Source organism: Dermacentor silvarum, chromosome 10 (genome assembly GCF_013339745.2).
Source record: "Dermacentor silvarum isolate Dsil-2018 chromosome 10, BIME_Dsil_1.4, whole genome shotgun sequence".
Lineage (NCBI taxonomy): Eukaryota > Metazoa > Arthropoda > Arachnida > Ixodida > Ixodidae > Dermacentor > Dermacentor silvarum.
In genome coordinates this window covers 152,800,972-152,873,060 of record NC_051163.1, presented here as the reverse complement: position 1 = coordinate 152,873,060, position 72,089 = coordinate 152,800,972, and the positions used below count along the sequence as shown (strand labels likewise).

General features: G+C 46.8%; 1 protein-coding gene across 1 annotated transcript; it reads left to right on the top strand.

Moving 5' to 3' along the window:
- The first annotated feature begins 13,942 nt into the window (after positions 1-13,942).
- LOC119431084 (uncharacterized) lies at positions 13,943-47,506 on the top strand. The gene is made up of 5 exons (XM_037698542.2): positions 13,943-14,170; positions 30,932-31,076; positions 34,618-34,763; positions 36,358-36,466; positions 47,195-47,506. The coding sequence occupies exons 1-5, from the start codon at positions 14,101-14,103 to the stop codon at positions 47,409-47,411; spliced, it is 687 nt and encodes a 228-aa protein (XP_037554470.1). The 5' UTR covers positions 13,943-14,100; the 3' UTR covers positions 47,412-47,506.
- The last annotated feature ends 24,583 nt before the right edge of the window (positions 47,507-72,089 follow it).

Genomic DNA, 72,089 nt, shown 5'->3' with positions numbered 1-72,089 from the left:
TTACTTTCGGTGTTCGTCAGCCCAAGTGACGCTTCTGTTGTCTAAAAACCGTTATTCAGAACATTTCTCCAATCAACACTCTACCTCCACTGCAGATTGCTGATAATGATGACTATGATCATGATGATCACGATGATGATGTATACTGGCTTCCCCTTCGAAACAAGGCGGAGACAGTCACGCAGCCTGCTTCATATTTATCCAACTTCTACTACATTTATCATCACCTAGCCTTCTGCCTATGCAATGTCCATCTTAAGTTTTGCATGTAAAACCTGATTCACTATGCTGTACCGTTTCCTACGCTTGCAATGACTCCTGTTCTATCAATCTCTTCGGAGGTCTTTTCTTCTCAACACTCAAACGCAGCAAAAAACAAATGATTAAGATGAAGAGGGTTTATCGGGATCGCTTTTAAAAAGGGGAGGCGAATAGTCGCTTAGCCAGCTTGAGTTTTCAAGCAAGTGCTACATATGCATTTTATTCTAGCATTTTGTTTACATCTCCTTAATGTTCTTTCTCTTCCTCAAAACTTCTAAACCTGCCTTGTACCGCTACCTATGCCTGCAACCCATACGGTGTATCGATGTCTTGCCAGATGTTTTCCCACAAATACTCTAATCGTCTCTTGCTTATCTCGACTGCTGACTGGTTGATGCTTCCATCCCCGTTAAATCCAAGCGTTTCTGGAGCGTACACGTTACCGGCAAGTCTCACGGGGTGAATACCTTCGCATTCAATTAGGATGTGGAGAGCTCTCAGGATTTTCGCTGCAGGAAACACATACCTTGTCCTTATTCGAACATTTGTACCGGTATGTTTTTGTCCCTAGGCAACCATTCTTCACCATGAAATAGCGAGGCTCCACGCTTTTTGTTGTCGCACGCATTTTCCCCTCTAATTTCTTTCTTCTCATTCTTGTGAATCCCCATAGTTATTTTGTTTCCATTCTTGATATCCAATTCACCGTCTCCGTTTCTGTCACGTTCATTTGGCAACTCCTGGCTTGTCTATTTACACTTTCAGTTACCCTGCATTTGGTTGAAAACTTTCTTGACCACTTCCTCCATTCTGTGTTCACGATTTTGAGGTACAGATACTTGAGCACTTTGGCCGCCAAGAACGTAAACAGCAGCCCCAGCCCTGGACAAAAGTAGTCTCTCGCGCTTTATAAGCATCCGTGACATTTCATGATAAGCGTAACATGTTCATCAGTTGAGGGGTGACGCTACATGTGCTCAAATCTCCGGAGTAAAGGAATAGCTTTCAGTCGAGGATTATTCGAGAATACGCGGGCGACCATCAAGAAATGCTACGTGGTTGCCACCATGTGTGATATTCAGCTGACCTTCAGCAGAATAAATATATCTACAACAATAGAAAGTCATTCTAATTGACTTGACATTAGAGATATTATTTAGGTAATGAAATTGTTCTGGGATTTTATGTGCCAAACCATGATCGGATAATGAGGCACGCCATTCGGGGGGCTTCCGGAATATTTTTGACTTCCCGGAGTTCTTAGCACGCCCCTAATGAGTGGTACACCGACTGTTTCGTACATCGCTCCCATTAAAAAGTGGCCACCGTGGTAGTAATTTGAATCTGCCACCTTGTGCGTAGCCTTGCAACAGCAAATCTCTAATCAGCCATGGTAGGTAACAACGAAATTTCTTTAAGCTTTCTGAGAAACGGTTGTCGTAGCATAACTGAAGCACTGATTCAAAAGTGCGTGTGCGAATCTTTGGCGGGTTGCTCACTCCTAATTTCACTACGCGTGAGGCAACATGAGTCTGTTTAATAGCCCCCCCCCCCCCCCCCCTTGGAATAATCCATTCAACTTCGTGAAACGGTGGTTAGCACAAAAATCGCATACACCTAGAGAAACCACACACTACCAAGGCGCTACAAACGAGAATTTAAAGCGCCCAAGAGGGCAGCCGTTTTTAAGGCATATCGTCAGCTAGTGTTCTCTCCCAATGGCTTGGTCGTCAATATGCCCGTCATCAAATTGGCACCCCAGCGGGGGCTGCGCCACCAGCTAAGTTCTGTTCTCGAGATTAAGTAGGCTTGCTCTAAACGCTTGTGCGAGAGTAACATATTCCGGGATGTACATCGACTGACTTGTGTTTCAGCCGCTGTCGGAGCCTGCGAAAGCACTTTACGTTAGCCATGGTAGATATAAAATAGCCCTGTAGTATCAAGCACACATTGCTTACCGTATAGGAAGACTCTGAAAGCTTACTCGAAATTTATATAGAAGAATCAGATTTATGGTTGATGTAGGCAGTCGCTGCTTTCACTATTTGATGACAAAGTGGTGGAGCTTGGAGACAGCGGCGGTAAAATTGTAGTGAAAGCGGACGGCCTTAAATGTAAAATAAACATTAAAGGAATCCTAACATAAAATATTCCACGAGAAAAAATATGAAAACTTAAGTCCCCATTAAGTGACCATCCGCAAAGCACTAATATCCAAGGTGAGCTTGCAATCATACGAGGGCAATATTTTACTTCATGCCACCCAGAAAGCAGGCTTACTTTAAGAAAACAATACAGTATGTAAAATGACATTCATGCAATTGATGAGGTTATTGAGAAATATCCAAGATGTGACCTATGCCTTTATCAGGCATTTATTCGCTACATGGAAATGTTACATTCATGAAATCGCAGCAGTCATGGAGGCATTTCACATAAAAGACAAAGAAAACAAGAACAACATGCGCACCGTGCAAGATATACCATGCTCATAGCTTAATTAATCGCACGCTAAAAGAAATAAATAGAACGAGGGTTTCACTGGTTATAGCATATGTTCTTGTTCCGGAGATTTAGTTATTTCGGTGAATGTATACGTCAGGGGCGCCATCATCACCCATTGTTATGTATAGTTCTTGCGAAACTTGCTGCACACTGTGAGCCACGGAGTATGACAAATAAAGGTTCTGAAAAAGAATTTTCTGAACGCTTTGTGAACATCCAATAGAGAAAAAGAACACCAGGCTCAGAAAAAGAAAAATTTCCTAAGGTCGCAATATGCACTTGAATATATCATCGGTGCTTTTATTCTGAAGATGACGTCACCGCAAGAAAATGTGCTCCCCGTGGTATTGTGAAGGTAGCGAAAAACCGTTGGTTCCGTGCTCCATCATATCTTATCTTCTTCATTGCCAAGATGTGGCACCCGTAAAAGCGAATATTCCCTCCCGTAAAATGTGTTCAGTGAAGAGAATTTCATTCCATTACTGGCATGGTTCTCGATTGAGACTACGGTATTACCAGCACACTCTCGCATGAGCGCTTATCGAGGTACTCTAGATTGTGTTTCACTCATTATGCAGGGCTTAATCGGACGCACTATCTCTCCTGCGTGCTTCGTCGCGCAAAAAAGAACTCGTATCCGCAGTGGTTGCCCTGTATGTACGCAAGCTGCGCCGAAATACCACCACGAGCGACGCCCTGACGGTATCTGATGGAACTACACTACAAGCGAGTGGAAGTGTAAATTGACCAAGGACGCGCGGATTTGATAGTTTGGCAGATACTTGCCAACCCATCAACTTCAAAATTCATAAAAACCTACGGACACACCTAGAAAAGGGGAAATGAGAAGGCGGGGTATGTTAGTTGTACGGAGTTTTTTTCCCTAAATCCTTTCTCTCAAGATACGGCTTTTGAGGAACACATACGCCCTTCAATACCGATCATTTACCTTTAGGCACAGCAGGTAAGCAGTGTGAAACTTGTAATGACCCAGACTGACAAGAAACACCTTGCTTTCAGACCAAGGTCACCGTTTCAGCGAATTTTATGCTGCCGATTTTGCGTGCTTCAGGAACCTGTCTCTGTAATTTTGCTCGACTCAAGGACGTGTACGTTCTCTCGCCATCAGAAGACTTCCAGCAAAACGTTCACAGACTTGTGACTCGGTACACTTACGCAGCATTCGTAAGCTCATGTAAAACGGCCACAATCATAAACTTTGCCATAAATTCGGGAGGATTGGCAAGTATGCGCAACGGTGCCTCATTGGCAGTGACGTCTTGCTGGAGAGCGAGTTAGTTATTTTCATTTCCTGGCGGTCACACTCCGATGAGCAAGGAACACAGAAATGCTACGTCACGAGGAATTCAATAGGCGTTAATGACTATCAGACGGTTATTATTATTATTATTATTATTATTATTATTATTATTATTATTATTATTATTATTATTATTACCCGTCAATGTGGCCAATAGGTTGCTTGTTCAAGCCGTTCCGTGGGGTGCTACACGATGACATGATTCATGCTACTGAAATAACCCCCAAGGATCAAAGTGACGTGTAATTTGGACATTCTTTACCAAAACGCTCATGGACTTCACAGGAAAGCACGCGACGTTTTTTGCAATGTAATCTAATCTTCGTTTCCTATTTTTGTCATTTCTCAAACTTGGCCGTGTGTTGGCATTTCGTCTTTAGACTTCTTTCAACCGCACAACAACGTCGTCCGCAGGGACCGGGACTTCAGTGGATCTCAACAAAAATGTGGTGGCGTACTGATCGCAGTTTACAATTCGCTGATATGTGTACGGCGCATCGATATAGAAAGTGTACGGGAGTCGATATGGCTAGAAGTCAGCCTAGCCTGATGGGAAAAATTGCTGATTGGATCGTTCTATGTACAGCCGAATATCTCTCCTGTTTTTTTTTTTTTTTTTTTTGTTTTTTTTTGATGAGGTCATCTCTTCCATTGAAAGTGTAATATCCTCCCATAGTAAGCACGAAGTCATTCTTCTTGGTGATTTTAATGCACCTGTAGTGAAGAAGAAGAACAGGGAGCAAGCAGAAGTGGGCCGCTCTCATAGATGTAGGGCGCGAGCACAGATCACGAGCTCTTGGCGCCGAGACCGTTGCTTTCTCGCGACTGAACTGGTTTTTCGCCTGCCGCTTGCCGTCAGTAAATCTCCTTATCAAAGTGGTGGAGGTGCTGGGTACCCCCTTCAAACCTGGAACTCCGAAGCCGGACGTTGCCCACCACTGCTCCGACAATGCCTGATGACGCCACCCAGCAAGACGCGGCCCAAGCTCCATCGGTCATCGTGTCAAGCGCGCTGCGTCAGCGCGATCCCGCTTTCTTTAGCGGCACCAATGACTATGACGTAGAAGATTGGCTAACGTCGTTTGGAAGGGTGAGCGCGCACAACAAGTGGGACGACGCTACAAAACTACGCAGCGTCCTGTTCTACCTAACACACGTCGCAAACCTCTGGATTCGTAACCATGAGTCAGACTTCGCCAATTGGACGGCTTTCAAGACGAGCTTCGCGGAAGTGTTCGGTCGCCCCGCAGTGCGCAAGCTTCGCGCTGAACAGCGTCTACACGGACGTGCGCAGCAGCAGGGCGAGAACTTCACGAGCTATATTGAAGACGTCATTGACTTGTGCAAGCGCGTGAATCCTTCTATGCTTGAGCAAGACATGATAAAGCACATCATGAAAGGCATAGACGACGACGCCTTTCATATGTTGCTGGCCAAGGACCCACGCACCGTGTCTGAACTCGTGACCTTGTGCCAGAGCTTCGACGAACTACGTAAGCAGCGCGTCCTAGCTCGGCGGCAGACGTCAACAGATGATTCCCTCGCTGCGTTGACCAACGGCGGCGACCACACGGCGCTCCTGTCACAGATTAAGGAGCTTGTGCGTGAGGAAGTTGCTCGACAGCTTTCATTTTTTCCGACCACGCAAGTGCCTACGCCTAGGCTGACTCCAACCATCCGAAAGGTGATACAGGAGCAGGTCACCGAGGCTTTGCCATCTGCCTTTCAGCCGACTGGTGTCACCGCGCCGCTATCATTTGTGGTGCCGTCTGCTGCTCCTCCGGCTCCTGTTGCCGCGCCTCTGACGTATGCGGATGCCGTCATGAAGCCACGTCCTCAACCAGTACTAACCCCTCAACTACCAATTCGACCACCAGCGACGGTGCTTTTCGGGGCGCAGCCACAGTACGCCAATCCTTGGCGAACTGCAGGCAACCGCCCGATCTGCTATGCTTGCGGAATTCCGGGTCATGTTGCGCGATTCTGTCGCCGACACTTCGCGGCGACCACGAGTACGCCGAGATATCCAGACTACTCCTTCCGACCTCCCTATCGCACGCAGCCAGAACGAGAGCCTGAAACATGCGCCCGTGATCACCAGCCCACTTCCGATGCCCAACCTTTTGCTGCTCGTCGGTCCCCCTCACCGCGCCACCGTTCTCTTTCGCCTATGCGTCGTCGGTACAATACTGGTGAGGCGGAAAACTGACTACCGCAGCTTCTGAGGCACGAGCGGCGCCGTCGTCAACCTGTCTAAGTCCTCGCTTGTCCCCCGCCAATGTTATTGAAGTGTTTGTTGACGGTGTACGAACTCTTGCGCTTGTGGACACCGGCGCCGCTATTTCTGTAATGAGCCATACGTTTTGCCGTTCTATCCGTAAAGTGACGACGCCACCTTCAGGATTTTCTCTCCGTACTGCGAGCGCACAATATATTCAACCCGCTGCAGCATGTACGGCCAGGGTGCTCATACAAGACGTGATCTACAGCGTTGAGTTTCTTGTGCTGGCCTCGTGTTTCCATGACCTGATCCTCGGGTGGGATTTTTTGTCCCGTAACCACGCTGTTATAGACTGCGCTCATGCTCAGGTAGAGTTCGCTGTGTTTCCCGAGACGCCTTCCACCCATGTGGCTGGTCCTGGAGATAGAAAGCTTGTCGTCACCGCCGATATTGACCTGCCACCTCAGAGTGCCGTCATTGTTCCCGTTTCCTGTGCCGCCCATTCCGACGCCACCGTTCTCTTCACGCCATCCGACTTGTTTCGTCGCCGCCACAATACGTCACTGCCTTTTGCCATCCTCGCGCTTCATCAGGACAATACCGGACTACTTGTTTGCAACCCCAACTCAGGCCCTCTGACTTTGTACCGAAATGAAACGCTTGGCCACGTTCAGCCTGTAGACGCTGCTGTTATTTTATGGCGCCGAAGGCTCGTGCCAGGTCGTGGACACGTTTGCTTTAATAAAACAGAATAGCAAGCATTCGCTATACTGCAAATAAAGGCCATAAATTGTCTCGGTTACACGAAATGTATCACTATTGTGACAATCAGGAGCAGAGTCGAGGCACCGAGAGACAGCACTACTGCAGCTCCGCTGCGTGATGCCGGCGTTAGGGTGGGATTTGCGTCCGTACTTTTAAAGGGAAGTGTTTTAGGCTCCCGAGTGGCAGGTTCGACATGGGGCGAGGACAGTGTTTTAGGCTCCCGAGTGGCAGGTTCGACATTGGGCGAGGACAGTGTTTTAGGCTCCCGAGTGACAGGTTCGACATTGGGCGAGGACAGTGTTTTAGGCTCCCGAGTGGCAGGTTCGACATGGGACGAGGACAGTGTTTTAGGCTCCCGAGTGGCAGGTTCGACATTGGGCGAGGACAGTGTTTTAGGCTCCCGAGTGGCAGGTTCGACATGGGGCGAAGACAGTGTTTTAGGCTCCCGAGTGGCAGGTTCGACATGGGGCGAGGACAGTGTTTTAGGCTCCCGAGTGGCAGGTTCGACATGGGGCGAGGACAGTGTTTTAGGCTCCCGAGTGGCAGGTTCGACATGGGGCGAGGACAGTGTTTTAGGCTCCCGAGTGGCAGGTTCGACATTGGGCAGGACAGTGTTTTAGGCTCCCGAGTGGCAGGTTCGACATTGGGCGAGGACACTGTTTTAGGCTCCCGAGTGGCAGGTTCGACATGGGGCGAGGACAGTGTTTTAGGCTCCCGAGTGGCAGGTTCGACATGGGGCAAGGACACATTGTCGTGGTAAAAGAGTTCCCTCAACGCCAGCCTGTACGAGTTCATGATGTGATGTTTGGCTTAGTAGTGCTCTCCCTTTGAGCAGGCGGACAGAGCTCCCATGATGCAAACACCCAGGTTGGTGCGAAGACCAATCTTCTTTGTAAACGTCGTTAATTTTGTGACTGTAAATACTGTATATACAAATTCTTACTGAAGTTAGCTTGGCAATGATAAAAAAGGAAGACAATGACCCATAGTACACTGATTAAAGACATGTTGGCATTCGGTGCACAGAATTATTATTGCTTTTCTGTTGTCCAGCGAAATTATATAATTGCGACATTTTTAATGGTTTGCCAGGCAAGCATTCATTGAGTCAAATCGCACAAGTGCAAACTGCGGACATGCCAAAGCGGTGGAATTTCATTGCCGGACGCTATCGTTATTGTCGCGGTCGGCCAAATTGTTATTTACAAATTGACCATGTAAGCATTTCGTACTTTATTTTGTATAGCTTTCTCGCTAGCGGCCAGCACAAATTCAGGGCTGCGTTACAATATTGTATCTACAACAGGGAAAAAAGAAGAAATGCAATGGGAGTCCTTATCAAAAAATTACGTTCACAACATTTATTTGGGCGTTAATGGTATACAATGTGCTAAAAAGAGAATCCATTCTTTCCTAAAGCATTCGATGGCTTTAATGACGCGTCATTTAATTCAAGAATACTCCGCAACTTCAAATCAACCATCTTTTGGTATCACGGGAATGGTAGTGATGCTAGCAGTTTTCATTCTAATACTCAGCTACCCGTTGAAACTACTCTACGATCGCAGGTAAATCAGCGGCTAGCACGTTATGATGCTCAGAACAAAGTAACCATTCTGATTCCCAGCCATGGCGCCGCATTCGAGCAATGTCATATATGAAAACGCTCATAATTTAATTGCAGGATGAATGACCTAACGGGATCCAAAGTTTACCTGAACCCTCTATTGCGGCATTTCGAGTGAGAGGATTGCTTTGGAACGTCAAATGTAATTTATTTTGATTTTAAAACCTTTTACATTGCAACAAGGGCAAAAGCGTTTAGTTTAGGAAGCGTGATGTATTGTTGGGTTGAGGTACGCACGCAATAAGTAAGCGAACAGATAGACTGAGATAAATAAATCTGCCAACAAGAATTTAGTCAATAACGGGTGAAGTAGATCGTGAGTGAACACGCAGATACGTGTAGAAAATGTCTGGACACGGTCATCCGTACAGCTTTCCTTCTAAGGGATAAATGCTGAATTTTAAGTGAACGCATGGTTGGTCGTCCTGTTTTCTTCGTGTCCGTTTCCTGGCGCTTTTTCCCAGTTGAATCAAAACCAATTTGGTCTCCAGTCCTACTTATCCAGTGTCATCCCATCTATGTTTTCTAGGAAATATTCCACTGCGACAGTATTCTACACAGCTTCTGTGATACATATCAATGCCGACAAATGTGCTTCATTTATTATTTAATCCTAATCAAAGATATTTCTTCTCGTGGCATGAGTTCTGCCATGCTAACAATAAATTCCCTAATTTTTGTCATGGTAATACAGGATACAACAAAAATCTACTTTCTTGAACACAAGCGCTTCATAAGCATTGATACCTGAGGGAATGCAGCGACAAACATATTTCTCAAGTCACGTTTCCGACACATCTGTAGGGGTTGTTCTGAGGCTGCCGTTGCTTCAGCTTTGCGCGTCGCACTCCGGTATCGTCGCACTTTGCTATGACACTCGCTTGCCAAGCTACCCCGTGAGCATATTGGCATAGCGATAAATTGAACGACGACGGAATGCCGAAGAAGGAATGACGTTGATGGAACGAAAAAAAGACAATATGACAACGGCATGGCGAACAGGGCCGGTATTTTGTAGCGATGCCTTTCATGTAATAATGCCTTTTCGCGCTTATCGTGCTTTGTCAGTGGTCGGAGCGAAGGTCCGCTCGCGTTATCAACGCGATCAGCCGGCCGTGAGCTGTGGATGATAAGACTAGAGTAGAATAAGTCATAATGCCGCGCTACAAGATTGCGGCCCAGGATATGACGATTCTTAAGTGAGCACGATGGTATGCACGACCGCATTGCGACGATTACAAGAGGACACGAGAACGGCCGTATAACGACGATGGCGCGACGACCGCGGTTCGATGATGACCAGATGACAAAGGTGGAAGCATGACGATGCCACAGCGGCTTGACGACTACGCTACGACAACGAATGCAATTGCGACGATTTTATCACGGCGACGCAATGAAGACAATGGCATGAAAACGGTATGAGGACAATTAAACGACGACGAATCCATGACGACCATGTCATGACGACGACTGTATCACCAAGCCTGTCTGACAACAATGGCATGACGATGGTGGCATGACGTAAGTCGAATGACGAATGCGGAGTGACGCCGATCACGACGGAATCCCGACCACGAGCTCATACCTCGTGGCCCAAGCTGCTACACAACTTGAGCCACTGGTTCCGCGTAAGAGGATAGATAGTTAAATAGATTGGCTCTAAATGGCTGAAGTAGGTAAAGAAAAACTGATCTCCATAATATTTGCACATGTGAGCATTCAACTGTTTGTTACATATGGCTTCCACTAACACTAGTCACTATATTTTAAAAGAACTTAACCACTCTAACTTCCGTCTGCTTCCAATTACCCAAAAGACTATTCTTCATTTCAGCCCACTTACTTGAGGTTATTGCCGCCGTTCTGGACAGTGACTTCCATATTCAGGCTCATACCGCAATGATTCAGCAAAGAAGTCGAGCCGATGCACAAGTTCCGTGTGGCCAGTCCTGTTGGAGAGGATACAAAATGTTTCTAATTCGAGTCGACAGTAGGCTCTGACGGTTGCTCCACAGTACGGTATTTTGAATGAAATGGGACAAAAAATTAAGTACTTGTTTTACCAAAAATTGCTCTGCCAAAAAAAAAACGCTTTAAACTAAAGCACAGGCATCACAAGCGTGTATGTGAAGCTCTGTTGCTACGCCTACGTCGGTTTAGTATAGCGCGAATGGGTTCCTTCACGGCATGTTCGTGAGCCTCCCTAGCAGCTTCATGGGCATCTTCGTTGCCCAGTAATGCCGCAGTGGCCTGGAAGTCACTTAAAAGCGATGTCATATCCTTCCTTTCCTAGTTGGTGATACAGTGGGGGGGACGTGGAAGTTTGCAGCATGCTCGTCTGCACCGTCTGGACTCATCCCTCCGACTACGCATTCCATCTGGATGATCCCGAATCGAGACAACTGGGTAGGTATAACGTAAAAATATTCCACCCCGTTTTTATTCCGAACCGACTATTAGTGCTCCATAATAGGTGAAAGTGTTTCGGGCTCTCCCATATGGGCGCGGCGCCCACCAATATTGCCTGGACTCGAACCATTCTGCCCTATCATGAAAGGCTAATGGCCGATTTGGTATAAACACATATTTGAATAGTTTTACATTATACCGGCCTAACATTAAGAGACAGGAAAAGAGCAGTGTGGATCAGAGAGCAAACATGAATAGCCGATGTTCTAGCTGACATTGGGAGGAAAGAAGGGAGCTGCGCAGGCCATGTAATGCGTAGGATGGATAACCGGTGAACCATTAGAGTTACAGAATAGATACCAAGAGAAGGGAAGCGTAGTCAAGGACGGCAGAAAACTAGGTGGGGTGATGAAGTTAGGAAATTTGCAGGCGCAAGTTGTAATCAGCTAGCGCAAGACAGGGGTAATTGGAGATCGCAGGGAGAGGCCTTCGTCCTGCAGTGGACCTAAATGTAGGCTGCTGCTGCTGCTGCTGCTGATGATGATGATGATCACTATACCAACCCTGTTCTCTGCCGACTATGATTTGGAGCAACATTTACGGATACATGTGCTTGCAGCATCGGAATGGCTGACAGTGGTGCCTGTGACAGTTGGGGCAGCCAGGAAAGAATCGAGCATGTCCTCTGTTATTGTCGTCGCTGCAGCTCCCAGGGGCAGTAGCTCATGATGGTGTTGGCATGCCTTGACGACAGGCCGCTTTATCAGGAAGCCATCTAGGAGTGCCAGTTGATGTTGTTTTCAGAGCAGAAGGCGACGAAGGCGCTACTGAAGTTCCTCCGGTCATGTGACCTGTTTGAACAACTGTGATAGTCCGCGTTCCTTTGTGTGCCCTGGTGTTCATTTTCATCCCCCTCAACTTGTTCTCTGTGCGCTTTTTATTGCGATAGCAATTATATGGACACTCAAAAGCAGATTTCTGCCGTCGGCGTCGCCGTCGCCGTGAGGTTACGTATGACGTCAATGGAGATGAAATCGTCGCCGCGCGCCGCCGAACGCTGTATGTGCGAGTGAAAGGGCGCGAGGGGCGCGCGCTTTCACGGGGAGCGAACGCACGGCGGAGAACAAACGCGCGTTCTGCGCCGTGCTCTCTTAAGGGCTGCAGAAGTAGGCGTCTCTTTCCTCCTTTACAATCACCATATATGTAGAGCAAACGCGCCTTCTTCCGACGCGCGAGAGGCCGTGGGGGAGGGGGGGGGAGGGGGAGGGAAGGGAGGCGACATTTAGCTGCGGCACCAAGTGCCTATTTATATCAGAGGCTCCGGCAACAGTCACCAACGCCGCACGCATTTTGAGCGAACGCGTGCAAAACGCCGACGGCGTCGACAACAGTTCTGCGTGTTGCCGGTGCTGCTGCATGTCCAAGTTTATACAGCTGATAAAGCTAATATCATTACTCTGTATAGCTCTCTACAAATTTGCTATCGCAATTGATGCTTCGCCTTTTAGTTGAAACTGCGACAACTTTTTTTCTTTATCTTTGTGCCTCGGCTTAGCGCTTCTCCAGTGAAAAATAGCAAACTGGACATCTATCATACTGTTAACCCCCCGGCCTTTCGTCTCTAATTTATCTCTCTCACTAAAGCTAAGGATCAGCATAAATTATTTTCCTTTATATTTGGCATATTGAGACGCGTAAATAATTTTATTTAGTTGTTACGTATAGAGTTGAAGGCGCCAAAATAACGGGTCCTGATGGTATTACCTAAATAAAATTTGCACGTTAAAATACCTTACATGTTTCGTCGGTCCAATTGGATTGGGTCGATTGGGATATGTGTGGCGTTGTGGCTGAAATGTGTTGCACAAAAAGTCAAGAAAGACATATGTCTGGGTGTTTGTTCATGAAAATATAAACTTTCAAGGGTATTTTGTGTTAATAAGTGGTACTGCAGGCGACGTTTTTTCCAAACGTGAAATTTGCTTGACATTTGAGGCGGAGTCTGCGTCAGGGGACAAAACGAAACTCGCACAGTAATATGAAGATAATAATCAGTTCTGTTCTTCTCCTGATGCAGTGGCTCTGAATCAGTAAGAAAAACATAACAAGGTACGAAGCACAGTTACGTCGCGCACAGAGAGGTACCGCGCAAGGCCTACGTTGACGATGATGACAGTGTGCAGTTCAGCAACCCTGGGGACGAATGAAAACAAATGATTTGGTACTTTAACCGAGAAAGAGTACGAGTGGAGTTGAATATTAATAGGCAGAAGACAAAGATAATGATCAACAGCCTGGCAATGGAACACGAATTCAGGATCGCCGGTCAGCCTCTAGAGTCTGTACAAGAGTACGTTCATCCAGGTAAGTTACTCACAGAGAACCCTGATCGGGAGAAGGAAAATTACCGAAACATAAAAATGGGTTGCAGTGCATACGGCAGCCATTACCAAATCCTGACTGGGAGCTTACCAGTGTCGTTAAAAAGAGAAGTGTTCAATCATTGGATTCCAACGGTGCTAACATATGAGGCAGAAACTTGGAGGTTAGCAAAGAAGCTCGAGAACAGGTTAAGGATAGAACGAAAGATGTTAAGAGAGAGGAACAGAGCGGTGTGCATCAGAGAGAAAACGGGGATATCCGATATGCTAGTTGACATTAAGTGCATTAAGAGTAGGCGTCACGTGCACTTGTGCACGTGACGCCTACTGATAAAGGTAAGTTTCCACGTAGCGCAGCCCACGTCAGAATGCAAGCTGCGGCCGTCGTTTTAATCTCTGACTCCTCCACGTCCGATGAGAGAGCGGCACTATTGCGAGACGGAGCGTTTTGCGAAAAGGTCACGCATTACACAACATGATAACGGAGGGCGTGTCCCGTGGAATGCTTCCCTACAAACAGAGAAACGGTATAAACCTGTTCAGCAATACCGTAGGCGTAGTATTTCAGGTCTAACCGCTCGGCCGCATCTCTCGTTTGCTACAGACAATGGCGACGCAATTCTGGTCGAAGCTCGCAGGGGCCCTTCTTCTTTTGGCGACACTCGTTGTAGGACAAGGTAAGGCACGCATTTCCTAGAACATACTACTGTTTCTTTAATTTCTTCAAGTGCACTGTACCAATTTCATGAATTGTTTTTGTTGGTTTATTTATATACTTATAATGATTCGAAGTATCCAAAGTTACGTTGGACGTACGCGCGAACAATTCAGTTCGCCCCCTAAAGATACGTCGCAATGGCGGATCCGTTAGGAGACCCCTCTTGCGAAACCGCGTTTCGCGAAGCTTCGCATGGCCTTCACAATACAGTAGTTAAAATACGTACAGTGATGATTATCATACGCGCATACCATCTCGTCGTCAGCTGTAAAAGGTAGGAACCTGCGCAAACGAGGAAGAGTACGTTCTGTAGCGAATTTCGACAGCTTTCCGTGCTAGCCCGGCAGAGGGCTCCCTATTCCCACGAAAAAGGCGTTTAGAAGCAGCTCTATGCGTTACATACGTTATAGGATACGAATAGCGTAGATACGTAAAACGCACAATATTTGGAGCTGTCGACAAGCTGAAATCAACAAACATAACGCGGCAATGACCTTGACAATTTTCGGCAGTGGTTATTATAACAATTGGAAAAGCCACGCGGTAATTAAGCGTCAGCGGTGGCGTCGACATAGGCGGAAAGTTTTCATTTTCCCGGGGGGGGGGGGGGGGGGACTGGGGCCCTACTAGCTTGCCTAAGCGGTCATATATATATATATATATATATATATATATAGTTCAATTTCATAACCTGAGTCCCCTCGTACCACAAAGAGACTCGCGTCTCTCGGATGAGCTATGCGAAAAGCCGATTAAGTTATTCACGTTTGGGAGATATGTGTGTTTTGTGCCTATAAGTCGCACAACAACATATAAATGAAAACAGCCATGTAACGCTTTGTGAAAGTTTTAATATACAACAACACAGTCAAGAAACATTTTCCTGACTAAAGGTCAGTTGAAAAGATGAGACATAAAATATATAAAACATACACAATATATAACAATTTCTGTACACAACTTATGAGAACAATTATTAGTATAAAACAACGTGACTCCATGACGCAATACTTTATTTACTTGTCAAAGCATGCCTTATGCCACTGGTTTCATTTATATCCCGGCGGCGGAATAAATGATTAAAGAGTAATAAATTATCAGGCGCAGAAATACACAGTCATATTAACAAATAAATAAAAAGGACACAACGATATCTCAAGAGTGGGAAAGGGCACGAGAGGAAGTAGTAAGAGCGTGGATTGATTTTTTGAGCAGCTAGTGCAGCATATGACAAATAAATATTAATAAGGAAAAAGCACAGCATAGACTCGGAAGCTTTAGAAATAGCGCAACGAAGCGTCTTTGCGTACCCAAAACGCGTCACCCTACTTGCCCTGTCATGCACCCCGCTTTCGTTCCTGGAAATAACTTTTTGCTTTCTTTTCTTAGGCAAATGGTTAGCTTTAACTTGTGAGTTGGCAACTTTCTCTTTCCTATTAAAGACATGATTTCGTTGTCTGATGGGATGGTTTCACCTTGAGGAAAAATGTGTTCATTCGGGCACTTGTTCTAGAATGAAGTCGTCGGCAATTTTATTTAAATTGATTTTGCGGCAGAGTTCTTTGTGAGTGTGCAAAATGGCCAGATGGTTCAAACGGCCTTGTTCAGTCGTCGACCGCAGGTACGTTTTCAGTCGCCGAAGACAAGAAAAGGACCTCTCGGATGTGCTTGACGAGACCGGTTTGGTCAACGCAATTTTTGTTAGCTTGGCCATTTCCGGCAAAAGGTTTCGCAGGTGTTCGCCCTTCTCCCCCGAAAACATCTGCACGACGTCCTCGAATGTGTGCAATGGTGCCTACTTTTGTTGGCTTACGATGTCAATGAGCATGTCTCTGTGCAAAATCAGCCGTCCTCGTTCAAGGTCGTCACCGTAGAACTTTGTTATGTATGCTTCGTCTTGCTTTCCTGTGGCAAACTGCTCAATGTGTGACATAAGCTGCCACATCTCAGGTGGATATCTGTCGCTTAACGAGGACAGTACAGTGTCAAGTACTTCGTAGTACCTCTGGCGGTACATGTCCTCCGCTGATGTGAACAATGAGCTGAGGAACCTTCTGGATAGCAGTGTGGAGTTCTCTTTCGCCTAGCAGCTGGAACACACGGGTCTTCAACTCCTACTTTTCCTGCACCTGCCAACACCTCCTCCCAAACCAAGGGAAAACTTTGCCTCAGTTCAGCGACGCTTTCAGTGACGGATTTCACCATTTTTCCGCTTGGTCAAACCTGAGCGTTCTTTTTTGTAAGGCGGTATTCAGTGCTTCCATTCGTGAAAACACTTTTGTCAGAAGCGTCAACATGAAAAACGATTCAAACTTGAACAGCATCCTTAAAAATCCGCTGGCTTTCGCACCGGCCTCAGTTCGCTCTTCGGATGCTGTTTCAGAGAAAAACGTTATGAGGCTTCTATAATTTGAAAGAACTGATCGCAGTGATGAAGCCTTTAGCGTCCACCTTGTCGGGCAGAATGTTCGCAAGTTGACATCCTCTTCTACCTGAATCTCTTGAAAAGAAGCAACGCGCTTTGGAGAGCAGGTCACGCAGTTTATCAGTTCAGTGACGGCGTAAATAAAATCACGGCACATGTCTACTTTCTGGCCGACATCACGCAAAACCAAATTCAGGATGTGCGCTAGGCAGTGTACATATAGCGCGCGAGGTTCCTGTTCTTGCATGAGAGCTTGTACTCCTCGGTGCTTTCCTCTCATGTTTGCCGCACCATCATAGCACTGCCCGCGGCACTTTTCAATGGGCAGATTAAATCTACAAAGAATGTCTCTCAATATAGCAAAGAGGCTCGTCGCTGTGGTGTCCGTCGTGTTGAAAAACTCACAGAACAGCTCCTCTACTTCCAGGCTTTCTGTGACCATCCGAAAACAAACTGAAAGTTGTTCTTTGACAGAAATGTCTGCTGTCTCGTCCATAATGACAGCGTAGTGCTCTGCCGCACGAACTTCGTCTGTGAGTGAACGAAGGATGTCATGTGCCATGAGTTCCACCATCTAGTTTAAAATCTGGTGAGAAATCCATTTGTATTTTGTTCTTAAAAGCCACGATCGCAATTAAGGAATATCATTAGCCCGGAGTTTAAGCAGCTGCCTCAAATTACTCTCTGAGTCTTCGTGGCCACGTATTGCTAAGCCTTGGGTCGACAGGTACAGTAGTGACGACAGTGTTGCTAGGAGAGCCTGTCGGGCGTCGTCCATTTCTTTCGCCTTTCCCTTGGCGCAAGCATATGCCACATTCGCGCTGCCTTTTGCAGATACGATGGCATTACAAGCCTCCTTATGAAAATTAGACCTCTCATGGGATTTAAAACTGTCAATTGCCTTTTTCCAGTTCGAGAAACCATTTTTCACAAATGCCAGGTAAGAATCCTTGTCTTGGGAAATGTTAGGGAGCGGCAGTTTCATCTCTGATGGTGTGCAACAAGTCTCGCAAAACGCCTTGTCACTGTGGACATTGTAAGATAACCACTTGTAGGTACTTTTCCAGGTAGGCTGGAAGCGCCGCCCTTGTTTTTATGTAGATGATGCATCAGAAACCTCGCCGATGGATCGAATTTTGGAAGGACTGGCTTCTGCCGTGCACACAGAGCTTGGTGTGCTATTGTCATCAGCGCGCGGTGGAGCTTCAGCGACTGAACTGGAAATGCTGGATGAGGGACGGCTCTCCTCGCAGTCTTCACCGGGGGCTTTGCGTTTCCTGATCAGATATTTTTCCATTGCTTTTGAACAGTCTGCAAGGGAAATGAATAACATTCTGAATAGACGCTTGCATAAACATACAAAGTTTGGTATAATATTCATATTCAGAGTTGGTCAAGCGCGTAGGAACCCTGCTCAATTTTTAAAAAGACAAAAGAATCTTGACCATTTCTGAAAGCATAGAGAATTACTCCGCGGTAAAAAAACCCAATTTTCACACAAAAAAATTGGATTTGCCAAGTCTGAATGATGGCGCCGCCTGTGGCAATGAGCTGTAAAAATTTTCGGCTACCCATACTATCATTTAGTGCGCGCGGCAATAAAGGTATGCGTCTTCTTGAAATTAGAAATACATTTCTTCAGAATAGGGGCCGACCAGTATGCGAATAATTTTATACCCTCTGTCACAGACCCCGTGAACGAGGCGCAGACGCCGGACCAAATTCCAAAGCCGACTTATGAGCTTCCCAAAATAATCCCACGAAAGCAAGGACAATTAAGAGTGGGTACTCTGGTGAGCCAGCGAACGCTGGTTGCTGTCCAAAGACCGAGTGAGAGCCCAGAGTTGTCAAGACACAACAAAATATATTCTTCACACAAGAGAGTTGCACACACATTTGCACACTTAGGCTAGACACAACACAATACAAATCAGATGGGTTTCACAAAACAAAGGAAAATAATTAACGACAAGCACTAAGAGTCCAACACGTAAAGTACAAAATAAAAGGAACACTAAGTGTCCAATCGTATTCATCAGTGTTGGTCTTGAAGTCGGACGATCTCGGCGTGGCTCGGGGCAAATCTCGAAGAAGGAACTGCTTCCGGAAATGCAGACGCTCGATGAACTCGTCGACTAGCTTGCCGGGGAATCCCCTTCTTCCGCAGACGCTCGGTCTTCACGTTACATCACTTCACCGGTGCGGACTGAACTCACGAACTCCCTGAATTCCACCCTCTGATTCTCGCACGGCGGTTATATAGCTTCCACAGGCGTTCTCGAACTTTGCTATCGGTGTCGTGATCTCGTAGCATGGCCAAAGCTTGGGAAGCTTCGAGTCTTTTCTCGTGCCTTCGACTGCCGCTGTCGGAGAATTCTCGAAGGGGGGGGGGGGGGGTGATGACTCATCCTGTTGTTGTACGCTCACGCGGTGGTAATGTCTGTCGACTCGCCGAGTGAGAAGGTGTCTCGGCGCGCGCGTGTGCTCTCTCTCTCTCTCTCTCTCCGGTTAACGTCGTTTCGTTGAGTCTCTTCCAGACGTTTCGGCGCCATTGTTAGCGTTGTTGCTTGAGGCCTATGCGCTCTCCCCCTCTGTTGAAGTTGCCGCGGGGCCGGCGTGTTCTTTCGCTGGCTTGCGTGACACTCGGTCGCGCTTGGATTACGCGCTCTTTTGTGACACCCTCACGTGGCAACGAATATGGGACGATCAACCTACATTTGTCTACAAGCTATACGCGAATACACATGGCATACGTACTATCACGATGAAAAGAAATGCGAACAGCGGAGCGCCTGGCCGAAGCATAACAAGCCTGAAGGTATAGGGCGCGCCGTCCAGTTATCACCATTGACAGGCGTGCACGTCCGGTTTGATCGTGCTGGGCGATGATGCACCCCCTATACTGCGATATTTTATTGCGATAGCAATTATATGGACACTTCCACTGGATTTCTGCCGTCGTCGTCGCCGTCGCCATGAGGTTCCGTATAGATAAAATCTTCGCCGCGCGCCGTATGCCCGAGCGGAAGCGTGCGGGGACGCACGCTGTCACGGAGAGCGAACGCACTCAATCTCCCATGCGCAAGCAAGGAAGCGGGAAGCGAGCGCCGGAGGGAGCGGGGCGGGGGGGGGGGGGGGGGGCGCACTTATGCTCTGCCAACAACCGCGCTCGTCGCTCGCCCCGCACCATCTCTTATCTCCACACGGCTCTGACCTTTATGCGCTGTGCATTCGCCACTCAGTTTCCGTTGAAGCGATAGACCGCATGTACCTTCGCCCGCTGCGGCGTATATGCGCTTGCTGCCAGCGTTTTGACAGTCGTTGTCTGCAGTCATTCAGTGGGATCTATTCATGTTTGTTTTTGCGCGCTCACACCACAGTTAGTAATAGTCGGGCCACATTTTCCAACGCACGCTACACATGCAATGTTGCTCGGATCGGCAGTGCAGCGCTACAGGTGTGTCCCTTCGCACGCGCTGCCCACGGGAAGCGCTTCTCATCAACACCACCGTTTCACACGCGCCTTCTCGTGGTCATCGAGTCTCTCTTCATGTCGGTCTAATTACACCGCAGCACACCTGCTTACTTAATCAGCTCATGTTTACTACAATTCATATTGCTACCAAAGCCGCTCACCTTACTTCGTATGACATTGCTGTGTTGCTATCGCATTCATTGCTTCGCCCTTAGGGCGAAACTGTGACATTTTTTTTGTTTGCGCTGTCCAATTTGCGATGTCATCATTACTGCGCAGTCAACTTTTCTCTTTTTCAAATAAAAGGGATGCAGAACACAAACAAATATATCACAGTATAATCATCGGTCGCGAATAACCAGACACTTGGGATCTCTGCAGCTACATTATTATTGCCATCAAACAAAAAAATAAAGCAGATAAGACGTTTCATGTAAAAAGAAGATGCAGGCGCTACATTTGTGAACTACATCCACACGTCATGGTATTTTAATTCTTTGAGCGCACTGCCGCACGATGGTGGCATAAGATAACACGCTCTATCTCCTGTTACTAGACCCTCAAAGTGCCACCGGGCCATGATTGCCCCGTTAGATCTCTCACAGGTGTGCAGACGGTGCAGTTACTTTGTTTACAGGCGCCGTGACACCGCGGTACATTAAACCGCAGTCGGCGCGTTTCTTCTGCCGAGAGCCGCGAAAACGAATTGTTTCGATGAGCGATGCGCCAAGCGAATATGCAGCTTGCTTTTTCTTACGCCTGAGTGTCTACCCACTTTCGTTGCTGGCGCTCGCATGAGCGTTTTAACTTTCGTCATGGCAATGTGTGCTGGCTTCACTGCGAAGGATCTCGGGTTCATAATTTGACACAGGAATGACTTTACGGGCGCGGGAGCGGCATGAGGACGCTGAACAAAGTGTCACACGTTAAAGAAATACCACAAAGGTGCAAATCACGGCTGTTGTGAAAATAGAAATAAGTTGTGTGGCTGTTAGCATGTTTGTGAATACGTTGTGCAGCATGACCATACATTTTGGAATACATTATTCAAACTACATACAAAGCCATTTTGTCAATTTATTGCCACTTGAGCAAACTGTTGCTATTTTTAAAGGCTATTCTCTCAATTTCTTCAACTGGAATAATAGATCTGCCACTGGGGAACCAATTTTGCGAGAACGAATAATCCTCAAAGGCGGATTCTCTACGCGATCAAGCATTCCGCGCCTGCACGATCCTTACATAAACACAGTAGTTGGCTTACAGAGTAATTGCCTTACACAATAAAAACCACGCATGTTCACTTTTCACTTGTTCCTGAAGGTTCCCTCACTGCCTCCTTGGCTCGTATTAGCGCCTGATAAGTTTTGCCAACTGAATACCTCGTACATGCCTTATTGTAGGAGCACTCTCTCTGTAAGACTGCCGTCCTGGTACAGAACGGCTCAGAAGTATGCGATAGCTCCCACTTTTTCCTTTTATTAAAACTTACCGCCACGCAATTTTCATAAAGATGCACCCCTCCATTAGAACGAGATCGAACAATTTTCCGAATCAGTCAGCGCCGACCACTTTTGGTCACTCTGGGTGGCTTAAGCGCTGGCACTTGCGCTCCTGCTGACGTGGTAGCCGACTTTGACGCCGCCAGATGCGCAAGGCTGCCATAAAGAACCATGTACGATCGCGCACGTATAGTATTATAGTTAACGCAAGTCAAGGTATCATGACGATGCACTTCACATTGCTTTCGTGCTGACGACGCTTACTGTGACAGTGAACCTCTACTAAAGACGTCGAGTATTCGAAGGGGTCTGCGTTAATAATGGAAGACTTCACTCACCTGTTCGGACCGATCAGGTCGCAGACGTCAGTTGTCAAAAGTTGAGCGCGGCGCGTATCTGCTAGTTTGTAGTGACTGCGGCTGTCCGTGCGCCTGGGGAGTACTACATACGCGGGTCGCGCGCTTTATTTTGGCGATAATCTGCGCGCGGTATCTTGAAAGCGATCCGCAGACGGCTAATACCTTTGTACGCGCTGTGTTTTTGCCGCTCAGTTTCCGTTGAAGCGATAGACAGTACGAAGATCACTGCTTGCTGCTGCTGGTGCCGCACTTTCATACGCCAGCGTTTTGACGGTTAGTGTCAGAGGTCATCGAGTGTGCTGTGTTCATGTTTGCTTGGGCGCGCTGACAACATGCTTGATAATTCATTTAGTAAGCAAATGTTTGCAAGTTTATACGGCCGATAAAACTACTATCCTTACTTCATATAGCTGTCTACTAATTTTCTAATACAATCGATGCTTCGCCGTTCGGGCGACACTGCGCCTGTTTCTTTTTTTTCTTCGTTTTATGTTTAGTGCGAGTATAAGCGCTGGTGCGCATGGCGGCTATTGATTCTGATTGCGAATGAATCCGGCTTAGCCTCACTTCGGTTACTCAATAAATTATTTTTATTTATGACCACTGCAGGAATGTGAGGATGTTTCCATCCCTAATAAATGTTGTAAATTATTAGAACAGTTTTTGGTTGTTTTTTTTCGTGAGTCGTTAGCATTGCCTACTGGAAACAGTAGCAATACTCAGACACACAACATTCATGTGCATTTCACACGCCGCTGATAAAAGACTCTGCTGAAGGGGCCACTGAAGACTGCAGGTTTTTCTTTTTCAGGGTCAAAAAAGGCACGCAAAGCAATTTGAAGAGAGGTGAACATTCTTCTTCTTTTGGGGGTTTTACGTGCCAAAACCAGTTATGATTATGAGACACGCCGTAGTGGAGCGCTCCGGATTAATTTTGATCACCTGGAGTTGTTTAACGTGCAGTAAAACGCAAGCACACGGGCGTTTTTGCATTTTGCCTCCATCGAAATACGGCCGCCGTGGCCGGGATTCGATCCCGCGATCTCGTGTTCAGCAGCGCAACGCCTTAGCTGACTGAGCCACCGCGGCGGGTGTGAAGTGAACATCATCATCATCATCATCATCATCATGATCATCATCATCATCAGCCTATATTTTATGTCCACTGCAGGACGAAGGCCTCTCCCTGCGATCTCCAATTATCCCTGTATTCCAAGCGTATTCCAACTTGCAGGCGCCAGTAGGAATACGCTAGCGCAAGGCAGGGGTAATTGGAGGTGAACATAGAGCAACGTATTCATTCTCCAGGCCTAACCTATCCTTACAATTAGAAATAATTGTTACTTGGCTAAATCCTTCTCTTTAAAAAATGTAACAAACTTATTTCTGTGTATATATTTAAATATATTGTATGTGTGTATAGTGTTCACAGTCGAAATTTAAAAAAAAACGTTGAAGTGAGAAAAAATACGTATGAGGTAGCCGCCGCTGGCGCTTCTACTGCGCTTGTCGTCCTATGGTCAGGATTTGCAGAACTAAAGCGAAAGTGTGAATGTAAAGCCGTGCACGTCCGCGCTGATGCAGTAAGCTTTCAGCCACAATAAAATTGTTTAGTGAAACGTTGAGGCAACTCTAAAGAAACCGCAAATGATGTGGGCAACAGACCTCTGGTGATGACCCGTTGGCGAGAAATGGGGGAGGGGGGGGGGGCTCGAGCCACAGAGCCCCCCCGTAGTCGGCGCCTATGGGTGGCGATGAGATAATCTGCCTGCCTGGCACACTGCTTTCCAGTGTTCGATAGCCCTTCGCCAAGTAATTATTACATCGCTTTATTTATTAGCTTTTTTCTTTTCTATCTCTTTTTTTTCAGGAACGTCTCTGATGATGTGAAAGTGGCCACCTAGATTTGAAAGTGGCATATGACTGTCAGAAACGCATCCCCAGGGCCGCTCGATATCCAGATCTAGTGAACCATTTATTCCGCTGTTTTCATATGTGCTGTCTGACGCATGTAAGAACGGCACGATAAGCTTACTTAAACGCCTGATCCGACGATCGCATGGGCGTGGCAGCGCGGCAGGAGCGATGGCGCACTGGGGTGCTATGCAGGATGTGCCGAGTTTCTCGTTCGCACGAGTTTTACCCGAGTTTGCTCGATGGCAGTCAGTGAACGGAGATAGCAAGGAAAGCGCAAGGACAACGGGCCAAAAGAAATGTCGAGATAAAGCCGCGTATGACAACATGAGCGCACCCTGCGCGGCGTTTCAAGCACAGAAGACAGCGCAATGAAACGCGCCAGCGCCGCGCATTGTTATCAACGTATTATCGCAATTTAGCAATACCGCGACTGTCCCGCTGTCTATCTGCACACTTGCCGTGAGCCGCTTGCCACGCCTTTCTCGGGCGCGTCAAGGGCGTGCCTCCTCTTTCGAGCATTATCTTCCTATCCTCCGTCGAAGGCGAACAGGGCACATGCGGTGCATTCTTGCATCTACACTTTCCTTTAATCGATTACATTAATCTAAATCAAATAAAATAACGAACAATTTATTTTCTAAAGTATGGGTTTTACGTTTGGAATGCTATAAATTTCTGATGACTACCGGATATCCAACGAATTATTAGATTTTGCACTTTTTTGCCGTGAGTGGCGACAGTGAGGCGACAGTTTACAAGCGGATACATTCTAGAGGGTCGCACGCACGAGGCAGTTCATACGGTGACAAGTCGCCAGGGGCGCTGCAGTGCTATTCTCGATTAAGTCAGTCATGACAATGATGTGATCATTCCCTGTCTATTAGGGGAAGCGCAACGCCTCGCCGCGGCATGGCTGTTCACCGAAGGTGCTTCAATGAGGCTATTAAGGCCGCCGCTTTACCAACGAAAAACGAGACTCTAGCCATAGAGAGGGGGGCAACGGCTGTCGCTGCAAAATGGCCGTACGGTACCATGTTTATTTCTGTGCGCGAAGCCTCCGTGATGCATTGTGAAGAAGAGCGAGCTGCCTAGCGTCACAATTAATTGCTTTTCATCGCTTGCCGAGTGAAGGTGTGCATATACGCAGTAGTTTGAGTGTGTTGTGCACTCCAAAGTGCTTGCCGATTGTTTGTGCTGGAGCTAAGAGCAATCGCAGATGGATATCGTAACGACACCGCAAAAATCGCATTTTGGCAGGTGAGGGCTCTAGTGCACAGTTATGAAATGAGACTTCGAACTCAGGAAGGTGTTGCAACTGTTTAGTGTGCAGTGCTTGTGATTAAGAAATGTCATCGTAATGGGTCTAGAAAAGCGGGCGATGCTCGACGCTGACCATGTTAGCGACACTGCCGCTCCGATACATAGCCGATGACAGATCAGTCATCTCAAATGACAGCTGCGTTACGTTGTCGTATGGAAACACTACGCACTCAGCATCGTGGTCCACCATGGCGCATCGACACCTTGCGAGTAGCTACAGTCACGTGCCTATAATTATTTGCGCTGTGCTACGTCGCCACAGTGCAGGCAATGAAATCATGTTGTGGGGCCATCACAGCCCGAGAAGATATACGCGATTGTGTCAGCCAGCGATAGTCGGCGCTCAGTACATCACCGATGACAGTGCGCTGTGAGTGTTTTATCTCGGCGGTCAAGATTGTTGATGCCTCTCTCCTCAGCACCGCGTCGCTGTTGCCGAACAATAAGTTGGGCGTGCTTCAACTGTGGTGGGTGCACGCACAACAGTAACATGCCTCGCGTGGGGCGTGACCTATGGTTTTAATTGACAGGCGAAGTCGTGCCAAACTCGTACATCGCGAAACCCTCCCCGAGTTATTTCTCCGGAACATGGTTACAACTCCGGAACATGGCAGCAGCAGCCTGTGTCATGGCTTCCAGCGACAGCAAACGTCAACAGACCGTCTGGACCCGTTCACCTACATGACCGACGTAGAATTTCAACGTCATTTTCGCCTTTCCAATACGTCAGTGGGCTGGCTGTGTAGCTAGTTAGGCGAAAGCTCTCGTCTGCGGAGACAGCATGGCGGGCAAATTAGGCTTTCGTAGCACAGATTGGTGTGACTAGGCTGCAGAGAAAGAGTTCGTGCGATCGCTGCGGCTCTCTCCGGCTTCAAGCGCCGTGCGTCCACCGTGTCCCAGCGCCAGGCCAGGTCCGGCGGCGTCATTGGAGTACTGGGGCACCTGCAAGCACCTAGGGTTCCAACCGGACAAGTCAACCTGTGGTTGGTTGGTCCCATTGTAGTGGTCACATTGTACAGGAAGACTCAGAAAGGACGCCAGGCTGCCTTCCGGTGCAACAGGTGCCGAAAGCAGTCTTTGCAGTTTCACAGTACCGCTGCACTTTACGGGCAGAGAGGCGAAGGAAGTTACTTAGCCAACACGGACCGCTTCGGCCGTCCGAACGTCGACCTCTTCAGGCGGCAAGTGATTTGGCTCAAGTACTGCGTGAGCAATAGCGTAGATGTGTGGCTGTTGAAGGAGATGACCAGCAGCTTGTTTCCTTTATCGAAGCATGCCTTCGCCGACTGGAAGAACTACGCCCGTGAGGTCATGATGGACGAGCTGTTGGCGCGACCTCCACTCGTGGGCCCCGGGAAGACAGCGCAATTTGACGAGTGCCTTCTTCGCGGCAAGCGAAAGTACAATCGAGGCCGCCTGATGAAGGACGACAACGTTCCACCGAGCCGCCAAAATTACGGCGATGTTAAACGATCGTGCACCGTGGGTCTTCGGCATGGTCTGCGCTACCACAGGAGTACTGCGAATTTTCAAGGTTGACCGACGAGACGAAGCCATTATCACAGCCAATGTTCAGGCGGGGGCCTTTATTCGCAGTAACGCATGGGTCGCATAGAACTGTATTCCAAATTTAGTAGATGCTAACGAGGCGAGCCTCAATCTGCACTGGGAGACAGTCAACCACAGCGTGAAGTTTGTGGGCCCCATCACGAGCGTTCAAACGCAAAAAATTGAAATTTATTGTCAAAACGTGAATCACCACCTCGTCAGCGGTGGTGACAGGGTAACTGCACCGCTGATGGAGTCATTCCTGGCATAGATGTCGTGGTAATCAATTAACCGCCACGTACGCTGCGAAGACCATTTCTTGCGTTTGTTGGAAGCCATGGATCGCTCGGGCTACCCAGTGCAAAGGCTCTTTCCTGCGGTTGTTAGAAGCCATCGCTTGGTGCTGGCCGGTCTGAAGGTGCATCACAAAGTAAAAGAAAATAAACCGTAGTTTTCTGACCCTTGTATGAGTACTTTCCGGCATTCGTGAGTGCTTACACGGTAAGAGCGTGGCAAACCACTACTGCGCTAGCAGACGCTATTTCGTCTCGCAGCCTTAATTTAGCGCGAGCAACGAGAGATCTGTTGAAAGCCCAATGCGAAAACCAGGCGCACACCAATCTGGGCTCGGAAATTGGAGCGCAAGCAGGTAGCGAGCCGCACCCATTCAATTCAGAGGAAAGACAAGGAGCAACGAGCGATCTCTTGAAAGCCTAGTGCGAAAACCAGCGCACACCGATCTGTGCTCAGAAATGCTAGAGCAAGCACGTAGCGAGCCGCGCCAATCCAATCCAGAGGAAGAACGAGGAGGGCGAGCGTCCCCTCGTGGTATAACGCGAAACGTATTAAACGGTAAATTAGTCTAGTGCACATTCAGTGCACATCTTGTAAACTTTAAAATGCTTATAACCCACATTAATGTGACTAATATCATCGCACTAAATACATTTATTTTATAACGTGCTTGTGCCTATAATGCACTCGGTGGAACGACAGACAAGTGAAAGAAGGTACGACCATGCACCGACCGTATGATCACGTGAGCCCCAGTTTGTCGCCCGCCCATAAGGCAACGCCCAAGATATGATAGCCACCCAGAGTGAATCTAGATAAACCAATGAAACTGGAGGCGTGCCGACGGACAATTTTTGTCTTGTTACCATTAGTTCTTTCATCTTGGGGCGTCGCCCGAGCTCGTGAAGATCCCGAGTTTCGCCAAACTCGGCGCATCCTGCATAGCACCCCAGTTTTGTGTCGTCTTTTCTTGTCATAAGTGGTGAAAAGGCTTTTGCCACGTCAGGAAAACTGTAGCAGGCAAAAAGAAAAAAAAAAACAAAAGGACAAAAAGTTTAGTGAGTTAGTCTCCAAATGAGGTACCCAGCTTAGCAGGTGGAGATTTTGGCGCAACGCTTACAAAACTACTGTCTTGCGACAGTCTCTGTCCTTGTAACATCAACCACTGACTGCAAACTCCAGATTTATGCCGCATGAATTTTGCAAGTTACGCGTTTCTAAAAAAACAGTTCTTGTGTGCTTTACGTACGTTATCTATAACGCATTGAACACACACAACCACTGCACATTTCGTTAGAAAAGCGAGACCTCCGCCGCATTGGCTTCGATTACCATAGAAGTTACTTACTATACGCGTATTCTTGATCGCGTTTCATCCCCCTCCCCGCCGCAACACCCCCTCTATATAGCCATTCACTACTTAAGCATAGACGAATCAACATCAAAGTAGAAGTGTGTATATTCTACTGACATGGTCGAAAATGCTGTTATAGGTATGCAGAACCACGACGTCTTATACGACGCCGTAACTCGCACTACCAATTTTTAAGTTTTTCATTACTGGTCTTCCTTGCGGTATAATTAAAGGCGTTCCCTGAACAAGCACAAAAAAACTTCTTTGAGCGACAAAGCAAACGGGGCGACAAATGTCACTTGCGCCGGTTCGCCAACGAAAACTGAACGAAGAGCGGTCCACGGAGCTAATAGTGTGGAGAAAAGTTGGGCTACGCTGTTCCGTTAGTTAACGATTACGTTGTATTGCAGTTTCAACTTCGTCATTTTCCTAATGGTGCAATGCTGCGACACAAACGTACTTTCACTACTCACAAGGAGATCGATAGCTAAGCGTAACTTTAGCATTGCTGCAATTACGCTTAGCACACGTTATCATAGTATCGCAAGCACACGCTGTCATAGTATCGCGTTGAGGGCCACTGAGTAGGATGCGTTTCTCTTGCTGCGAAAGTGCGCATTGACGCTATGGAAGCAGATGTGGCAGTTGTTACGGCACTGATCAGCATGCCAATATGCGCGGGCTGTGCCGTAACCAGTAATTAAAAGGTCCAACTTAGCTTCCGGGCTGTGATTCTATTACTTCGAGGCAAAATTGCAAGATGACCGACAGCAGAACAAATAAATATTTCGTTAGTTGTCGACCTTTTAGCACGTTATCTTCGTTATACGCGGCGGCGCGGATACTCAACAGGATCTTCGAGTTCTCGAGAAGGATTGTTAGTATTCAACATATGGTGCAAACACCAGATGGAAATAGCAAGCGTCATTAAGTGTAATTAAGAGAGATGGCAGCTCTCGAAAATGGTTAACGTTCAATCTAGCCACCAAGCATCGATAGCGGGCTTTATGTAACGGGTTTCTAATAGTTTGTTGCCTTAACATGCAACTTGCATTCCGCGCTGCAGGTCGTGGGATCAATCACGGCCGCGGTGGATCCATTCTCATTGGAGTGGAATGCAATAACGCTACTGTACCGTGCATAATATGAAAGATACCGAAGTGGTCTGAATTATTTTTTAATCCCCCACCATGATGTGGCTCATAATCAGATTGTGCTTTTACCGCGTATGGCCGCAGGATTTGATATTTTCTTTTTCATTCAACGTAAATAAAGCTGTTTCGCTCCTTTTTCTCGTGAGAGTGCACATATTTGCTTTTATAGGCGCTCTTTTGCTGAAAATTATGGTGTGCAAAACCATAAAGCTGTCGAGGACCAGAAGATCAAAGTTCAGGGAAATGCTTCAAGTGACTATCCCTCTCCTGCTGGCTGACCATAATTCTTGCAGCTTCCGTAGAGGATAGCGCCCTTACCCACCGCGGTCAAGCCCACTTTCGCAGACTTCCTTGTGAGTTTCCATGTGAAAGTACTGCCTGTGAAAACGTGGCTTAAGAATAAATTTTTTTTTGTCCCACTGGACACGGGCCCATTGTACCCGGGTTCCTAATCCTTGCAACAAGTGCTTGTGCTCCGTACAAATGCATCTTACTTTTGGCATGACGTACAGGTAGCTTTCAGTAAAGCCTTGTACCCAACCAGGAATAATCTGAAGTATTTAACTGTGGCCGAGTATCCTAATAAGTTCAGTGGGGTGAGAATGGGCTTCATGCAATTGGGCGCTCAAGCATAATCTGCACATTAGTGAAGACGTGAAAGCAACGCGAGCACACTCCTGTTGGGAATTTGACTATCTCAGCTCTCTTTTAGCAGCGACGGAAAGCAGCGGAAAGTGAAATCGGCCTGTGGTTATCTGAAAAAAAAAACATTCCCATGTTTTAGATGTATTTGAATAGGCGGCATCGGAGTGGGACTCGAGCTAAACCTTCCTCTCAAGAAAACTAACGAAGCGCAACGCGCACAATTTTTTCTCCGTAAGCGTAAAATGCCTCATTGAGCGAAAACGCCGGACTCTGTAGTAGTGAAACGACACCTAAATTCCCCTTGGCTGCGACGCCACGTCACAAGCTCGCCTCGAAGGAGCAGAGCGAGCGAAAAGGATAACCTGCTCCGGCTGTAGCGCGCCAGATGTTGCGTGAGGGTTGAGGGCGTCCCCGCGATGCACTGTCAACTTCGCTCTCACTGTCGGAAACGTACATTATCCGCGCGTTCCTTGGCCGCGCAAGCTCTCGAAAGTTTCTGAACGCGCTCGGCTTGCCGGCGAGGACTTCATAACTCGAAGGACCGCTCAGCGGCGTTCAATTGGACATTAATGGTTTCGCATTCATGACTCATAAAAAATGCTAAGGTGTCCTCATTTGTTTTTCTAGTGCTAAAATAAAACGGCAACTTACCGTATTTGCCAAAGTTCAAGGCTGTTTTTTTTTTTCGAATCTTACACCCTAACATTTGCGTTTACTTGCTTTGAAGGTGGCGGTGGTCAACAACTTTGCGACACACAGGGCATCACAGTCTGCTATTGGACTGTTGCCGTCAATTATGGGATATCTCCACTTGCAGGCCAGGAAACAACTGTCCAAGGAAAGGACAGCTATTTAAGATCCTTATGTAACAGGTAAGACATGCCTTGTCTTTTTCGCCACGTTGCAACAGCCGGAAATGAATTCTACGCAATGTTCACCTTCTTATTTATTTTGCTTTCCTCTCGCGGCAAATGACATGTTCTTTGAGATGGTCGTTGGCACACCGTTGACATACTTCGGCCGATGAAGCAACCACGAGAGGGGTTTTACGCATACATTGTGGCGGCCGTGAACAATTATTTTCTGTGGCGCTTATAGCCACTTGTGAAGCCACATTATCATCTCTATTCACTTTTCGCCACGTAGTGCAAAATTAGCTTTTGTTTCTTTGCTGAAAATACAAGTGTAATGCAAACCTTCCTTGCCCCCTTTTTGACTCTGTGAACCACGCGGCGCAAAAAATGGAATGGCAGTGATGCATGACTGCGAAATATTTCTTTATTGTTTGTAACAATTTTTGGCTGTTTAAAATATACCAAAGGACATCCAGCATTGCTAGCTAGCAAATTGTCTGCAAAACGTGACATTCACAATGTGAGCCGTGAGCCGAAGATGCTGCGCAAGGTGTGAAGGCAACGCCGCGACACAGCAGCCCATAAATGAAACTTTGCCAACTTAAAAGGCGCTGAGCTATAGGGTAAGAGGGTCTTCCCTTAACGGGGGCACAATGCCCGCACACACGGCCGTTAGATAAATGCTGTTCTAAGTAAAGAAACCTTAGTTTCTGGTCAGTCGGAAAAACAGTCGTTGCTTGTAGTTTCCTTTTGCAAGAACGAAACACAATAATATCTTCAATACGCAGCTGGGTGTTATGAGTCTTAGATTCGCCCGAACGATGTAAGTTTCGCCCAAACGCTGAAGCATCGACTGCGATAGCAAATTGGTAGACAGCTATACGATGTAAGGACAGTAGTTTATCGGCCGTATTAACTTGTAAACATAGCCATACTAATAAAATAACAAGCATGGTGTCACGCGCGTACAAGCAAACATGAAGATATCTCACTCGCTGACCGCGCGAACTCGCTTTCAAAACGCTGGAGTGAGGAAGCGAGACTGCTGCAGCAAGCGAATTGACCTTCGTGCTGCCTTTCGCATCAACGCGAACTAAGCCTCGAAAACACAGGGCACGGTGGACTCTGTCCTCGTCGCACACGGCTTTCAAGACACAATGGTCCAGGAGGGCGCGTGGCCGAGCGCGCCGCCCCGAGTAAAACGCATCCCCCCCCCCCCCCCCTACCTTCCTCTCAGAGCCATGCGGCCTGGGCAAGCGCGCGGTCACCCGGGCCGCCAGGAGTAAGACGCGCCTACCCCTCCCCGAACCTCCCTCTGGAGCCTTGCGCGCGACGGAAGACGGCACGCTACCACCCCGCTTTCCTCCCTTGCGTGCGCGAGATTGAGTCGCGATCGCCGGCTTAGCCTCGCGTGTTTTCACTTGCACATAAAGCGTACGGTGCACGGCGACGATTTTATCACCCTTGGACATTATACGAAAACATACATCGACGCCGATGGCAGAAATACACCTGGAGTGTCCGTATAATTGCTATCGCAATGAAACCAAAAAGGCACCTATCAATATGAACACCTTCACAGTGCCCGTTTGTTGAAGCCTGTCCTGCTTGCCTCAGAAATTGTTTTTACATGTTTCTCTGTTACTGTACAAATATGTAGCACTAACAGCGTGATGCACGTATGTTCACACAACGAATGTCTAGTTGTTTGTCAAATTTTGAAGGCTTTGATAGTAGCCGGGTGCAATGTTGTAGTCTATTGTTGGCAAGGGGGCGCATTTGCTTAAAGGGGTTGATTTGAAACAAGAGTGAAAAAGAGGACATTAGTGCAACCGCCCTTATTCCCTTTGTTGAATAATTAACACATACCGTCTAGGAGGGAACACGGGCATTACTGGTGATTAGTACCGGTGGACCTTATTACCGATGGGATTAGTACCGGTGGACCTTATTTTGCTGATAGTACACCAACGGTACACCAACATTGTAGTCCGTCTCCGTTTCGGTATTTTTATGCCGGTCCTCTGTGTTTAGACATAGGTTCTTCAGTATAAAGTGAAGTCTTTAATAAATGCGAAGTGGAACACAATAGGTAGATGACTAAAGAGCGTAATAGTAGCTGTGTATTTCGGTATTATTTTGACTCGGCCAGCATGAAGTGGACAAGTATGGAAGTGGCGAGGGTGCGTCGACTTGGGCGTTAAAGAGGTACCTGCCCGTTTTGCTTCAAGACGTGCTCACAATGTCACGTTCAGATAATACAGGATAGAAATACAGATAATACAGGATAGAAACTATAATTCGGCAAACGCTGTACAGCACACTGAGTAAAATAGTTCTTTTTCCCATTTTCTGAAATAAAAGTCACGCGTACTTACGCTAACGTAAACTGATTTTAGGCACACATACAGGGTGTTAATTTTTTAGTTTTACGGAATTTTTAGGAATCGCCTGTAGCAGGTAGCACAATTCTTATAATTGAGCTGGGTATTCTTATCATTGAGCTGGGGCACGACAAATTTAAACACAGATTCAACTAAGAAAGATTCATAAATTAACTTCTTACTTAATTACCACACATATTGCAATTTACGAATTGTAGTTGGTGAGCTTGTCAGGCGTATCCACTTGGAATGAATTTCCAGAATGACACCAGTTTGGAGACATGAGCCATCAAACTCGATGTAAAATGCAGTGTCTTCCACTTACTTTTTTACCAAAATGCTGTTTTATACCTTGAAGCACCAAAGTAACTGCAACGCCCATGTATTTCGTCCCACATTTTGGGAAATAGTCTCTCGAAACTGGTGTGATCCTGGAAATTCATTTCAAGTGAATGCGTCTTGCAAGCTCACCGACTACAATTCGTAAATTGCGATATGTTTCGTATAGTAATTAACTAAGAAGTTCATTAGTCCATTTTTCTTAGTTGGTTTAGTATGTGTTTCGATTTCTCGTGATGCTAATGTCTGTCTCTTCGAATAACCCAGCTCGACGATAAAATTATGCTACCTACCACAGGCTATTTTTAAAATTTTGGAAAAGCTTAATTTTGAACACCCGGTATATGACCAGTAGTAAGACTAGGCTCTTCTTCTATTCTCAGACGCAAAGCCACATTTGAAAGCTTCCTGACTGTAAACATCGCTAAGTAAGCACAAATCAGTTACCTTGTAGTTGGGCATTCCTAAAGTAGGAAACGAACTCGAAGCCCCTGCATGCATTACCAGAGCTGACTTCCGGACATCTAGTTCACCTCTCGGTGAATGCTCGCTGGTTACAAGTCTCCGCAGAGAGAGACGAAGTCTAACTTTATGACTTGCGCTTCCGCAATATGTCTCTGAAGTGTTACAATTTAGCCAAGTTCTTAGACAGCATAGATATTGCGACCCACTTTGTTTATTTCTACAAAAGTGTGATGTACACATGAATGCGCCATGACGTGAGTGCGTCCTCATCACGCAAACGGGATCAGAGCCTTGGCCAAATCACGCTAAAGAAATAAAAAAAATTTTGAAGAACTTTAGCATAAATACATTTTTCATCTCTCCACCAACAGCAATCCATACGACTTTCCCGATTTCAACCGTTGCAATCAAGACCGTTACGCGAGATGCACAGACGCCGAAAAAAAGAAGTTCGCTCGCATGGAGCGCGGATATCACGTGCTTCGTGAAGAAATCACCTCTGCAGACAGCTGCCAGTGTAAGTATTCACCACATATTTTTATCTGCAGACCAGTAATAATTTCAAAACGGAAGTTCTCCCTAAAACTCACCTGATAATAATGAATGAAAATATGGCAGTCGAGTTAAGACACTGCGTAGGTAGCATTAAATACGAATGTGTTTTAAGGCAGTGTGACAAAATAATAAAAAAGCTCTGCAATCGCACCGCTTACTTAAAGAGTACTTGCGTAAACTCACTGACAAATGATATTTTTCTTGGTTAGAGCCTCAGTGCGAATTATTCTACTAAAATTCTACTTAGCCTGGCAAACTCGGACTGAGAATTACGGGCTGGTCTGAGGCTCAGTGAGCCGACTCATGAGGGAGTTTGCGGGTATTTACTGCAGTGTGTACCTTCTCAGCACAATTGAAAATTCAAGAACTTGCACTTTTCATGTAACGTCGTCAAACTCTTCGTAATCTGACGACGACAAAGTGACATGATGTTGCACTTATATGCATCTCCGCAGATTGAATAAAAGACATGAAAACTTACCCTAAGTGCTATTTCGAACGCATCCAGTTTCGGTTAGCCAAGATAGTGGATGCCTATCTACATTTGGAAATAAGCGTGACATACAGCGTCGCAGTGCTTGCACAACCAGCCGTACCACCCTCCTTTCCTCCCAACATGATCCGCTTGCATTCAACAGCGCTGGAAGTGGGAGATCGGCCATATTGGTTAGCACGGGGCTGGACATCTATTGTAACTCCCTGCAATTCCGTGTAACGAGACAACGATGTACAAAGATGCAACTACGACTCGTTCCTTTTGCAAACACCACGTGATTCTATGACAGTATTTTGAAGCAGGTATAGCGAGGACGGCAGAGAACTAGGTGGGGGGATGAAGTTGCGGAATTTGCAGGCGCAAGCTGGAATCAGCTAGCGCAAGACAGGGGTAATTGGAGATCGCAGGCAGAGGCCATTGTCCTGTAGTGGACATAAATATAGGCTGATGATGATGATGATGATGTATATAGGATTCCAACGTGACAATATTAGCGTGAGTGACAACTATGGCAGTGGAAGCGTGAATTTCTCCGACATTCATTTTCCTAGCGAACAGTACACTTGCAGGCGGTTCGAGTAAGCGAATGAAAAAACTTTGTAGTCGGAAAGTTCAGAAAGAAGTAGATTAGCATCGTAAAAAGGAACAAATAAGTTTTACGTGTGGAGATGACATGAAAGAAAAATTTTTGGATAGTAGAAACTATAGACCTCGTACACTCACTACACCATACGTACGTACACACACACACACACACATACACACACATACATACATACATACTAATTTGATCCAACACTTATTATATCTCGTGTTAGCTCGTCAACAGGAACTAAATAATACGAGGTGATTACAATAACTGCCCCTCAGTGTTTCCTCAAGATGCACATATAATAGTTATTGTCAACGCTTCGCACTATGGGCGAAACTTCGATTTGCAAACACACAATTCCATTTTCTGGCCAGATTCTGAGCTGGTCAGTGAGAGAATTAATAATGCTGCAACCTGGTTCTTTTTTGGTCATGAATAACGGTGTCTATTTGCGCTTTTATCACTCAGCTGTTGTGGAACTTCGTGAATGCATGGACCTGAGCGCCATGAGCAATTGTGATGCCAGTCCAGATTTTCTAGGTGGAACCTTCAAGAGTCAGGTGGAAGCGAGTGCGAGGTGAGCATGAAAAGTAAACTATTTGCCCAACGACATTACTATACTAATGTTTATAATGAATTGAGACGTCAAGACAGCATCAGCCTCAACGTTCTTGAAATATACAGGGCGGTGGCGATCTTCCCATAGCATGAGCGAGACCAGTGAGGATAACTGTCGGGGATCAAGCAGCTGTAGGCAAAAAAAAATCTCAGTGAAATTATCTCGGGAGGATCGTCAAATTTTATGCGAGCAGCGCTTCAGAGGCACACCGCATTGCCACCACAAAAAAGCACCATGTGTGAGTCATGCACTGCTGCCTGGTTGCTCTCGCGCTTCTCACTCGACAAGCTGCGCCACTCAGTGGCGCCGCCGCGAAGTGTGCGCGTGGCGCGTGTCTGAGTTTATATTAACACAAGTTTGTCTGAATGTGTAGGACGCGGGTTTGATGCTGCTAAGCACAGAAACAATAAACGATTGTTTACAGTCACTGAACAGGCACATACCTAGCGACTCAAGATGGCGTGAAAGAGGTTAATAGAAGAGCGGGAAATACCCAGTGTCCAGTAACCAGTAACGTAAGTTTGTCTGACAATTGGTTTCTAACTCGATTTATTCAGCGCGGACGCCCGATGCTCTAACCATTAGATCACGGACTGCCAAGTGGCCCAAGCTGGCTTGAAAGGAATACGCTCAGATCCGGACAGAGACTAACAACTTGAAAGGTGGATACCAAAAAGCGCGGGCAGCATCCTAAGAATGCTAAGTGCATTAAAGAATGCATACCTTTGGAGGCCGTCACTCTACTCGCTCATGGCACAGCGATGGTCTGCACTTTGGCATTCTTATTGCCAAGATATAACATGCCAGGGTTCATTGGCCATTTGCCTGCTCCGAAATTCGTATAGTGCGTGACGCCTGGGGCTCAATATATGTTCCCCATTCACTGGTAAGTCTGTGATCTGCGCTTGCGAGCGCTCCCAGGGCTAATGTTGTAGACGCACACATATACCCAAGTAAGTGGAAAAGATAGCCACCACGTCAGCTCAACAGTAAACCATCACTCCATCGCATGTGGCAGAGGTGGGTTCGACTCCCACATATGGCAAGGTGTCTTTTAGACCACATTCACTTTGCTTTTGCTAAAAAATATTCCTTCTTACACGAATAAGAACTTATTTTATCCGTGCCTTCCGTCCCTTCACAGCACATTGACTTCATGTGGTTGCGATTCTCAAAACAACCATTACCTGTCCAAACGATATAGGCTGTTTTTTTTTTTCGGGAAGCAGCAGATATAGTGTAACTTTAAAGCGAAAGGGCTTTCATGGCCACAAACTTTCATTCCATAAGCCCCCTTTGTGAACACTTAAACAATTTGGTGTCGCTTGGCAAACTGTCCGAGGATTAAAGGGCCACTCTTATCGTCAACGTGTGTGAGATTCCGCTGTTAGCAAGTGGTAGGTTCGATTCTAAAGGCCACTCTTATCGTCAACGTGTGTGAGATTCCGCTGTTAGCAAGTGGTAGGTTCGATTCCTCACTTTGGGAGCCGTGTGACAGCGTGGAAGAAGGGCAACAATACATTTCGTGCGGTTACATTCCGGTACCCGACTACGAATGCGAAGTTGTTATCCTTAATATTGTTACAGTGCGTCAAAGGTAGTGGAGCGGCAGCATCAGCAGCAGCAACATTAGGAGAGCAGCGAGGAAGAGAAGGACGACGTGTAGTATCGGCACCCACTTGCCCTACGGCTCTCTGCAATAAACGCCTTCTACACACCCCGTAACAGAGTGGTGGAAGGTGCTGGGTATCTAAGCATACAACGACGGAATCGCTACCCCCTGAACCTCGTGACTTCCACCATCCTCAACAGCAGGCATGTCCCGAGAAACTGAAGCTGCGAGACCGACGGGCTCTTCGCAACCGTACAAGGAGCCACCCAGCTTTGCCGGGACTGGCGGTGAGGATGTGGACGAGTGGTTGAAGCAGTACCGACGGGTGAGCAAACATAACGGCTGGGACTCCACCTCTCATCTGTCAAATGTTGTGTTCTCGCTCACGAACACTGCTCTCATGTGGTACGACAACCACGAAAACACGCTTACGACCTGGGATACATTTGTCCAAGAACTGAAAAGGTGCTTTGGCGACTCCGCAGTGAGGAAGAAGCGAGCTGAACAGACTCTGTTCCAAAGGGCCCAACGCTCTAGCGAGACATGTACCATGTACATAGAAGAGGTCCTCAAGCTATGTAGACTCGTGGATTCAAGCATGTCTGATGAAGATAAGGTGGGTCATCTTCTCAAGGGCATAGCTGAAGATGTATATCAGTTCTTCATTGCTAAAGAAAACCTGACATCTGTGACCGACGTCATCCAACATTGTCGCACGTTTGAAGCACTGAGGATGCGTCGCGTGGCACCGAAATTTGGTCGTTTGGCTAATGTGTCGACATTGGCCTGCGTTGACGCGAGCACACCATCCGATCTGTCGTCTACAATACGACAGATAGTTCGGGAAAAGCTCCTACGGTGCCACGAAATCGGCCGTTATGGTAGCGGCGACTCACGAGGCAACGAACCCGGACTACCAGCTACGTCGTGGCAACCCTCTATTAATGCGGCGAACGTGGACGATTATAGAGCTGTGCTTCCATCTGCACCCACCAACCAGCCACGCTTCAACAACGAGCAGCAGCACCGCACTTCTTATCCGGCGCAGTGGTACCGTACCACATATTCGGGGTACAGAGAATACGACGATCATGACCGATACCCCATGCTCGGTGGCGGAAATGAAGGCTTTGAGCAGCACCGTGAATTTCGGCCTCCTCTTGTGTGCTATAGTTGCGGGGTCCCTGGCCACATCGCCAGGTTTTGCGACCGCCACCGACCTTTCCGAGAACCTTCACGAGCGACGTACCAGTCAAATTATCAACCCTTTTCCGCGTCATGGCCTCCACGCGCGCCAACCAATCGTGGAATTCGCCAAGGTAGCTTCCGGAACCCGTCACCAGCCTCCGATCGCAGCTTAACGCCACCGCCTGCTCCACGTACTCGGCGGTCTCCATCGCCGCGGCGTCGCCGGCTATCCCCACCACCGGAAAACTAGGCAGTGCAGCCGATGGGGGTGAGGTCGCTGGATACCGTTCGCTGCCAACCGACATTCCTCCGCCAGTTTTCGTGCTGAAAAAGAAAGTGCACGTGCTTGTTGACGATATACCTACAATGGCTCTTGTGGATACTGGGGCAACAATTTCCGTGATGAGCTTAAATTTTAAAGCCCTACTGGGACAAAAAGTGATGTTTTCGTGGAACAATATTTCCACGTTTCGTAGTGTTAGTGGTGAGACGCTGTGCCCGATTGGTGTTTGTACTGCGGATGTGTGTTTGTGTGGCAAAGTATTTACCACTGAATTCGCCGTTATTCCTCGTTCCACGCATGATGTTATTTTAGGCATAGATTTCTTGCAGGAGTGTGGTGCAACCGTTGACTGTCGAAGTGGGGAGCTTTCGGTACAACGCGAGGTTATAACAGGACTCATGGAGAACTCGCCACGTGAAGAAGGTGCCTTTTGTGTTTCGGAGGACATCGTCATTCCCCCACTATGCGCTGTATGCGTTCCGGTCATTTGCTTTGGTGCCAACCCCGCCACATTTGATGCCGCGACGGAGCCGCTTCATTCGGCCTGTGTAAAGAAGAACGTTTTGGTTCCGCATTGTTTAGTATCGGTAGTTGAAGGACGCTCTGGATTATGGGCAATGAACTATGCGGCCCAGCCCATACTTCTCCCTTCTGGCATGAAGCTCGCTCTCTTCAAAGAAGAGACAGCGGCGTTACTGGCTGTACTCGGAGCTGCAGACGAGTCTCTCGATCCCTGCCCATCGGACTCGAAACTACTTCAGATGGTGAGCAAGTCGCTCAGCACGAGTGAGCGCTACACGTTACTGGATGTTCTGTCCAAGCACTCACAAGTGTTTGACTTTTCGCAGACTGACACGACGTCCCAAATTCCGACATCTCGAGTACGCCATCGTGTAAATACCGGATCAGCGCACCCTATACGACAGAAGCCGTACAGCGTATCCCCGACTGAGCGCAAGATAATTGGCGAGCAAGTTCAGGAAATGCTGAACAGAGGGATAATTCAGGAGTCCGCGAGTCCCTGGGCTGCACCTGTCATCCTCGTTAAAAAGAAAGATGGCAGTTGGCGATTCTGTGTTGATTATCGGCGGCTAAACAATGTTACCAAGAAAGATGTTTGCCCACTTCCGCGTATAGATGATGCCTTAGACTGCCTTCATTCGGCTTCTTACTTTTCTTCTGTCGACTTGAGATCCGGCTACTGGCAAATCCCGATGCATGCCGAGGATAAGGAAAAAACAGCGTTCGTAACACCCGATGGACTTTTTGAATTCAATGTCATGCCGTTCGGCTTGTGCAACGCACCCGCCACCTTCGAACGATTCATGGATACTATTCTGCGAGGTCTAAAGTGGGAAATATGCATGTGCTACCTCGACGATGTTATTATTTTTGGAGGCACATTTCACGAGCACAACACGCGTCTTGGTATTGTACTCAGCTGCATACAGAAGGCTTGTCTTGTGCTCAACTCTAAAAAGTGTCATTTTGGTGAGCGCCAAGCCTTGGTGTTGGGACATCTTGTGGACAAAGACGGCGTCAGGCCTGACCCTGCGAAGACAGGTTGTTGAAGCATTTGAACCACCTCAGTCCGTCAAACAACTTCGCAGCCTTTTAGGACTCTGCTCCTATTTTCGACGGTTCATTCCTCGATTTGCTGACGTCGCTTATCCCTTGACCAGCCTCCTGCACAAGAACGCCGCTTTCGAGTGAACGCCTGATTGTTCTGCTTCCTTTCGACAGCTGAAGTTTCTGCTGACGTCGCGACCAATCCTCCGACACTTCAATCCTTCCGCGCCAACAGAAGTCCACACAGATGCGAGTGGTGTAGGTCTTGGTGCTGTTCTGATTCAGCGCGTGGATGACAAAGAGCACGTCATCGCCTACGCAAGTCGGTCATTAAGCAAACCCGAGCGTAACTACACGGTGACTGAGCAGGAATGTCTTGCTGTCATTTTTGCGGTGCAGCGATTTCGGTCGTACCTGTATGGGCGTCACTTTACGATCGTCACAGACCATCATTCTTTGTGCTGGCTCGTGAATCTTCGCGATCCATCTGGACGCCTTGCACAATGGGCCCTGCGTCTGTAAGAGTACAGCTTCACTGTATCCCACAAGAGCGGCCGACGACATGCTGATGCCGATTGCCTTTCCCGGATGCCTCTTAGTACAACGGAATGCGACGCCGAAAGTTTCGACCACTTCATCGCATCCGTACACCGTGATTTCCCAGATGCCACAACCTTCGCAAGAGAGCAACGTGATGACCCGAGTTTAGAGCCAGTTTTCTCTCTTGCGAAAGAGTCGACATCATGTAGTTTTTGTGTTCGGGATGGACTGTTGTATAAGAAGAATTTTTCCGCGATAGGTGCACAGTTTCTTCTGGTGGTGCCAGAAGCCCTCCGCACTTCTGTTTTGCGCGTCGTGCACGATGATCCAGCTACAGGTCATTTAGGCTCCACGCGGACACTCCATTGAGCCAAAGAAAGGTTTTACTGACCTCAAATGCGCAAGACCACGGAGACATACGTAGCCACTAGCGCCGAGTGTCAAAGTCACAAGAGACCTACTGCAGCTCCAGCCGGTTTCTTACAGCCTGTGGTGCCACCCAGTTCCCCCTTTGAGCAAGTCGGCATCGATCTCATAGGACCGTTCCCACGTTCTTCCACAGGCAACTGCTGGATCATAGTATGTGCCGACTACCTGACTCGGTTCTGCGAGACGGCAGCACTACCCTCTGCAACTGCAGGCGAGGTTTCCCAGTTTATGCTACATTGCATTATACTTCGGCATGGTCCCCCTCGAGTGATCATTAGCGACCGTGGCCGTCAGTTCACAGCTGATGTTGTTGAAGAACTTCTACGTTTTTCCTGCTCTACGCTCGTCCGCCGAGGTACACTTTGGACACTATCTTCCCTTTTGGCAGTCACGACGACGCTTGTATCGCGGAAACTCTCTGCCGAGCAGAGGAGGCTCGGCGCATCGCTCGATTACGTACTCTAGCTTCGCAAAAGCAGTACAAATCCCGATACGATAGTCGACATCGGCAAGTCACTTACGAACCGGGTGACCTAGTGTGGCTATGGACTCCCGTGCGTAAACGCGGTCTATGTCAAAAACTGCTCGCTGACTATGGTGGACCGTTTATTGTGCTTGAACGTCTCAGCGAGGTGAATTATAGAATTGCGCGCCTCACTTCCAGTGGGAGACGGTCATCCAGGACCGACATCACGCATGTAGCCCGCCTGAAGCCGTTTATTCAACGAAAGCCCCACTGACTACTCGCCCGGAGGGCTTCGTCTGCGAGAGGAGCCATGTTACAGTGCGTCAAAGGTAGTGGAGCGGCAGCATCAGCAGCAACAACATTAGGAGAGCAGCGAGGAAGAGAAGGACGACGTGTAGTATCGGCACCCACTTGCCCTACGGCTCTCTGCAATAAACGCCTTCTACACACCCCGTAACCATATTGTGCTCATTTTTGCGCAGATATATTTGCCGGAACACTTAAGTACAGCGTCTGTCATAACAGGTGTGGTGTTTGGTAGGGTACACCCGATCAATCATTCCCTTGTACTGTGCTTTATATATTGCGTTTGATTTGCGAAGTGTGGAAAGATTTTAGGTTTTAGAAGGTGGCTTTCGCCATGACACAAGGAGACGCGGAATAAAAACCGTGGTTGAATGTCCTGAATGTGTCCCAAAGCATGTAGGCATCACAATGATACTTGCCAAGGTTTTGTTGCCACTTTGAGAGATAATATTTCACTTTCATGACTATACCACGTTCGCGACGGTTTCAAGTGTTCGCTGATGGCGCTATCTCCAGAAAACATGTTTTGGGGGGATTTTACCTCTGCGATTGCCTCCATCTGCTTGCCATAAAACAGGGACTGTGGTGAATTCGCAAAAGCGTCTCTCTCTGTGTGCATAAATATATCGTAAGAAACGAACACACAATAACGCCAAGGACAACATAGCGGAAATTACTTGTGCCTACTAAGTGAATTAAAGAAATGATAACTTATTGGAAATGAAAATATCTGAAAAAACAACTGGCCGCAGGTGGGCAACGATCCTACTTCTTCGCATTATGCGTGCGATGCTCATACCATTGAGCTACCGCGGCGTCGTTTTTCCATCCACTTTTGGGAGTACTTTTGTTTTACAACTAGAACTAACCCTGGGAGTCTTAGCCATCGCCACCACTCACAAACATAGGCGGCGGATCTGGAACATACTTTCTGCCGCAGGCGTCACGAGTGCTTCATCCTCTTGGGTGAAGGCAACTGGTCCATAAACCCACATATGCTACCTTTCTCTGAGGATACATTTGAACAACTTTGAGTTTTAGGAACGTTCTGTTAGGCAGACGGCAGTGTTGGTCTCTTCTGATCGTGACAAAGGCAGATAAATTTTCGAGTTAATTTGATGTTTGCTTTCAGGAAAACGTGACAGCTGAATGATCTAAAAGGGATAGCGTCAGTGTTTTTTTTTTTTCGCAGACATATGTAGATAGTTCGCGTGAGTTTCCGTTAAACTAAGACCTTCTTTTCGGATTTCGCGGTTTCTCAACATAACGCTGTATCAGGTTAGATACTGATTATTCTGCAGTCTACTTCAGCCGAGTCTAGAAATTGCTGGATGGTTGTTTCCGCATGCCAGTAGAGAGTACCACGCCTTTCAAACAGGCTGCGTGGACCGCTTTTAGTACTGGTGTAACCTACAGATTTCTCTTCAATGTATTATGTAAGGGTATGTCTAAGGCTATGCATATCTCGCACGTGTATGTAGAAGACGACAGCATTTGACTTTCATTTAGTGCGTGGAAGTACTTACAAATAAGCGCGAATCTCCTTGAAGTCTGACCGCGTAATTTACGCAAGTTTCTTGTTTTCGTTTCCGTAATGCGTGAGTCGTACGCAAGGGTTTTGACAGCAAAGTGAGAGCCCGTCTGATAGTAATTCTGTGAAGTCCACGAGGTTCTCAGTGGTACTATTACGTGCGTTTATAACAGATGTAGAGTACGAACACACTGTTAATTCATGGCTTTAGTACTGATTATGACATTTCAATTATCAGTTATTTAGGGTCATTCTGCAGTGAAGTTGGATGATTCTGGTGTTGTATGCATAGACGTGTATTGTTCTGCTCGATTAATTTTTTTTTAATGCATGAGTCGCACTTAAAAGTTTTGACCGCAAAATAAGAGCGACTCTGCAAATACATCCGTAAACTCAAGGAGACTCTCAGTGGCACTATTATGTGCGTTCATAACGAATGCAGAATACGAACAGACAGTTCAAGGCATTTGTGCTGGATATGACATTTCAATTATTATTTATATAGGGTCATTCTGCAGTTAAGTTGGAGAATTTTGGCGTTGTATGCATGGACGTGTAGTGTTCTGTTCAAATAATTTGTCATTTATTTATTTTTTTGCTCGAAAAGTATAGTAATCTGAAGGTCCTAATTTCGAAACGTCCTCCAGTCCACTACATTTTTATGCATAGAATGGCACCTGACACCGGTCAAAAAAATATCGCCGAGAGCTAGTGGGGCTATACTAGTCCAGCTGAAACCAAATTAGGAAGCCCCACTGAGCTTCAACAAAGTCACTCCCTCACCAGAACAGGAATTGGCCTCCCTGGTGCAGTATTCGGCCACTACATCCCTCATGGCTTCTGAAATTAACCCATGGCACTCAGTCCCTAGCGGCTGCGGAGCACCTGACCAAGGCGGCGGTCAGACCTGCGACGTGCCAGAGGGTGCTAAGAATCTCTCAGTCCGGACAGCCCGCCATTGGAAACTGAACCTGGTAAGGTTCAGCACTCTCACCCTATCGAGTGAGGCTAGTTTAGCAGGACTATTTGAAGAATTATCAGGTATTGCCTGGGATATTATTGGCCTTAGTGAGGTTAGAAGAAATAGTGAGGCCTATATCATGCTGACTAACGGCCACGTCCTCTGCTACAGAGGTCTTCCAGATAAGAGAGAATTCGGAGTAGTATTTCTAGTCCACAAGGACATAGCGGGCAATATTGATGAATTCTACAGCATTATTGAGAGGGTAGAAGTCGTCGTAATAAAGCTTATTAGGAGGTATATAATGAAAGTAGTACAAGCATACGCCCCAACCTCCAGTCACGATGATGAAGAAATAGAAAAGTTTTACGAACATGTTGAAGTAGCAATGAGGAAGGTGCAAGCTCAGTAAACTGTAGTAATGGGCGACTTCAATGCAAAAGTGGGAAAAAAGCAGGCTGGTGAGCAAGCAATCGGTAACTACGGGCATATGGAGCAGAAACGTAGAGGTAAACAAAACGCTCGAGAACAAGTTAAGGACTGCACAAAGAGCGATGGAACAAAAAATGTTAGGCCTAGTTAGGCCTAACGTTAAGAGACAGGATGGCAGCGGTGTTGATCAGAGAACAAACTGGGACAACCGATATTCTAGTTGAGTTGACTAGTTGAAATTCTAGCTGGGCAGGCTATGTAATGCGTATGATGGACTTACAGAATAGATACCAAAAGAATGGAAGCGCAGTCGAGGACGGCAGAAAACTAGGTGGGGTGATGAAGTTCAGAAATTTGCAGGCGCAAGCTGGAATCAACTAGCGCAAGCGAGGAGTAATGGAAGATCACAGAGAGAAGCCTTCGTCCTGCAGTGGACATAAATATAGGCTGCTGATGATGATGATGATGCTACCTGAAGGCATCAATGTTGCCGAATTCGACCCCTCGTTCCGTAATGAACGAGAAGGAGAAGCAAGGGGCTCGATTTTTATTAATCATATCTTAGGAAGCCAACAAACAGACACCACGGACAACATAGGGGAAACTACGTGTACTTACTAATTGAATTAAAGTAATCATAAATTAATCGAAACGAAAATGCGGTCAGTTGTTTTTTCATCCATTTTCATTTTCATCATTTTTATAATTTCTTTATTTCAATTAGTAAGTAGAAGTAATTTCCCCTATGTTGTCCTTAATGTCATTGTTTGTTGGTTTCTTATGATATGATTAATAAAAATCGGGACCCTCGGTTCCCATTCTTCTCGTTCACATATATACGTATAACAAAAATGACATGCTGGGGGAGAAAAAGGAGTCATAGAAAGAAAAATACGGGGAGCCTCCTTTCGAACACACATAACTGATATACCTCTTCGGCTAAGATCACTTCGTCAAACTCAATATCTTGGCGCCAAAAAATCGGCTTTCCGCCATTTAGGTTATCATGTAACTTTCCTTGCAGATTGTGCGAAAGAACTATGTTGCGTGTGGCTGTTTCACGGCAAAAATTTGGTGAGGTAAAATATGGCAAAAGGTGTCGTCCTTGGACATGGATTGCTGATAATCACCGGTGCTTCACGTATTGCCCCGTTTTGTTTCCGCCGTAGAAAGAGAAACCTAGATTCTTTATTTGCTGAAAAAACGCCTCAACATCTATCGCTTAAACAATGTGCCCTAGATTCCCTACCTGGAGCCGGTGGTGGTGCATAGTAACTATAGATTTTTATATCGCGCAGTATGCTTCAGCTTATTGTGGCTTTTAATAGGCAATTTCTTAAGTAATTTTTTTTCACGTTGGTTCCTGCAGGGGGGCACAAAACTTGAAGGCCTGCATCGAGAAGGCGGTTAAACCCTGCGATGCCAAGAAGAACGCAGCCGCCATAGCGCACTTGCAGAAGATTGCTGACGCCATTGTCGACCTGAACTGGCCAGCTGGTAAGCCGAACGCTGGTCACGCAATGAAGGCAGCTACAGCAGTCGTCGCGGTATCCCTGCTGAGCTGGATAGTTCGTTACTTCAATTAGCAGTTCTCTTGAGCGCACCATCTCACAGTCATCGACCATGCTCAACTGCGCGCCCTTTTTCTTTTAATCAGCCATTAAACATTCTAAATGACAAACGTGTTCGTGCCCTTACTTTCGATGTGCGTCAGCCCAAGTGACGCTTCTGTTGTCTAAAAACCGTATTCAAGAACCTTTCTCCAATCAACACTCTACCTCCACTGCAGATTGATGATAGTGATGACGATGATCATGATGATCATGACCATGATGCATACTGGCTTCCCCTTCGAAACAAGGCGGAGACAGTCACGCAGCCTGTTTTATATTTGTCCAGCTTCTACTACATCTATCATCACCTAGCTTTCTGCCTATGTAATTACGATCTTAAAGGGCCCCTAAACCACCTCAGATATTTTTTGAACATTTCAAGTAAACACGCGCATAGAGTTCAGAATGCAATCACGATCAACGATGCCAAACGCTGCAGCGCTACGCGCCGCGGGCGCGCCACAAAACCAGAAAAACAATGCCGTCCTCCTCCCCTCGCCTTTCCGGAACCCCAGCGGTCGTCACGACGTCAGCAGGGGGAATCTGGTGATGTCAACGGTGGAAACGATGTCCATTGGTCGAACAAGAACCTACGACTTCCGGTTTGCCTGCTAGCAGGTACGCGCGCTCCCTGCTCGTCCTCGCCGTGTTGCTCGCTTGTGCGCGCTTGCGCATCGGTATTTACAGCCCGCAACGCAAGTGCCAAATTGCTCGTGTTCCAACACAGTTATGCTTAGCGGTCTGATTAGCTGCGCGAATAGAGTGCGACAGTGTTGGCCTTTCCAGACGTGCGCGCAACACTGGGTCTATAGCGGCACGCTTCGCATAACACGCGCCGGCACCGCAGCAACATCGGGTAGCCGAGAAGCGCCGAGTCCACGTCCACGTTACAGGCACGCTAACTCGCCGCACGCCGTTTGCCATTCGCGGGCCGCCGTTCGACAGCGGTTTTGCTCGCGAGCGGCGAGATTTCCTTGCCGTACGTACAGAGGATGAGACCGGGACTCATTTGTGCGGCAGCCTCACCGCCGCTGATCGCACGACGGCGCCGATATCGTCGCTAGGCCTTTTCCGGTTCCCTTCAAAGCTAAAGCGGACGGCGCTTCGAAATGAATTACCGACGCTCACAAGCCGCAATATTTTCTTATCGTTGTTATCGCTCTTCGCAATAATTGTACACAAAGAAGAAAAATACGCTGATATTAGCGGCGCCGTCGGCTGCGATGCGAGCACAGCCGAGCCGGTCGTCTCCCGTCGGTAGCCGTGCACTCAGCAGCAACGGATGTTTTCGTTGCCGGTGGCGGAGGCGCGCAGCTTCGCGGTCGTCGATTGGCCCGTTGATGGTGCAGCGGGCGGGGCGCCGGCCGAATTGCCGTCTACTTTGGACACCTCTCGCACGGCAGACAGGAGGCCGCTAGCATGGCTAGCGTGGACGTGCCTTAACCGGAAGTAGGCGTTTTGAAAAGCGCGTCGGCGATGACGTATGTCACGTGACATTTCGAGGAGCACTAGGCGAGGAGGGGAGACCAGCCGACGAGGAGAGAAGCGAAGGAAAGAGCGAAATGAGCGAGGGCCGTTTTTCGATCATCAAACGCGTGTAACTCCGCTATTAGGGCACCATTTCGAAAAATTCTCGCGGCTACGTGTTCGTTGTAGACTCGTGCACAACTGCAACACCACAACTAAATTTCGACCTCTGGGTGGTTTAGGGGCCCTTTAAGTTTTGTATGTAAAACCCCTTTCACTATGCTGTACCGTTTCCTAGGCTTGCAATGACTCCTGTTCTATCAATCTCTTCGGAGGTCTTTTCTTCTAAACACTCAAACGCAAAAAAAAACTAATGATTACGGTGAAGAGGGTTTATTGGGATCGCTTTTGAAACGGGGAGGTGAATAGTCGCCTAGCCTGCTTGAGTTTTCAAGCAAGTGCTACATATTCATTTTATTCTAGCATTTTGTTTACATCTCCTTAATCTTCTTTCTCTTCCTCAAAACTTCTAAGCCTGCCTTGTACCGCTACCTATGCCTGCAACCCATACGGTGTATTGATGTCTTGCCAGATGTTTTCCCACAAATACTCTAATCGTCTCTTGGTTATCTCGACTGCTGACTGGTTGATGATTCCATCCACATTAAATCCAAGCGTTTCTGGAGCGTACACGTTACCGGCAAGTCTCACGATGGGAATACCTTCGCATTCAATTAGGATGGGCTGAGTGCTCTCAGGATTTTCGCTGCAGGAAACACATACCTTGTCCTTATTCGAACATTTGTACCGGTATGTTTTTGTCCCTAGGCAACCATTCTTCACCCTGAAATAGCGAGGCTCCACCCTTTATGTTGTCGCACGCATTTTCCCGTCTAATTTCTTCCTTCTCATTCTTGTGAATCCCCATAGTTGATTTTGTTTCCATTCTTGATATGCAATTCACCGTCCCCGTTTCTGTCACGTTCATTTGGCGACTCCTGGCTTGTCTATTTACACTTTCAGCTACCCTGTATTTGGGCTGCAAACTTTCTTGACCACTTCCTCCATTCTGTGTTCACGATTTTGAGGTACAGGTATTCTAGCACTCTGGCCGCCAAGAACGTAGACAGCAGCCCCAGCCCTGGACGAATGTAGTCTCTGCGCTTTATAATCATCCGTGGCATTTCATGAGAAGCAAAACATGTTCATAGGTTGAGGGGTGGCGCTACATGTGCTGAAATCTCCGAGGTGAAGGAATAGTCAGTCGAGCATCATTTGAGAATACGCGGACGACCATCAAGAAACGCTATGTGGTTGTCACCATGTGTGATATTCAGCTGACCTTGAACAGAATAAGTATATCTAAAACAATAGAAAGTCATTCTAATTGGCTTGACGTTAGAAACACTACTTAGGTAATGAAATTTTTCCTGGGATTTTATGTGCCAGACTATGATCGGAGAATGAGGCACGCCATTGTGTGGGATTCCGGAATATTTTTATTACCCGTGGTTCTTAGCACACCCCTAATGAGTGGTACACCGACCGTTTCGTATATCGCCCCCATAAAAAAGCGGCCGCCGTGGTAGAAATTTGAATCTGCCACCTTGGCGTAGCCGCGCAACAGCAAATCTCTAATCAGCCATGGTAGGTAACAACGTAATTTCTTTAACCTTTCTGAGAAACGGTTGTCGTAGCATAACTGAAGCACTGATTGAAAAGTGCGTGTGCGAATCTTTGGCTGGTTGCTCACTACTAATTTCACTACGCGTGATGCAACATGAGTCTCTTTATTAGCCCCCCCCCCCAATGGAATATCCATTCAACTTCGTTAAACGGTGGTTAGCACAAAACATCGCATACACCAAGAAAAACCACGGACTGCAAAGGCGCTATAAACGAGAATTGCAAGCGCTCAAGAGGGCAGCCGTTTTTAACGCATATCTTCAGCTAGTGTTCGCGCCCCATGGCTTGGTCGTCAATATCCCCGTCACCAAATTGGCACCCCAGCGGGGGCTGCGCCACTAGCTAAGTTCTGTTCTCGAGATTAAGTAGGCTTGCTCTAAACGCTTGTGCGAGAGTAACATAGTCAGAACCTGCGAAAGCACTTTACGCCAGCCAAGGTAGATATAAAATAGCCCTGTAGTATCAAGCACACATTGCCTACCGTATAGGAACACTCTGAAAGCTGACTCGAAATTTATATAGAAGAAGCAGATTTATGGTTGATGTAGGCAGTCGCTGCTTTCACTATTTGATGACAAAGTGGTGGAGCTAGGAGACAGCGGTGGTAAAATTGTAGTGAAAGCGGATGGCCTTAAATGTAAAATAAACCTACAAAGAATCCTAACATAAAATATTTCAGGAGAAAAAATATGAAAACTTACGTCCCCATTGGGTGACCGTCCGCAAAGCACTAATATTCAGGTGAGTTTGCAATAATACGAGGGCAATATTTTACTTCATGCCACCCAGAAAGCAGGCTTACTTTAAGAAAACAATACAGTATATAAAATGACATTCAATCAATTGATGAGTTTATTGAGAAATATCCAAGATATGACCGATGCCTTTATAAGGCATTTATTCGCTACATGGAAATGTTACATTCATGAAATAGCAGCAGTCATGGAGGCACTTCACATAAAAGACAAAGAAAACAACAACAAGATGCACACCGTGCAAGATATACCGTGGTCATAGCTTAATTCATCGCACGCTAAAATAAACAAATAGAATGAGGGTTTCACTACTTAAAGCACATGTTTTTGTTCCGGAGATTTAGTTATTTCGGTGAATGTATACGTCAGGAGCACCATCATCACCCATTGTTATGTATAGTTCTTGCGAAACTTGCTGCACACTATGAGCCGCGCAGTATGACAAATAAAGGTTGTGAAAAAGAATTTTCTGAACGCTTTCTGAATACCCAATCGAGAAAAACAACACCAGGCTCAGAAAAAGAAAAAATTCCTAACGTCGCAATCTGCACTTGAATATATCATCGGTGCTTTTATTCTGAAGATGACGTCACCGCAAGAAAATGTGCTCCCCGTGGTATTGTGACGGTAGCGAAAAACCATTGGTTCCGTGCTCCATCATATCTTATCTTCTTCATTGCCAAGTTGTGGCACCCGTAAAAGCGAATATCCCATCCCGTAAAATGTGTTCATTGAAGAGAATTTCATTCCATTACTGGCATGGTTCTCGATTGAGACTACGGTATTACCAGCACACTCTCGCATGAGCGCTTATCGACGTACTCTAGATTGTGTTTCACTCATTATGCAGGGCTTAATCGGACGCACTATCTCTCCTGCGTGCTTCGTCGCGCAAAAAAGAACTCGTATCCGCAGTGGTTGCCCTGTATGTACGCAAGCTGCGCCGAAATACCACCACGAGCGACGCCCTGACGGTATCTGATGGAACTACACTACAAGCGAGTGGAAGTGTAAATTGACCAAGGACGCGCGGATTTGATAGTTTGGCAGATACTTGCCAACCCATCAACTTCAAAATTCATAAAAACCTACGGACACACCTAGAAAAGGGGAAATGAGAAGGCGGGGGAGGTTAGTTGTACGGAGTTTTTTTCCCCTAAATCCTTTCTCTCAAGACACGGCTTTTGAGGAACACATACGCCCTTCAATACCGATCATTTACCTTTAGGCACAGAGGTAAGCAGTGTGAAACTTGTAATGACCCAGACTGACAAGAAACACCTTGCTTTCAGATCAAGGTCACCATTTCAGCGAATTTGATACTGCCGATTTCGCGTGCTTCAGGAACTTGTCTCTGTAATTTTGCTCGACTCAAGGACGTGTACGTTCTCTCGCCATCAGAAGACTTCCAGTAAAACGTTCACAGACTTCTGTAACGCTTTCGTGAACGGATCGTAAATTTTCGGTACCCTTACGCAGCATTCGTAAGCTCATGTAAAACTGGCACAATCATAAACTTTGCGATAAATTCGGGAGGATTGCCAAGTATGCGCAACGGTCCCTCATTGGCGGTGATGTCTTGCTGGAGAGCGAGTTAGTTATTTTCATATCCTGGCGGTCACATTCCGATGAGCAAGGAACACAGAAATGTTACTTCACGAAGAATTCAATCGGCGTTAATGACTATCAGACGGTTATTATTATTATTATTATTATTATTATTATTATTATTATTATTATTACCCGTCAATGTGGCCAATAGGTTGCTTGTTCAAGCCGTTCCGTGGGGTGCTACACGATGACATGATTCATGCTACTGAAATAACCCCCAAGGATCAAAGTTACGTGTAATTTGGACATTTTTTACCAAAACGCTCATGGACTTCACAGGAAAGCACGCGAAGTTTTTTGCAATGTAATCTAATCTTCGTTTGCTATTTTTGTCATTTCTCAAACTTCGCCGTGTGTTGGCATTTCGTCTTTAGACTTCTTTCAACTACACAACAACGTCTTTCTCAGTGACCGGGACTTCAGTGGATCTCAACAAAAATGTGGTGGCGTACTGATCGCAGTTTACAATTCGCTGATATGTGTACGGCGCATCGATATAGAAAGTGTACGGGAGTCGATATGGCTTGAAGTCAGCCTAGCCCGATGTGAAAGATTGTTGATTGGATCGTTCTATGTACAGCCGAATATTTCCCCTGTTTTTTTTTTTTTTTGATGAGGTCATCTCTTCCATTGAAAGTGTCATATCCTCCCATAGTAAGCACAAAGTCATTCTTCTTGGTGATTTTAATACACCAGGTATTGATTGGCACACACTTAGATATTCTCATTACAATCATTACACAGAGAAGAAATGCAGCATGTTGTTAGAATTTCTGTCCTTCTGTTTCCTTCAGCAGCATAACTTGATCGCCAATTCCTGTGGCAACGTCTTAGATCTTTGCATCTCGAATGCTCAAGTTTTAGATGTCTCTCGTTCTTAAATCTTTCTTGTGCGTACCGATAAGTTTCATCTGCCACTAAAGATAACTGGCTCTGTGTGAGCACTGAGGCAGAGCTCCTCCAGTGGCGTGAATGACGCCCCACGTTTAGCTTTCAAGCGTGGTGATTATCTTGGTTTATATAATTTCTTGTCCACCATCGACTGGTCACTGGTTACAGACAAAAGCAATATTATTGACCAAGTAGATCAGTTTCCGGAGCTTGCTTTGAGCAGGATGCTCAAATACATTCCCCAGTACAGCCTAAAGACTTGATATCCCCACGGGTTTTCCTCTGAACTCATAATTGCTCTAAAGCATAAAGATCGCGCACACCGAAAATTTAGAATTCCGTTGCCTAATGAGTGCAAATAAGAATTCCGCTTTTTTCGGGTTCTCTGTAAGTGTCTCTATAAGCGTCTATAAACGTCTATAAACGTCTCTTTTGGAAGTATACTCGTAAGCTCTCCTATAAACGTGGCGAGAGTTTTCGCTTACTTGACTCTAGAGGGGTAGAAGTCCAAGCAGCCGCGGATTGTTTTGCAGCCCATTTTTCTTCCTTATATAACGATGCAGGTTTCAACGCTGGTGTCAGTCAGCAGCACACGACGGTTTCTACATCTAGTAAGGTGTTGCTTGAATAAAAGCTTGTCCACGAATGCCTTAAGCGCTTGAAGCTTTCTCTATCCTGCGGCCCTGATGGCATCCCCTCCGCAATTATAAAAGCTTACGGCAGTATATTTGCTCCTGTATTGACATCTATATTTAATAACTCTGACTACTTCCGCTTTCCCTCACATGTGGAAAACTGTTCGTGTTTTTCCTGCATTTAAGTCGGGATGTAAATCAGATGTCTCAAATTATCGCCCAATTTCTGAGCTTGCTCAGATTTTTGAGCTTGCTCTTCACAACATATTGGCTTTTACAGTGAAGACCTCACTCATTCAGAATCAGCATGGATTGCTCTACGGCCGCTCCACTATCACAAATCTCGCAAGTTTCATGACACAGATCTCCACGCCGGTACTTCAAAGTGGGCAAGTTGACACCATTTACTGTGATCTCAGCAAGGGTTTTGATGTAGTCAGCCACTCGCTGCTTCTGATCAAGCTTACGCTTTGATGATGACTCGTCAGTGGTGAATCTCTTGCGCAGTTATCTTCTTGATAGATCGTCTTATGGTAACGTGAATGACCAAACGTCTTCTTCTTACGTGTCAACTAGCGGCGTCCCTCAAGGGTGAGTATTAGGACCACTCCTTTTTAAATTTTTATTAATGACGTGCTTTCTGTTATTCGGAACTCTTCTTTCCTTCTATATGCCGATGACATCAATATTTTTAAGAACATTCACTCTGTTGATGGCTGTCGCGCCCTGCAGTCTGACCTGTTTTCCTTTTCTATATGGTGCAAGGATAACAACCTTACCTTGAGTAAGGTTTCACACCCAAAACAGCAAGTATTTTTTTTTCTTATTCTGTACATTCTGTGCCGTTGTGTAAGGTTTGCGAGATGAATGATCTTGGTGTACTTTTTGATGCAACCTTACACTTTTCAGCTCACACTAAACGTGTTGCAATGCGGGGTATGCGCTCTCTTGGTTCTGTATGCAGGCTATCGAGGAAATTCAAGTCTTCTACACCGTTCCTCAAATTGCACACAACCATCTGTCTTCCGCAACTCGAATATGCGTCGGCCGTCTGGAATGGTTCTTCTAGATCCAACAGAGACATTATAGATCGTGTCCAGAGAACGTTTCTAAGGATACATAATCACCGCTTTGCAAACCTGAACATTGCACCCTGTACTGGCACTGTTGGATTGTTGTCATTGCCCTCACTTCAGGACCAACGTTATCGCGCTGACCTTCTGTTTCTCTTCAAACTCCTTCACGGTAACCTCACGTGTCCCAAACTTCTCAGCTGTGTCATGTTTCCTATCATACGAAAGATCACCACAGAACATAGACCTTTCCATGTTTCTGTCTGTCATCACGAACATTCAACTGTCCACAGAATACAGAGTCTTTATAACGCTTACTTTCGTGAACTTGATATCTTTCATAACTCCTTGTCACCTTTCTTTTCCGAGCTTTGCCTTCTGTTATAATTTCATGCATTGTTCAAGTGCACTTCTCCTCCTTTTTCTTTTGTATTCACTTTGCGCTTTGTTGTCGGTACTCTCTTTTCACAGTTTTAATTTTTATTCATTTATTTTTTAATGATATTCCCCTACAGTGTTTTGTTTTCGGTTTGCAATGTATGCGTGCGCCAGCACTGAGACCTTAGGGTTGTTCCTGGGCACGTTAAATAAACATGATCGATTTATAATTATTATTATTATTATTATTATTATTATTATTATTATTATTATTATTATTATTATTATTATTATTGAACCACTCCAGTAAAACACCTCTCATAGCCTCTATGGCTTCCCGACCCTAATCTGTGTCGATCACTAATCAATCAGTTGACACTTCCGTTTAGAGGTATGATACTATAAATTCCTTTGATTATAGTTATTGTGATTATCATCTCACAGTGTTGTATTGGCACAGAGTTAGATAAATTTTTTCACCCTTAAATGTGCTCATTAACCCCATATGGTGTACCCTTTAAAGCTGCAAACAAAAATATTCTCTGTACACGACAGCGAGCTGAAACAACACCATTGATATTAGAGAAGCCGTAGTTGAAATCAATATACTAATTTCGATTGCCTGGTGCACACCGAATATATTTAACACGAAAGTATGACAGCGACAGCTACACTTTATTTTACGTAGTTTTCATGTCATCTGTCGGAGCTGTAATTGTGTTTGCTTGGTACAAAAGTCGCCCCTCGCCCTCCCCCCTAAGAATAGTATGGGCACGGGAGTGAACTTGTTCGGCTCGGCCCTCTAGTGGCTCCCGGTGTGCGTGCGTTCGGACGTAGGCTTGTGCCTGCTTACTGCCGCGTAAGAACTCGTGTGCCGGTTTTCACACAATTTTGTATGTATGGTTGGGCCTGGTGTGCTGCACTCTAAATGCGATGTGCGGCACTGGAAATTTTGGCCCTGGAAAATTTTCTGCATGCCGTTTGAGAAGCCGTCAGAACTATGCCGTACTCCCAGTGAGGTCTCTTTATGATAGATAATGCTATCGCTAGTTTCTCCGCCTCGACAGATTTCGCTCCAGAAACCAATGACGCTTTATTTCGATTTCGTGATTACCGACTAGGCTCGTGACGAATGCGGTGCTTCTTTCGATGGTGGCCGCGTCTACGTACCAGACAATGCGGTGGTTCTCATATTTCCTCGCCAGCGCCTGCACTCGGGCTTGCCGCCGTCCGATGTGAAAGTTCAGGCGCATGTTCCTAGGAATCGGCGAGACGTGCATGCTTTTTTTTTTATTCGTGTAGAGATTTTAGTCGGTGCATTGGGCTTATGTGCTTCATATCCAAGACGTTGGAGGAGGTCAATAACAGTGCGGCAAAGTAGCAACCCTTGAAATCGAAACCTTTTTTTATTGTGTTTGCCACCTCACAAGTTATTAAGACACAGACAATGTTAAAATCAGCTGAAAGTGAGAAAAAAACAGATTTCACCTGTATTGCTAAATTTCCCCTCTACGATAGCAAAAACTCCACTGCTACCATAACCCATGAGTAATAATTTGCGCTCGCTGCGTTAAGCGAGAAAAAGTGCTAAAAGGAAAGGTGTACGGGCGGCGGAGCCGCCTTCAATTCACGCACCAGCTCGCCCTGACGTCATGCATTTTGACGGTGCCTGCACTGGCCTATACTCTATCTGAATAGTTACTTGCAGCATTGTGGAAGGTGCAGGGCTCCTTAGCCAGTAGGAAGGCCGAATGCACCTCAAGATTTGTTCATGCGCACCGCGTCGTCTGCTCACCATCTGCTTGTCATCTTGTTGATACATGCTCCACGGTTGGTGAATCGACGTAACATGTACGCGTATTTTGTCCCTGTAACCATAGGCTGCGCTTACATAAATGCGACAGCAGGGCTTTGCTTTATCTCAACGCTTTCTCCGCAGTTTCTCGAAGCCTCCAAGGCCCGTAGTAAGGGCGTACAGCTTGATAATTATTCAACCACGCCGAATCGTCTTCTTGAATCTTCTTCTCAGTATACAATCATTACGCACCACACTAGAGCGGAGTAGTAAATTAATGATTCCGTTTGCAACTAGGCATTTGTAGCGTTCAGCATCGTCAACGTATTCGGAGTGCAAACGCAGGACTAGCTGGTTTAATTTCGCGAGATCTCCGTAGTGGAGGAGCAATGTATACGTATTTCACGGAGCACTTCAGCTACTGCGTCACACGCTTCAGAGGCGGTGCTGCAGCTACGTATATCATTATTATGTGACATTTTACTGGCTGGGGGATTGGCTTCGCTGTATAATGTTCGGTGTTCGGCGTGGGTAAAGGTTATTGTCAGTTCGCTGACGATATCATGGTCCCATCAATCATTGTAGCCTGTTTTCCTACTTGAAAAAAGAAAGGAGGTGTGCTTGCGCATGCATGAGCGATTTGCTGCAAAAGAATATTTTAGGGAGAACACAAAGCATCTAATCACTGACATCTGTCTTATATATATATATATATATATATATATATATATATATATATAAAGAAAACACACGCATTGAAAGTTTTGGTTTTGTGTCATAGCAAAGATACAAGTTAATGAACTTTATTACGGTTCGAGATCTACAAAAACATAGTTCAAGATGAACAGATGCGAAAACTGTGGGGTTTTTTGCGCATTTTATGGCGCCGGAGGCTTGTGCCAGGTCGTGGACACGTCCGCTAAAATAAAATAGAATAGAAAGCATTCGCTATACTGGAAATAAAGGCCATAAATTATCTCGGTTACACGATATGTATCCATATTGTGACAATCAGGAGCAGGGTCGAGGCACCGAGAGACAGCACTACTGCAGCTCTGCTGCGTGATGCCGGCGTTGGGGTGGGAATTGCGTCCGTAGTGTTAAAGGGAAGTGTTTTAGGCTCCCGAGCGGCAGGTTCGACATGGGGTATGGACACACTGTCGTGGTAAAAGAGTTCCCACAACGCCAGGTTGTACGAGTTCACGATGTGATCTTTGGCGTAGTGGTGCTCTCCCTTTGAGCAGGGGGACAGAGCTTTCATGAGGCAAATACCCAGGTTCGATGAAGCTCTGCGGTGGAAAAATAAAAAAAAATACTGGTTACGTGCTGATGTTTTGTGAAGACCAATCTTTTTTGTAAACGTCGTTAATTTTGTGACTACAAGTACTGTATATACAAATTCTTACTGCCGTTAGCTTGGCAATGGTAAATAATGAAGACACCCATGGTAATCTGATTAAAAACGTGTTGATCTTAGGTGCGCAGAAATATTATTACGTTTCTGTTGTCCCGCGAAAATAGATAATTGCGACATTTTTGAATGGTTCGCCACCCAAGCAGTCATCTAGTATAATCGCACGAGTGCAAACTGCGGACATGCCAAAGCTGTGGAATGTCATTACCGGACGCTATCGCTATTATCACGGTCGGCCAATTTGTTCTTTACAAATTAACCATGTAAGCATGTCTCACTTTATTTTTCTATGGCTTTTCCGTTAGTGGCCGGCACACATGCATGGCTGCGTTACCGTACAGTATCTATATTAGGTAAAAAAAGAAGAAATGCAGCGGAATTCATTATAAAAGCATTCTATTCACACCATTACCTTCTGTTCTAATTGTATACAATGTGCTCAAAAGACAATACATTCTTTCCTAAAGCATTCGGTGACTTAAGGACGCGTCATTTAGTTTAAGAATACTTCGCAACTTTAAATCAATAGAGTTTTTGTATCACGGGAATCGAAGAGATGCTTCCAGTTTTCATTCTAATACTCAGCTACCCGCAGCAACTACACTATGCGATCACAGGTGAATCAGTGGCTAGAACGATATGATGCTCAGTACAAAGTCGCCAGTTTGATTCCCAGCCATGGGGCCGCATTCGTGCAATGTCAAATACGAAAACGCTCATGTACTATAATTTAATAGCAGGATGAATAATCTAACGGGATCAAAAGTTTACCTGAGCCCTCCACTGCGGCAATTCCAGAGCCAGTGGGTTGCTTTGAAGCGTCAAACGCAAATTTATGTTCAGTTTGAAAGAATTTACACTACAATAGTGGGGAAAACGTTTAGTTAAGAAGCATAATGTATTGTTGGGTTTAGGTACGCACGCAAAAAGTAAGCGATAAGATATACTGAGAGAAATCAACGTTTCAAGAAGAATTGAGTGAATAATTGGTAAAGTAGGTCGTGAGTGTATACGCAGATACGTGTAGAGAATAACAGGACAAGGTCATGTGTACAGCGCTCTTTCTAAGGGATAAATTCTGAATCTCAAGTGAACGCGTGGTTGGTCGTCCTCTTTTCTTCGGGCTCATTTCTTGGCGCTTTTCCCAGTTGTTGCCAAACCAATTTGGCCTTCAGTACTTCTTATTCAGTGTCATCCCATCTATGTTTCCCAGGAAACATTTTACTGCGACTGCATTCTACACAGCTTATGCGATACATATCAATGCAGACAAATATGCAATGCTCCATTTATTACCGAATCCTAATTAAAGCAAATTATTCTCGAGGCACTACAAGTTCTGCCATGCTATCAATAAATTTTCTAATTTTGTGTCATGGTAATACAGGATCCAACAAAAATCGACTTTCTTGAGCACAAGCGGTTCATAAGCATTCATACCTCAGGGAAGTAATTACAGATTGTTCATTTCATTTTCATTTCATTTCATGGAGAAAATAAATGAAATGAACTGAAAAATCTACGGCAGCACTCACCTCATGATGAATTTCGGTGGTAATGCGATTTCATTCTAGCAATCTAGCGACAAACATATTTCTGAAGTCAAGTTTCTCTCACATCTGTAGGGGTTGTTCTGAGACTACCGTTGCTTCAGGTTTGCCCGTCGCACTCCGGTATTGTCGCACTTTGCTATGACACTCGCTTGCCAAGGTACCCCGTGAGCATAATGGCATCACGATAAAGTGAACGACGACGGAATGCCGAACAGGGAATGCCGTTGATGGTGTGAAAAAGACAATATGACGACGGCATGGCGACACGGAGATGACGATTCTTAAGTGAGGACGATGGCATGCGTGTAACCATGACAGCATGACGACAATGACACGACGACACGTTGACACGAGGACGGGCGTATTGCGACGATGGCGTAACGACGGCGGTATGATGAAGACCAGATGTCAAACCTGGAGGCATGATGATGCCACAGCGGCTTGAGGTCTATGATATGACAAAGAATGCAATTGCGACGATTGTATCACGGTGACGAAATGACGATAATGGCATGAAAACGGCATGAGGACAATTAAACGACGATGACTGTATCACCAAGCCTGTGTAACAACAACGGCATGACGACGAGGGCATGACGTAAGTCGAATGACGAGGTCGCATTGACGCCGATCATTACGGCATCACGACCGCGAGCACATACCTTATGACCCAAGCTGCTACACAACTTGGGCAACCAGTTCCGCATCAGAGAACACGAAGTTATATTGGCTCTAAATGGCTGAAACAGGCAAAGAATACTAATCTCAATAATATTCGCACATGTGAGCATTCATGTGTTAGTTACATATGGCTTGCACTAACACTAGTCACGGGAGCCTAAAGGAACTAAACCACTGTAATTTCCGTCGGCTACCAATTGCCCAAAAGACTATTCTTCAGCTCAGCCCACTTACTTGAGGTTATTACCGGCGTTCTGGACAGTGGGTGCCATATTCAGGCTCACACGGCAATGTTGCAGCAAAGAAGTCGAGCCGATGCACGAGTTCAATGTGGCCAGTCCTGTTGGAGAGGATACAAAATCTTTCTAATTCGAGTCGACATTAGGTTCTGGCGGTTGATCCAAACTAAATGTTTTGAATAAAATGACACGAAAATAAAGTAATTTTCTACCAAAGATTGCTGTGCTAAAAAAAAACGTTTTAAACTAAAGCTCAGGCAACACGCGCGGGAACGCGAAGCTTTGCTGATTCACGTACATCGATTTTTATAGCGTGATGGGTTCCTTCACGGAATGTTCGTGAGCCTTCCTAGCAGCTTCATGGGCATGTTCGTTGCCCAGTAATGCCACAGTGGCTGGAGGTCATTGAAAAGTGATGTCATATCCTTTCTCTGCTAGTTGGTGATACAGTAGGGGGGACATGGAGGTTTCCGGCCTGCTCGTCTGCCCCACCTGGATACGTCCCTCCGACTCCGCATACCATCTTGAAGATCCCGAACCGAGACAACTGGGCAGGTCTAACGTAAAACTATTCCACTCTGTTTTTTATTCCCAATCGGCTATTAGCCCACCGCGTTTCGGGATCTTATATGGGCGTGGTGCCCACCCATATAGGCTGGACTCGAACCATTCTGCCCTATCACGAAAGGGTACTGGCCGATTTGGAATAAACACAGATTTGAACAGTTTTACGTCATACCGACCATGGTCTCTGCCGACTGTGGCTTGAAGTACATTTTATGGATGCATTTGCTTGCCGCATCGGAGTGACTGACAGTGCTGCCTGTGACAGCTGGGGCAACGAGGTAACCATCGAGCATGTCCTCTGTTATTGTCCTCGTTGCAGCTCCCAGGGGCAGTCGCTCATGACGGTGTTGGCATGCCTCGACGACCAACCGCTTTAGCAGCAAGCAATCTAGGAGCGCCAGCTGATGTTGCCTTCGCACCGGAAGGCGACGAAGATGCTACTGAAGTTCCTCCGGTCGTGTGACCTGTTTGAACGACTGTGATACTTCGCGTTCCTTTGTGTGTCCAAGTGTTATTTTTGTTCCCCCTCAACTTTATCTGTGTGTGCCCTTTTTCTTTATCTTTGTGTCTCCCCTTGGCGTTTCCACAGTGCAAAGTAGCAAAGTGGATATCTATCTTCCTGTTAATCCCCTGGCTTTTCGCATCTCATTTATCCCTCTCACCAAAGCTCAGGCTCAGAATAAAATATTTTTCTTTACTTTTTATATATTGATACGAATAATTATTTTCCTTTGGTTGCTACATATACAGTTGAAGGCGCCAAAGTAACGAGTCCTGATGGCATTACCTAAATAAAGTTTGCACGTTAAAATACGTTACGTGTTTAGTCGGTCCAATATGATTGGGTCGGTAGTGATGTTCGCAGCGTTGTGGATGAAATGCGTTTCGCAAAAAGACAAGAAAGGTGCATCTCTGGGTGTTTGTTCATGAAAGGCTAAACTTTGAAAGGTATTTTGTGTTGATCGGGTGTAATGTAGGCCAATTTTTTTCCACACGTGAAATATATTTCACGTCTGAGGCAGAGTCTGCATCACGGGACAGAACAAAATTGGCACAGCAATATTAACATAATAATCAGTTCTGTTTTTCTGCGGATGCGGTGACGCTTAATCATTAAAAAAAGAAATAAAAAGGTACGAAGCACAATTATGTAGCACCTAGAGAGACACTTGTGCGCAAGGCCTACGTTGACGATGATGACATTGTGCTGTTCAGCAACACTGGAGAGGAATTAAAAGAAATGATTGAGAACCTTAATCGAGAAAGAGTATGAGTGGAGTTGAAGATTAATACGGAGAAGACAAAGATAATGTTCAATATCCTGGCAAGGGAACATCAATTCAGGATCGCCGCTGAGCCTGTAGAGTCTGTACAACAGTACGTTTATCTAGGTAAGTTACTCACAGCGAACCCTGATCGTGAGAAGGAAATTTACAGAAGAATAAAAATGGGTTGGAGTGGATACGGCAGGCATTATCAAATACTCACACGGAGCTTACTACTGCTGTTAAGGAGAGAAGTGTACAATCATTACATTCTACCAGTGATAACATATGGGGCAGAAACTTAGAGGTCAACAAAAACCTCCAGAAAAAGTTAAGGACGGCACAAAGCGCGATGCAACGAAAAATGTTAGGGCTAACGTTAAGAGACAGGAAAAGAGCGGTGTGGATCAGAGAGCAAACAAACGGGGATAGCCGATATTAAGGTTGTGGAAGGGGGTTTATTAACATTGGACGTCAGGCGGAAGGGTTGCGCGACGGGCACAAAGACAGTCTCAGCCGGCGTCAACAGCTCGCGATCTGCGCTCGCACTTCTAGCCAAGACAGTGTCCCACTGCCGCGTGCGTTGCTTCATCTCCACTACAGTACCTCGGAGGCGAAGGGGAGTCATCCTGGCGACTCAAGGCGACGTGAGAATAAGGGGGTCATGATATGGCTTGAGGCGGCTCACGTGGACCACCTGGCGGCCAATACGACGCTTGTCGGAGGTTGGGTTGACCGGCTCAATAACATAGGTGACGGAAGATAGGCACTCGATGAGTCGATAAGGGCCTTGGTACTTGCAGATAAACTTGGTAGTCAGGCCAGGGGAATGAAACGGCATGCGGAGCCATACAAGGGAGCCGACGGCGAAAGCTTGTTCGGTCAGATTGTGGTCATGGCGATCTTTCTGGAGGGCTTGGTTGTCCGAAGTAAATGAGCGGGCCAGCTGACGACACTCTTCAGCATATTGAGCCATTTCAGAAACTGGACTGAATTCGGAGACATCCGGACGACTGGTGATACAGCATGTCTCCCAGCGTGCAGTTGAAGCGCTCTGTTAGTCCGTTGGTTTGTGGGTGGTAAGCTGTAGATGTGCGGTGAACTGTACGGCATGAACGAAGGAGCTCCTGAAAGACATCAGATAAAAACACACGCCCTCTGTCGCTCAGTAGCTCGCGTGGTGCGCCATCGCGCAGGACGAGATGACGTAAGATGAAGTTCGCAACGTGACGAGCCCCAGCCAAAGGAAGCACGGCTGTTTCCGCATACCTCGTTAGGTGGTCCACTGCGACAATGACCCATATGTTACCAGCGACAGAGGAGGGAATAGGGCCATAATGATCGATTTCGACGCGGTCGAAGAGGCGTGCAGGAGACCAGGCGAATGGGGAAACGGTTTCCGTCGTTGACACGATTGGCAAGACCGAATGTATTTGCGGACTTATGTGTATAGTCCACGCTAGTTATAACGTTGGCGGAGCCACTCATACGTTTTCAGCGCACCAGCGTGAGCATGTTGGGGGTCAGCATGAAAGTATGCGCAGACATCGACCGCATGTGGCTAGGGATGACGAGGAGCCACTTACGGTCATCCGGTCGATAGTTGCGACGATATAATAGTTCGTCCTGTATTGCGAAATGCGTGGCTTGGCGGCGAAGTGCACGTGGGTGTGCAGAAGTTGGTGGAGCGCTAAGAACATTCAGGAGAGAGGCGATCCAGGGGTCATTTCGCTGTTCAGATGTCATGTCTATGGAGGTAAGAGCAGCCAAGGGAAAGGCACCAGTTGAGTGCGGCTCTTCAGTCGAGTTCACGGGAGATCGAGAGAGCGCATCCGCGTCAGAGTGCTTTCGCCCCGATCGGTACACGACGCGAATGTCAAAATCTTGCAGGCGAAGAGCCCAACGCCCAAGGTGACAAGAAGGATCCTTCAGGGAAGCTAACCAACACAGAGCGTGATGGTCAGTCACCACGTCGAAAGTGTTGCCGTATAAGTGTTAAAGAAACTTGCTTATTGCCCACACAATAGCGAGACAGTCTTTTTCAGTGACCGAGTAGTTGGATTCCGCCTTGGTGAGGGCACGGCTAGCATAAGCTACAGCATACTCGGAAAAGCCTGGCTTGCGTTGCGCGAGTACTGCACCAAGACCAACAGCGCTGGCGTCCGTGTGTACTTCGGTTGGCGCAGTCGTGTCGCAATGGCGCAGAATGGGTGGTGAGGTAAGCGGATGCCGTAATGTAGTGAAGGCGTCATCGCAGGCGTGAGTTCAATTTGAAAGGTCACCGATGCCTGCAAGTAGCTTCGTAAGCGGTGCCATGATGGAGGCAAAGTTCCGGACAAAGCGACGAAAATACGAGCATAAGCCCACAAAGCTGCGGAGTTCTTTTACGGCAGTCAGCTTAGCAAACTCCTCAACGGCGGGAAGATTCTCAGGATCAAGAATAATGCCGTGTTTTGAGACTACATGACCCAGTATGGTGAGCTGGCGAGCCCCGAAGTGACACTTTTTCAGGTTGAACTGAAGGCTTGCATTGGTAAGGCACTGAAGAATCATGCGCAGGCGGGCGAGAGGTGTAGCGAAATCGGGGGCGAACACGACGACATCAAGGTTGAACGGACAGATCTGCCATTTTAGACCGCGTAAAATGCTGTCCATCATTCGTTCGAATGTTGCAGGAGCATTGCAAAGGCCCAATGGCATGACTGTGAATTCGTATAGGTCAACTGGCGTGATGAACGCGGTCTTTGGACGGTCTGACTCGGCCATCGGGATTTGCCAATAACCCGAACGCAAGTCGAGCGAAGAGAAGAATTCGGCGCCTTGTAGACAATCGAGGGCGTCGTCTATGCGCGGAAGAGAGTAAACATCTTTTCTAATAATTTTGTTGAGACGCCGGTAGTCTACGCAAAACCTAATGTAACCGTCTTTTTTCTTGTCCAGCACAAAGGGGGATGACCAAGGACTACAGGAAGGCTTGATGACTCCACGTTGAAGCATGTCGTTAACTTGCTCCGTAATTATACGATGCACCGCTGGTGATACACGCTAGGGGCGCTGGCGCAAAGGGGTGATGGTTCCGGTGTCAATTTTGTGAACAGCGGTGTTCGTTCGACATAACGATGCTTGAGGGAAGTCAAACGAACTTCTAAATTCGTTGAGAAGCATCAGAAGCTGCGCACGTTGATCCGGAGCAAGGTTACTGCCGATGGAAAGGAAAAATACGTCCAAATACACGTCATCCGACGCAGGGTGAGGTGTCAACGCGTTCTGCTCCGGCTTAGGACTGGGCTCGTAGGAATCAGTAGGCACAATAACATCATCGTCGACTGACTGAACGTGGCCAAGCGTCTCCTTACGGCGCCATGTGAGAGGGCATGAGGTAGCGTTAGAAATAAGTATTCCAGAGGCATCCTGGTGAAGTGATAGGACGGCAAATGGCAGCGACGCATCGCGGCGGCGACTGAGTAGGTCAGACGGCGTGAACAGAACTGTAGTTTCAGTAAGGGCAGCACAGTAAACAGGAGCAATGACGGTACTGAGAGGGGGAAGGTCCGTGTCAGCAGCCACGACACGCTTGTCAACACCAGGCACGGGCATATGGGGAGAAGGCACATCGCCAAATACAGACAGATCCACCTGAGCGTGAGCGCAGTCTATAACGGCGTGATGGCGCGACAACAAATCCCACCCAAGAATCACATCATGTAAACACGAAGTCAACACAATAAACTCAATGTTGTACAGTACATCGCCAATGACGACTTTAGCCATGCATGCTGCAATCGGATGGATTCGCTGTACTCTTGCAGTACTGAGGGAAAAGGCTGTAATTTGTTGTCACTTTACGAAGAGAGCGGCAAAGTTTCTGACTAATTACGGATATTGTGGCACCAGTATCAACGAGCGCAAGAGTTCGAACACCTTCAACAAAAACTTCGACGACATTGGCGGGCGACAAGCGATGACCTACACAGGTCGACGACGACGCAGCTCGTGCCTCCGAAGCTGCGGCAGTCAGTTTTCCGTCTCAGCGGCGGGTCGGCGACGCATAGGTGACAAAGAACGGCGGCGTGGTGAGGGTGATCGATGGGAAGCACAGGGTGGAAAGTCGGAGTCAGGCGGGGCGTCGTGCGCGTATACCTCAGGTGGCACGTCTTTGGAGCGTAGTACCGGGGCGGGAAAGAATAGTCGCGGTATCTTGGGGCAACTGATGCAGCCACGAAGCGCCTACGACAGAAGCGCCCGCAAGAGTAACATATCGGTCGGTTCCCAGGAGCGCGCCACGGATTGACGATGTGCTCCTGTGCACCAGGGAATGGCGCCCGTGACTGTTGGAGAGGTTGAGGGGCCAACACTAACGGTCGACGTGGAGGCTTTGCAGCGGCAGCCACATAAGTCAGTGGTGCGGCAACAGGTATCGGCGGAGCGGCGGACAGCAGCACCTCGGAGACTTGCTCCTGAATAACTTGTCGGAGAGACGGCGCGAGATTGTGCGTAGGCACTTCTGGGGTCGGCAAATACGATATACACGAGAGCTGCCGTGCTACCTCCTTATGCACATATTCTTTGATTTGCGAGAGTAGCGTCTCGTGGTCACCAGCGATTGTTAAGGCGGCGAGGGAATCGTCTGTTGTCGGCCGCAGAACTAAGACGAGTTGCTTACGGAGCTCGTCAAAGCTCTGGCAGAAGGTCGTAAGCTCAGCTACGGTGCGCGCGTCCTTTACCAGCAGCATTTGAAAGGCATCGTTGTCGATGCCTTTCACAAGTCCAGCAATCTGGGACATCGACTACTGCGGTGAAGCCGACCCTGGGGCGATGCGGTCGGCGTAACTCTATGGGCAGCATTTTTTAAAAATCGATTGCTGAGCAATGGCTCGATTTTCGCGATTTGTACTTTAGGCACTAAATCCCGACAACGTTCTCAAGCTATATGTCGAGTGTAGTTTAATTCCGCCGGCTGGATTTTTTTCCTGGGGCACTTTTGTAGACCCACTTAAAATGCATGGGGTCATTTTTAAAACGTCATTTGCAGCACAGTAAAAACTAATCCGCTAATTGCACTCTAGTGGCACATACTGTAGGTCTCTCTTTATATGTAGGTCCAGTTTGGTTTTATTCCGCTGGCTGGATTTTTTTCCTGGGGCGCTTTTGTTTCGCTACTATGCGGCAAAGCATCTTTACAGGGGCAAAAGATTCGTCCGCCGTTGAATTGATGGCAAAGAGCTTGTGGACCATGCTAAAAATGGACACGAATGTGCAGCTGTGATGCATATTTGCGCCCTGGCGTATAAGGAAAGATGATGGTGTCAGATTCTGCAAGAAGGAGCCGGCGAAATGGCTTTATGGAGTGGCATCGAAGCACTAAGAACGGCTGCGCGTGCCCCTTTTTCTCAAGTTTCGGTGCATGGTAAAGTGTTTCATTTGGTATTTAAAAAGATAAGGTATTTAGAAAGATTTACTATTACGCAAATTTTTGACACAAAAGGACATCGCCAAATAGTTCACTTCTTACTTGTGTTTACTTGACAGTGCAATGTGCCAACAATGCGAAGGCTTGAATATTATCAGTGTAAAAAAAATTGAAAGGGAAAACTTATGCTCTATAGAACGCGTGACGGAACGAAATAAAGAGGAAAAGAGAGTCCCCGTGTTACAGCGAAAATCAGCAGCTTCGTCTCGTTTAAGAAACGATGGCATTTTAGTTATAAATGCATAAGCATTTCTATGCATACCAAATGAGAAATTTGGCCGTCCGTCACGTATGACGAATGCAATGGCTCATAACCACGTAAGGCAGAGGCTACAAGCGCTCAGCGAAGTGAAGCGAACAGCGCATACATTCATTGAGGTCACCCATACAATACACAGAACAGCACATATTTCAATAAAGAACAAGTTCAAAACAAGCAGCCGAACCAGGAATAAAATATTGCATGCCCCCCTCAGAAATTGTAATGGTAGTTTTGCAACAGCTTAGCTGGACATCCAGGTTGATAAGGACCGATAATAGTTGATAAGGGTCGGATCGTGTTCGATAAGGTTGATAACGATCGATAAGGGTTAATAAGGGTTTATGCTGGTCGAATCAAATTTCATAACATTGATAATGACACCGGGCTGCGTGGCAATTAACAAGCGGCACAATGCTTGTGCATACTTAGGCAACTCCCAGAGGAGTTTCTGCGTGATTTCTTTTTTCAGTTCGGAAGTATAACTAAAATCATGCGTGCCTGTTAAGTGTACGCAAATCTCGCGCGTTATACAGGAAGGTAAGGTTGTGAAGGTTTGAGAAAGTGGAGCCGCAACCGCTGAACTACACCGGGTCAAGTGTTGTAGGGCCTGCTGTGAGCCACACGATTGCTTTGCTGCGCAAATAGGTGATCGCTTGACAATGCTTCTCGGAGCCCCGCCTTGTCGGGAATATTTCCTCTCGTAAGTTGACTCTAAAATGTCCTCGTAGCGCAACAAAACACTCGTATGACAGTCGTGCGGACATGACCAACCTGATTCCGGGCTTTTAAATGCTGTCGCACCAAATCGCTTGGAAATACGAAGAAAACATACAATGCGTTTGTTTCTCCACAAAGTCAGTCATACTGTGGGGAAACAAGCTTCTAGTCTATGGCAGCGGTATTTCCCGTACACAACTTTTTTTTTTCTTTTTTATTTTGTGAACGCAATTATATGTACACTCCAGGCGCATTTACGCCGACGTCATCCGCGTCGCCTTCGCTGTCGTCGCGATGTTCCGTGTGAAGTCCGAGTGCGATAACATCGCGGCCGGATGCCGTATGTTGCCGGTGCGAGTGGAAGCGTGCCAGATTCATCTGAGAAGCCTGGAGGCTCAATCTCGAAGGTTATGAAAAACGCCGCTATGCATTGTGGGTATTACACGGACAAACAGGTGCACGCAGGGTAGCGTTTAACATCAAGTCACCACTCTCGCATTGCAATAAATGCTGCAGAAATTAAACATTCACTGTTAAGATCACCACGTACTATCGTCAGTCAAAGCAAACAGCTGAGAAAGCTTCGCTTACTCTGCTTCCCACACTGACTCGGATCCACATAATGGTATTGCGATTGCAAATATATGGACACTCCAGGCACATTTCCGCCGTCGTCGTCGACGCGATGTTTCGTATAATGTCCAAGTGCGATAACATCGTGGCCACGCGCCGTATGGTGTTGGTAAAGTGAAAGCGTGAGAGGGTGAGCAAAGAATGGTTGCTCAGTCTCGCGTGCGCAAGGGAGGAAGGCGGGGGAAAAGCGCTCCGTCTTCCATCGCGCACAAGGCCGCAGGGAAAGTGGGGGACGTTTTACTCCCGTGGCGGCTACGTATGACGCGGCTGAGCGCGGCCGCGCCGCCCCGATCTAGAAAGCGATCTGCGCTGGGTACAAAGTCTAAACGGGCCGATGGCTGGGACCCTATAACGTAAAGCTATTCTAATCTGTTTTCCTTCCAATCTCCTGATGTCCAATTTACGTAACAGCCAACGCAAGCATCGGGCGGTGACTCACAGCGTTGTTTGAGAAGGCTATTGAAACGCTCTCCTATTTTATAGGAGGTCACTGTTGTTTGCTTTCAAAAGGAATAGCATTGCCTAATTTGACATATATTTCTTACCTGATTGGCTGACCAAGGGCGATGAGCACGCAGAACTGTAGACGGTAAGGTGGGGCCGGGCTAGCGCAGTGAAAGTAGATAACCTGTTGAGGAGGGTGTTGCCGGCGTCTGCGTTTGCCCTGCTTCTTCTCACTTAGCTTTCGGCGTCTGCTAGAAAATCACGTCGGCGTGCAACGGAAACGTAACAATGCAGCTAAAACGAATCTTCAGTGAAGAAAATTTGACATAGCGATGTCGTTTACGTGCTGAAAGGACTCGACAACCATATAATGTCACGCAAAATTTTTAATATAGGCAAATTAATCCATTCTCCACGACAGCTCCGACTAGCCAGTGCCAGAGCGATCGGCGGGTACCCACCTTCTATTCATGTCGGAACGGGGCAGTGTCCGGCTATTTAAACAAAAATTAAGTTTTGATCGGCGTAATAATGCATCTTTAATGCGTACACGCCACTTTGACGCAGTGATTTTGCGCGGTTTTTGGACGTCAGGTGACAGACAGGTGAAGTGGACGCAGCCCGAAAACTTTTGACCAATTGCGGATGGCTGATGGTAAAAAGGCATAGAATTGAAAAATAATATTTTTCTGTTGTTTGGTCTCACATGGATAATTAGTGTGCACACGTCATATAAAAGTGAGTAGCTCTCGCGGTTTTTTAACAGCGGAGCTGTTTAAGCCGAGCGTAGTCCGTAACCTGCGAACAGAAATTGTGGGCCTATCCTGGCCGTAGTGCAGAAAGGGTACAAGCGCAATGACACATACCTCTGTGAACTGGCGAAGCTGGTTAAGTCTAGCTAAGCATGGTTGGGACTACTTAAGCTTAGTCTGTCATCGATAGACAATTGATAGTCAACCAGCAGCTAATCGATAATCGATAAATGATCAATAAATTCCGGAACATGCTGGGGATGACTTGGTAGTGCTTAGGCTAGCCCAAAAGCCAGGCCAAGCTAGGTGCCTATCAGCTCCGCTTTCTCTGTAGCGTTGCACCTCCCGTGCAAGCTACGCTAA

Bases quoted from the DNA above. Each gene is read 5' to 3' on its own strand.
- LOC119431084 (XM_037698542.2), top strand. From the start codon at position 14,101: ATGGCGACGCAATTCTGGTCGAAGCTCGCAGGGGCCCTTCTTCTTTTG. The intron at 34,764-36,357 runs GTAAGTATTCAC...TTTATCACTCAG, and splicing joins CTCTGCAGACAGCTGCCAGT to CTGTTGTGGAACTTCGTGAA. The intron at 36,467-47,194 runs GTGAGCATGAAA...TGGTTCCTGCAG, and splicing joins CAGGTGGAAGCGAGTGCGAG to GGGGGCACAAAACTTGAAGG.